At 38.0% G+C, this 72,089-nt stretch overlaps 3 protein-coding genes across 3 annotated transcripts; all 3 read right to left on the bottom strand.

Moving 5' to 3' along the window:
* Positions 1–40,002: 40,002 nt before the first annotated feature.
* LOC143850342 (flavonoid 3'-monooxygenase CYP75B4-like) lies at positions 40,003–41,217 on the bottom strand. The gene is made up of 2 exons (XM_077359600.1): positions 40,867–41,217; positions 40,003–40,305 (listed from the first exon to the last, which is right to left on the bottom strand). Exons 1-2 carry the CDS (start codon positions 41,215–41,217, stop codon positions 40,003–40,005), a joined length of 654 nt encoding a protein of 217 aa, XP_077215715.1.
* A 61-nt stretch (positions 41,218–41,278) lies between these two features.
* On the bottom strand, positions 41,279–41,842 carry LOC143850341 (costunolide synthase-like). The gene has a single exon (XM_077359599.1). It carries the CDS (start codon positions 41,840–41,842, stop codon positions 41,279–41,281), a length of 564 nt encoding a protein of 187 aa, XP_077215714.1.
* Positions 41,843–55,950: 14,108 nt separating this feature from the next.
* LOC143850340 (uncharacterized) lies at positions 55,951–56,634 on the bottom strand. Its single transcript, XM_077359598.1, has one exon. It carries the CDS (start codon positions 56,632–56,634, stop codon positions 55,951–55,953), a length of 684 nt encoding a protein of 227 aa, XP_077215713.1.
* Between the last annotated feature and the right edge of the window lie 15,455 nt (positions 56,635–72,089).

Raw genomic sequence — 72,089 nt, 5'->3', positions numbered from 1 at the left:
TAAGTTATGGACAATCAATTAGAGGTTGGTCAGTAAACTGCTAGACCAAAGTGCGAGTCTAACTATTTCCACCATAACTCTCAAAATACTTGGCTTCTTTCATCTCCGTTTCTTCCGTTTTCAACTACACTTCGATATCTTAAGAATGGTATGAATTTGAATAAATTCCGAGTCGAATTGAGTGACTTATGGTCAATGAATCGGAGGTAGGTATGTAAACTCCTAGACCAAAGCGCGAGTCTAACTATTTCCATCATAACTCGTAAGATACTTAGAGTTTTTCATATCTGTTTCTTTCGTTTTCAACTACACTTCGACTCCATCGAAATGGAACAAATTTCAATGAATTTCGAGTTGAATTGAGCGAGTTATGGTCATTCAATCGGAGGTATGTTTGCAAACTGCTAGACCAAAGCGCGAATCTAAATATTTCCATCTTAACTCTCAAAATACAAGTAGTTTTTCATCTCCTTTTCTTCCATTTTAAACTACACTTCGACTCCTTCGAAATTGAACAAATTTCATTGAATTACGTGTTGAATTGAGTGAGTTATGGTCATTACATCGGAGGTAAATCTGTAAATTGCTAGGCGAAAGCGCGAGTCTAACTATTTCTACCATAACTCTTAAAATACTTGGAGTTTTTCATCTCCGTTTCTTTCGTTTTCAACTAATCTTCGACATCTTCCAAATGGCATGAATTTGAATAAATTCCGAGTCGAATTGAGTGACTTATGGTCAATGAATCGGAGGTAGGTCTGTAAACTGCTACACCAAAGCGCGAATCTAACTATTTCCATCTTAACTCTCAAAATACAAGTAGTTTTTCATCTCCTTTGCTTCCGTTTTAAACTACACTTCGACTCCTTCGAAATGGAACAAATTTCATTGAATTACGTGTTGAATTGAGTGAGTTATGGTCATTAAATCGGAGGTAGGTCTGTAAACTGCTAGGCGAAAGCGCGAGTCTTACTATTTCTATCATAACTCTTAAAATACATGGAGTTTTTCATCTCCGTTTCTTTCGTTTTCAACTACTCATCGACATCTTCCAAATGGCATGAATTTGAATAAATTCCGAGTCGAATTGAGTGGGTCAATGAATCGGAGGTAGGTCCCTAAACTGCTAGACCAAAGCGCGAGCCTAAATATGTCCATCATAACTCTTAAGATACTTGGAGTTTTTCATCTCTGTTTCTTTCATTTTCAACTACACTTCGACATCTTCAAAATGGCATGAATTTGAATCAATTCCCAGTTAAATTGAGTAAGTTATGGACAATCAATTAGAGGTTGGTCAGTAAACTGCTAGACCAAAGTGCGAGTCTAACTATTTCCACCATAACTCTCAAAATACTTGGCTTCTTTCATCTCCGTTTCTTCCGTTTTCAACTACACTTCGATATCTTAAGAATGGTATGAATTTGAATAAATTCCGAGTCGAATTGAGTGACTTATGGTCAATGAATCGGAGGTAGGTATGTAAACTCCTAGACCAAAGCGCGAGTCTAACTATTTCCATCATAACTCTTAAGATACTTAGAGTTTTTCATATCTGTTTCTTTCGTTTTCAACTACACTTCGACTCCATCGAAATGGAACAAATTTCAATGAATTTCGAGTTGAATTGAGCGAGTTATGGTCATTCAATCGGAGGTATGTTTGCAAACTGCTAGACCAAAGCGCGAATCTAAATATTTCCATCTTAACTCTCAAAATACAAGTAGTTTTTCATCTCCTTTTCTTCCATTTTAAACTACACTTCGACTCCTTCGAAATTGAACAAATTTCATTGAATTACGTGTTGAATTGAGTGAGTTATGGTCATTACATCGGAGGTAAATCTGTAAATTGCTAGGCGAAAGCGCGAGTCTAACTATTTCTACCATAACTCTTAAAATACTTGGAGTTTTTCATCTCCGTTTCTTTCGTTTTCAACTAATCTTCGACATCTTCCAAATGGCATGAATTTGAATAAATTCCGAGTCGAATTGAGTGACTTATGGTCAATGAATTGGAGGTAGGTCTGTAAACTGCTACACCAAAGCGCGAATCTAACTATTTCCATCTTAACTCTCAAAATACAAGTAGTTTTTCATCTCCTTTGCTTCCGTTTTAAACTACACTTCGACTCCTTCGAAATGGAACAAATTTCATTGAATTACGTGTTGAATTGAGTGAGTTATGGTCATTAAATCGGAGGTAGGTCTGTAAACTGCTAGGCGAAAGCGCGAGTCTTACTATTTCTATCATAACTCTTAAAATACATGGAGTTTTTCATCTCCGTTTCTTTCGTTTTCAACTACTCATCGACATCTTCCAAATGGCATGAATTTGAATAAATTCCGAGTCGAATTGAGTGGGTCAATGAATCGGAGGTAGGTCCCTAAACTGCTAGACCAAAGCGCGAGCCTAAATATGTCCATCATAACTCTTAAGATACTTGGAGTTTTTCATCTCTGTGTCTTTCATTTTCAACTACACTTCGACATCTTCAAAATGGCATGAATTTGAATCAATTCCCAGTTAAATTGAGTAAGTTATGGACAATCAATTAGAGGTTGGTCAGTAAACTGCTAGACCAAAGTGCGAGTCTAACTATTTCCACCATAACTCTCAAAATACTTGGCTTCTTTCATCTCCGTTTCTTCCGTTTTCAACTACACTTCGATATCTTAAGAATGGTATGAATTTGAATAAATTCCGAGTCGAATTGAGTGACTTATGGTCAATGAATCGGAGGTAGGTATGTAAACTCCTAGACCAAAGCGCGAGTCTAACTATTTCCATCATAACTCGTAAGATACTTAGAGTTTTTCATATCTGTTTCTTTCGTTTTCAACTACACTTCGACTCCATCGAAATGGAACAAATTTCAATGAATTTCGAGTTGAATTGAGCGAGTTATGGTCATTCAATCGGAGGTATGTTTGCAAACTGCTAGACCAAAGCGCGAATCTAAATATTTCCATCTTAACTCTCAAAATACAAGTAGTTTTTCATCTCCTTTTCTTCCATTTTAAACTACACTTCGACTCCTTCGAAATTGAACAAATTTCATTGAATTACGTGTTGAATTGAGTGAGTTATGGTCATTACATCGGAGGTAAATCTGTAAATTGCTAGGCGAAAGCGCGAGTCTAACTATTTCTACCATAACTCTTAAAATACTTGGAGTTTTTCATCTCCGTTTCTTTCGTTTTCAACTAATCTTCGACATCTTCCAAATGGCATGAATTTGAATAAATTCCGAGTCGAATTGAGTGACTTATGGTCAATGAATTGGAGGTAGGTCTGTAAACTGCTACACCAAAGCGCGAATCTAACTATTTCCATCTTAACTCTCAAAATACAAGTAGTTTTTCATCTCCTTTGCTTCCGTTTTAAACTACACTTCGACTCCTTCGAAATGGAACAAATTTCATTGAATTACGTGTTGAATTGAGTGAGTTATGGTCATTAAATCGGAGGTAGGTCTGTAAACTGCTAGGCGAAAGCGCGAGTCTTACTATTTCTATCATAACTCTTAAAATACATGGAGTTTTTCATCTCCGTTTCTTTCGTTTTCAACTATTCATCGACATCTTCCAAATGGCATGAATTTGAATAAATTTCGAGTCGAATTGAGTGGGTCAATGAATCGGAGGTAGGTCCCTAAACTGCTAGACCAAAGCGCGAGCCTAAATATGTCCATCATAACTCTTAAGATACTTGGAGTTTTTCATCTCTGTGTCTTTCATTTTCAACTACACTTCGACATCTTCAAAATGGCATGAATTTGAATCAATTCCCAGTTAAATTGAGTAAGTTATGGACAATCAATTAGAGGTTGGTCAGTAAACTGCTAGACCAAAGTGCGAGTCTAACTATTTCCACCATAACTCTCAAAATACTTGGCTTCTTTCATCTCCGTTTCTTCCGTTTTCAACTACACTTCGATATCTTAAGAATGGTATGAATTTGAATAAATTCCGAGTCGAATTGAGTGACTTATGGTCAATGAATCGGAGGTAGGTATGTAAACTCCTAGACCAAAGCGCGAGTCTAACTATTTCCATCATAACTCGTAAGATACTTAGAGTTTTTCATATCTGTTTCTTTCGTTTTCAACTACACTTCGACTCCATCGAAATGGAACAAATTTCAATGAATTTCGAGTTGAATTGAGCGAGTTATGGTCATTCAATCGGAGGTATGTTTGCAAACTGCTAGACCAAAGCGCGAATCTAAATATTTCCATCTTAACTCTCAAAATACAAGTAGTTTTTCATCTCCTTTTCTTCCATTTTAAACTACACTTCGACTCCTTCGAAATTGAACAAATTTCATTGAATTACGTGTTGAATTGAGTGAGTTATGGTCATTACATCGGAGGTAAATCTGTAAATTGCTAGGCGAAAGCGCGAGTCTAACTATTTCTACCATAACTCTTAAAATACTTGGAGTTTTTCATCTCCGTTTCTTTCGTTTTCAACTAATCTTCGACATCTTCCAAATGGCATGAATTTGAATAAATTCCGAGTCGAATTGAGTGACTTATGGTCAATGAATCGGAGGTAGGTCTGTAAACTGCTACACCAAAGCGCGAATCTAACTATTTCCTTCTTAACTCTCAAAATACAAGTAGTTTTTCATCTCCTTTGCTTCCGTTTTAAACTACACTTCGACTCCTTCGAAATGGAACAAATTTCATTGAATTACGTGTTGAATTGAGTGAGTTATGGTCATTAAATCGGAGGTAGGTCTGTAAACTGCTAGGCGAAAGCGCGAGTCTTACTATTTCTATCATAACTCTTAAAATACATGGAGTTTTTCATCTCCGTTTCTTTCGTTTTCAACTACTCATCGACATCTTCCAAATGGCATGAATTTGAATAAATTCCGAGTCGAATTGAGTGGGTCAATGAATCGGAGGTAGGTCCTAAACTGCTAGACCAAAGCGCGAGCCTAAATATGTCCATCATAACTCTTAAGATACTTGGAGTTTTTCATCTCTGTTTCTTTCATTTTCAACTACACTTCGACATCTTCAAAATGGCATGAATTTGAATCAATTCCCAGTTAAATTGAGTAAGTTATGGACAATCAATTAGAGGTTGGTCAGTAAACTGCTACACCAAAGTGCGAGTCTAACTATTTCCACCATAACTCTCAAAATACTTGGCTTCTTTCATCTCCGTTTCTTCCGTTTTCAACTACACTTCGATATCTTAAGAATGGTATGAATTTGAATAAATTCCGAGTCGAATTGAGTGACTTATGGTCAATGAATCGGAGGTAGGTATGTAAACTCCTAGACCAAAGCGCGAGTCTAACTATTTCCATCATAACTCTTAAGATACTTAGAGTTTTTCATATCTGTTTCTTTCGTTTTCAACTACACTTCGACTCCATCGAAATGGAACAAATTTCAATGAATTTCGAGTTGAATTGAGCGAGTTATGGTCATTCAATCGGAGGTATGTTTGCAAACTGCTAGACCAAAGCGCGAATCTAAATATTTCCATCTTAACTCTCAAAATACAAGTAGTTTTTCATCTCCTTTTCTTCCATTTTAAACTACACTTCGACTCCTTCGAAATTGAACAAATTTCATTGAATTACGTGTTGAATTGAGTGAGTTATGGTCATTACATCGGAGGTAAATCTGTAAATTGCTAGGCGAAAGCGCGAGTCTAACTATTTCTACCATAACTCTTAAAATACTTGGAGTTTTTCATCTCCGTTTCTTTCGTTTTCAACTAATCTTCGACATCTTCCAAATGACATGAATTTGAATAAATTCCGAGTCGAATTGAGTGACTTATGGTCAATGAATTGGAGGTAGGTCTGTAAACTGCTACACCAAAGCGCGAATCTAACTATTTCCATCTTAACTCTCAAAATACAAGTAGTTTTTCATCTCCTTTGCTTCCGTTTTAAACTACACTTCGACTCCTTCGAAATGGAACAAATTTCATTGAATTACGTGTTGAATTGAGTGAGTTATGGTCATTAAATCGGAGGTAGGTCTGTAAACTGCTAGGCGAAAGCGCGAGTCTTACTATTTCTATCATAACTCTTAAAATACATGGAGTTTTTCATCTCCGTTTCTTTCGTTTTCAACTACTCATCGACATCTTCCAAATGGCATGAATTTGAATAAATTCCGAGTCGAATTGAGTGGGTCAATGAATCGGAGGTAGGTCCTAAACTGCTAGACCAAAGCGCGAGCCTAAATATGTCCATCATAACTCTTAAGATACTTGGAGTTTTTCATCTCTGTTTCTTTCATTTTCAACTACACTTCGACATCTTCAAAATGGCATGAATTTGAATCAATTCCCAGTTAAATTGAGTAAGTTATGGACAATCAATTAGAGGTTGGTCAGTAAACTGCTAGACCAAAGTGCGAGTCTAACTATTTCCACCATAACTCTCAAAATACTTGGCTTCTTTCATCTCCGTTTCTTCCGTTTTCAACTACACTTCGATATCTTAAGAATGGTATGAATTTGAATAAATTCCGAGTCGAATTGAGTGACTTATGGTCAATGAATCGGAGGTAGGTCTGTAAACTCCTAGACCAAAGCGCGAGTCTAACTATTTCCATCATAACTCTTAAGATACTTAGAGTTTTTCATATCTGTTTCTTTCGTTTTCAACTACACTTCGACTCCATCGAAATGGAACAAATTTCAATGAATTTCGAGTTGAATTGAGCGAGTTATGGTCATTCAATCGGAGGTATGTTTGCAAACTGCTAGACCAAAGCGCGAATCTAACTATTTCCATCTTAACTCTCAAAATACAAGTAGTTTTTCATCTCCTTTTCTTCCATTTTAAACTACACTTCGACTCTTTCGAAATTGAACAAATTTCATTGAATTACGTGTTGAATTGAGTGAGTTATGGTCATTACATCGGAGGTAAATCTGTAAATTGCTAGGCGAAAGCGCGAGTCTAACTATTTCTACCATAACTCTTAAAATACTTGGAGTTTTTCATCTCCGTTTCTTTCGTTTTCAACTAATCTTCGACATCTTCCAAATGGCATGAATTTGAATAAATTCCGAGTCGAATTGAGTGACTTATGGTCAATGAATTGGAGGTAGGTTTGTAAACTGCTACACCAAAGCGCGAATCTAACTATTTCCATCTTAACACTCAAAATACAAGTAGTTTTTCATCTCCTTTGCTTCCGTTTTAAACTACACTTCGACTCCTTCGAAATGGAACAAATTTCATTGAATTACGTGTTGAATTGAGTGAGTTATGGTCATTAAATCGGAGGTAGGTCTGTAAACTGCTAGGCGAAAGCGCGAGTCTTACTATTTCTATCATAACTCTTAAAATACATGGAGTTTTTCATCTCCGTTTCTTTCGTTTTCAACTACTCATCGACATCTTCCAAATGGCATGAATTTGAATAAATTCCGAGTCGAATTGAGTGGGTCAATGAATCGGAGGTAGGTCCCTAAACTGCTAGACCAAAGCGCGAGCCTAAATATGTCCATCATAACTCTTAAGATACTTGGAGTTTTTCATCTCTGTTTCTTTCATTTTCAACTACACTTCGACATCTTCAAAATGGCATGAATTTGAATCAATTCCAAGTTAAATTGAGTAAGTTATGGATAATCAATTAGAGGTTGGTCAGTAAACTGCTAGACCAAAGTGCGAGTCTAACTATTTCCACCATAACTCTCAAAATACTTGGCTTCTTTCATCTCCGTTTCTTCCGTTTTCAACTACACTTCGATATCTTAAGAATGGTATGAATTTGAATAAATTCCGAGTCGAATTGAGTGACTTATGGTCAATGAATCGGAGGTAGGTCTGTAAACTCCTAGACCAAAGCGCGAGTCTAACTATTTCCATCATAACTCTAAAGATACTTGGAGTTTTTCATATCTGTTTCTTTCGTTTTCAACTACACTTCGACTCCATCGAAATGGAACAAATTTCAATGAATTTCGAGTTGAATTGAGCGAGTTATGGTCATTCAATCGGAGGTATGTTTGCAAACTGCTAGACCAAAGCGCGAATCTAACTATTTCCATCTTAACTCTCAAAATACAAGTAGTTTTTCATCTCCTTTTCTTCCATTTTAAACTACACTTCGACTCCTTCGAAATGGAACAAATTTCATTGAATTACGTGTTGAATTGAGTGAGTTATGGTCATTAAATCGGAGGTAAATCTGTAAATTGCTAGGCGAAAGCGCGAGTCTAACTATTTCTATCATAACTCTTAAAATACTTGGAGTTTTTCATCTCCGTTTCTTTCGTTTTCAACTACTCTTCGACATCTTCCAAATGGCATGAATTTGAATAAATTCCGAGTCGAATTCAGTGACTTATGGTCAATGAATCGGAGGTAGGTCTGTAAACTGCTAGACCAAAGCGCGAATCTAACTATTTCCATCTTAACTCTCAAAATACAAGTAGTTTTTCATCTCCTTTGCTTCCGTTTTAAACTACACTTCGACTCCTTCGAAATGGAACAAATTTCATTGAATTACGTGTTGAATTGAGTGAGTTATGGTCATTAAATCGGAGGTAGGTCTGTAAACTGCTAGGCGAAAGCGCGAGTCTAACTATTTCTATCATAACTCTTAAAATACTTGGAGTTTTTCATCTCCGTTTCTTTCGTTTTCAACTACTCTTCGACATCTTCCAAATGGCATTAATTTGAATAAATTTCGAGTCGAATTGAGTGGGTCAATGAATCGGAGGTAGGTCCGTAAACTGCTAGACCAAAGCGCGAGTCTAAATATGTCCATCATAACTCTTAAGATACTTGGAGTTTTTCATCTCTGTTTCTTTCATTTTCAACTACACTTCGACATCTTCAGAATGGCATGAATTTGAATCAATTCCGAGTTAAATTGAGTGAGTTATGGTCAATCAATTGGAGGTTGGTCTGTAAACTGCTAGACGAAAGTGCGAGTCTAACTATTTCCACCATAACTCTCAAAATACTTGGCTTCTTTCATCTCCGTTTCTTCCGTTTTCAACTACACTTCGATATCTTCAGAATGGTATGAATTTGAATAAATTCCGAGTCGAATTGAGTGGGTCAATGAATCGGAGGTAGGTCCGTAAACTGCTAGACCAAAGCGCGAGCCTAAATATGTCCATCATAACTCTTAAGATACTTGGAGTTTTTCATCTCTGTTTCTTTCATTTTCAACTACACTTCGACATCTTCAAAATGGCATGAATTTGAATCAATTCCCAGTTAAATTGAGTAAGTTATGGACAATCAATTAGAGGTTGGTCAGTAAACTGCTAGACAAAAGTGCGAGTCTAACTATTTCCACCATAACTCTCAAAATACTTGGCTTCTTTCATCTCCGTTTCTTCCGTTTTCAACTACATTTCGATATCTTAAGAATGATGGTATGAATTTGAATAAATTCTGAGTCAAATTGAGTGACTTATGGTCAATGAATCGGAGGTAGGTCTGTAAACTGCTAGACCAAAGCGCGAGTCTAACTATTTCCATCATAACTCTTAAGATACTTGGAGTTTTTCATCTCTGTTTCTTTCGTTTTCAACTACACTTCGACATGTTCAAAATGGCATGAATTTGAATCAATTCCGAGTTAAATTGAGTAAGTTATGGTCAATCAATTGGAGGTTGGTCTGTAAACTGCTAGACCAAAGTGCGAGTCTAACTATTTCCACTATAACTCTCAAAATACTTGGCTTCTTTCAACTCTGTTTCTTTCGTTTTAAACTACACTTCGAGTCCTTCGAAATGGAACAAATTTCAATGAATTCCGAGTTGAATTGAGTGAGTTATGGTCATTCACTTGGAGGTAGATCTGTAAACTGCTAGGCGAATGCGCGAGTCTAACTATTTTATCGTAACTCTTAAAATAATTAGAGTTTTTCCTCTCCGTTTCTTCCGTTTTCAACTACACTTCGATATCTTCATAATGGTATGAATTTGAATAAATTCTGAGTCGAATTGAGTGACTTATGGTCAATGAATCGGAGGTAGGTGTGTAAACTGCTAGACCAAAGCACGAGTCTAACTATTTCCATCATAACTCTTAAGATACTTGGAGTTTTTCATCTCCGTTTCTTCCGTTTTCAACTACAGTTCGACATCTTCGAAATGGCATGAATTTGAATCCATTTCGAATTTAATTGAGTGACTTTTAGTCAATCAATCGGAGGTAGGTCTGTAACCTGCTAGACCAAAGCGAGAGTCTAACTATTTTCACAATAACTCTCAAAATACTTGGAGTTTTTCTGCTCTGTTTCTTCCGTTTTAAACTACACTTCGACTCCTTCGAAATGGAACAAATTTCAATGAATTTCGAGTTAAATTGAGTGAGTTATGGTCATTCAATCGGAGGTATGTCTGCAAACTGCTAGACCAAAGCGCGAATCTAACTATTTCCATCTTAACTCTCAAAATACAAGTAGTTTTTCATCTCCTTTTCTTCCATTTTAAACTACACTTCGACTCCTTCGAAATTGAACAAATTTCATTGAATTTCGAGTTAAATTGAGTGAGTTATGGTCATTCAATCGGAGGTATGTCTGCAAACTGCTAGACCAAAGCGCGAATCTAACTATTTCTACCATAACTCTTAAAATACTTGGAGTTTTTCATCTCCGTTTCTTTCGTTTTCAACTAATCTTCGACATCTTCCAAATGGCATGAATTTGAATAAATTCCGAGTCGAATTGAGTGACTTATGATCAATGAATCGGAGGTAGGTCTGTAAACTGCTACACCAAAGCGCGAATCTAACTATTTCCATCTTAACTCTCAAAATACAAGTAGTTTTTCATCTCCTTTGCTTCCGTTTTAAACTACACTTCGACTCCTTCGAAATGGAACAAATTTCATTGAATTACGTGTTGAATTGAGTGAGTTATGGTCATTAAATCGGAGGTAGGTCTGTAAACTGCTAGGCGAAAGCGCGAGTCTTACTATTTCTATCATAACTCTTAAAATACATGGAGTTTTTCATCTCCGTTTCTTTCGTTTGCAACTACTCATCGACATCTTCCAAATGGCATGAATTTGAATAAATTCCGAGTCGAATTGAGTGGGTCAATGAATCGGAGGTAGGTCCCTAAACTGCTAGACCAAAGCGCGAGCCTAATTATTTCCATCACAACTCTTAACATACTTGGAGCTTTTCATCTCTGTTTCTTCCATTTTTAACTACCCTTCGACATCTTCGAAATGGCATGAATTTGAATCCATTTCGAGTTGAATTGAGTGAGTTATGGTCAATCAACCGGAGGTAGATCTGTAAACTGCTAGACCAAAGCGCGAGTCTAACTATTTCCATCATAACTCTCAAAATACTTGGAGTTTTTCATCTCTCTTTCTTCCGTTTTAAACTACACTTCGACTCCTTCGAAATGGAACAAATTTCAATGAATTCCGAGTTGAATTGAGTGAGTTATGGTCATTCAATCGGAGGTATGTCTGCAAATTGCTAGACCAAAGCGCGAATCTAACTATTTCCATCATAACTCTCAAAATACAAGTAGTTTTTCATCTCCGTTTCTTCCGTATTAAACTACACTTCGACTCCTTTGAAATGGAACAAATTTCATTGAATTACGTGCTGAATTGAGTGAGTTATGGTCATTAAATCGGAGGTAGGTCTGTAAAGTGCTAGGCGAAAGCGCGAGTCTAATTATTTCCATCATTACTCTTAACATACTTGGAGTTTTTCATCTCCGTTTCTTCCATTTTCAACTACCCTTCGACATCTTCCAAACGGCATGAATTTGAATCCATTTCGAGTTGAATTGAGTGAGTTATAGTCAATCAATCGGAGGTAGGTCTGTAAACTGCTAGACGAAAGTGCGAGTCTTACTATTTCCACCATAACTCTTAAAATACTTGCGTTTTTTCATCTTTGCTTCTTTCGTTTTAAACTACACTTCGACTCCTTCGAAATGGAAGAAATTTCAATGAATTCTGAGTTGAATTGAGTGAGTTATGGTCATTCACTCGGAGGTAGGTCTGTAAACTGGTAGGCGAAAGCGCGAGTCTAACTATTTTCATCATAACTCTTAACCTACTTGGAGTTTTTCATCTCCGTTTCTTCCATTTTCAACTACACTTTGACATCTTCAAAATGGCATGAATTTGAATCAATTTCGAATTAAATTGAGTAAGTTATGGTCAATCAATTGGAGGTTGGTCTGTAAACTGCTAGACCAAAGTGCGAGTCTAACTATTTCCACCATAACTCTCAAAATACTTGGCTTTTTTCATCTCTGTTTCTTCCGTTTTAAACCACACTTCGACTCCTTTGAAATGGAAGAAATTTCAATGAATTCCACGTTGAATTGACTGAGTTATGGTCATTCACTCGGAGGTAGGTCTGTAAACTGCTAGGCGAAAGCACGAGTTTAATTATTTCCATCGTAACTCTTAACATACTTGGAGTTTTTCATCTCCGTTTCTTCCAAAGAGACTAACACACCCTTTAAGGACTTCAATGGATAAGTGAATGGCCATGGTGGTGTACCAACATGTTGGAACCCATATGACATTCAGCACAAGAATGAACAAAACAGAGTTCCGAAGCAACAACCTGGACCAGCAAATAAATACTATCAAAAATTATTTAAAACATTTTCAAATATTTTTGAAAATATTTTTAACATATAGCTCTCATTTTTCTCATATCCGTAGAGTATAATAACGTCAAAATCCGATGAGAAATGAGGGAGATATGAATTTTACAAGTTAGACACTAAATGTTGGAAAACCAGTCTCGGAATTCCGAGAATTATTCTTGGAACTCTGAGAATTTTCTCGAAGCTCCGAGAAATGGTCCAGGGAATAAAATCCCAAAGTCTGTTTGAATTCTCGGAACTCCGAGAATTTGCTCGGAACTCCGAGAATTTTGCTCGGAACTCCGAGAAAGGTTTTTGTTCAAAAAAATATAGTCGTTGTGGTCCAACGGCTAGTTGAATTTTTGACCCAGTTTTGACTGTTTTGCCCCCCAAACGGTCACATGGAGTTGGGACACCATATATACCCATCTAATGGGTGTAAAACACAAGAGGAACATTGGCTTTTTTCATCTCCGTTTCTTCCGTTTTAAACAACACTTCGACTCCTTTGAAATGGAAGAAATTTCAATGAATTCTACGTTGAATTGAGTGAGTTATGGTCATTCACTCGAAGGTAGGTCTGTAAACTGCTAGGCGAAAGCGCGAGTCTTACTATTTCTATCATAACTCTTAAAATACATGGAGTTTTTCATCTCCGTTTCTTTCATTTTCAACTACACTTCGACATCTTCAAAATGGCATGAATTTGAATCAATTCCCAGTTAAATTGAATAAGTTATGGACAATCAATTAGAGGTTGGTCAGTAAACTGCTAGACCAAAGTGCGAGTCTAACTATTTCCACCATAACTCTTAAGATACTTGGAGTTTTTCATCTCTGTTTCTTTCATTTTCAACTACACTTCGACATCTTCAAAATGGCATGAATTTGAATCAATTCCCAGTTAAATTGAGTAAGTTATGGACAATCAATTAGAGGTTGGTCAGTAAACTGCTAGACCAAAGTGCGAGTCTAACTATTTCCACCATAACTCTCAAAATACTTGGCTTCTTTCATCTCCGTTTCTTCCGTTTTCAACTACACTTCGATATCTTAAGAATGGTATGAATTTGAATAAATTCCGAGTCGAATTGAGTGACTTATGGTCAATGAATCGGAGGTAGGTCTGTAAACTCCTAGACCAAAGCGCGAGTCTAACTATTTCCATCATAACTCTTAAGATACTTGGAGTTTTTCATATCTGTTTCTTTCGTTTTCAACTACACTTCGACTCCATCGAAATGGAACAAATTTCAATGAATTTCGAGTTGAATTGAGCGAGTTATGGTCATTCAATCGGAGGTATGTTTGCAAACTGCTAGACCAAAGCGCGAATCTAACTATTTCCATCTTAACTCTCAAAATACAAGTAGTTTTTCATCTCCTTTTCTTCCATTTTAAACTACACTTCGACTCCTTCAAAATGGAACAAATTTCATTGAATTACGTGTTGAATTGAGTGAGTTATGGTCATTAAATCGGAGGTAAATCTGTAAATTGCTAGGCGAAAGCGCGAGTCTAACTATTTCTATCATAACTCTTAAAATACTTGGAGTTTTTCATCTCCGTTTCTTTCGTTTTCAACTACTCTTCGACATCTTCCAAATGGCATGAATTTGAATAAATTCCGAGTCGAATTCAGTGACTTATGGTCAATGAATCGGAGGTAGGTCTGTAAACTGCTAGACCAAAGCGCGAATCTAACTATTTCCATCTTAACTCTCAAAATACAAGTAGTTTTTCATCTCCTTTGCTTCCGTTTTAAACTACACTTCGACTCCTTCGAAATGGAACAAATTTCATTGAATTACGTGTTGAATTGAGTGAGTTATGGTCATTAAATCGGAGGTAGGTCTGTAAACTGCTAGGCGAAAGCGCGAGTCTAACTATTTCTATCATAACTCTTAAAATACTTGGAGTTTTTCATCTCCGTTTCTTTCGTTTTCAACTACTCTTCGACATCTTCCAAATGGCATTAATTTGAATAAATTTCGAGTCGAATTGAGTGGGTCAATGAATCGGAGGTAGGTCCGTAAACTGCTAGACCAAAGCGCGAGTCTAAATATGTCCATCATAACTCTTAAGATACTTGGAGTTTTTCATCTCTGTTTCTTTCATTTTCAACTACACTTCGACATCTTCAGAATGGCATGAATTTGAATCAATTCCGAGTTAAATTGAGTGAGTTATGGTCAATCAATTGGAGGTTGGTCTGTAAACTGCTAGACGAAAGTGCGAGTCTAACTATTTCCACCATAACTCTCAAAATACTTGGCTTCTTTCATCTCCGTTTCTTCCGTTTTCAACTACACTTCGATATCTTCAGAATGGTATGAATTTGAATAAATTCCGAGTCGAATTGAGTGGGTCAATGAATCGGAGGTAGGTCCGTAAACTGCTAGACCAAAGCGCGAGCCTAAATATGTCCATCATAACTCTTAAGATACTTGGAGTTTTTCATCTCTGTTTCTTTCATTTTCAACTACACTTCGACATCTTCAAAATGGCATGAATTTGAATCAATTCCCAGTTAAATTGAGTAAGTTATGGACAATCAATTAGAGGTTGGTCAGTAAACTGCTAGACAAAAGTGCGAGTCTAACTATTTCCACCATAACTCTCAAAATACTTGGCTTCTTTCATCTCCGTTTCTTCCGTTTTCAACTACATTTCGATATCTTAAGAATGATGGTATGAATTTGAATAAATTCTGAGTCAAATTGAGTGACTTATGGTCAATGAATCGGAGGTAGGTCTGTAAACTGCTAGACCAAAGCGCGAGTCTAACTATTTCCATCATAACTCTTAAGATACTTGGAGTTTTTCATCTCTGTTTCTTTCGTTTTCAACTACACTTCGACATGTTCAAAATGGCATGAATTTGAATCAATTCCGAGTTAAATTGAGTAAGTTATGGTCAATCAATTGGAGGTTGGTCTGTAAACTGCTAGACCAAAGTGCGAGTCTAACTATTTCCACCATAACTCTCAAAATACTTGGCTTCTTTCAACTCTGTTTCTTTCGTTTTAAACTACACTTCGAGTCCTTCGAAATGGAACAAATTTCAATGAATTCCGAGTTGAATTGAGTGAGTTATGGTCATTCACTTGGAGGTAGATCTGTAAACTGCTAGGCGAAAGCGCGAGTCTAACTATTTTATCGTAACTCTTAAAATAATTAGAGTTTTTCCTCTCCGTTTCTTCCGTTTTCAACTACACTTCGATATCTTCATAATGGTATGAATTTGAATAAATTCTGAGTCGAATTGAGTGACTTATGGTCAATGAATCGGAGGTAGGTGTGTAAACTGCTAGACCAAAGCACGAGTCTAACTATTTCCATCATAACTCTTAAGATACTTGGAGTTTTTCATCTCCGTTTCTTCCGTTTTCAACTACAGTTCGACATCTTCGAAATGGCATGAATTTGAATCCATTTCGAATTTAATTGAGTGACTTTTAGTCAATCAATCGGAGGTAGGTCTGTAACCTGCTAGACCAAAGCGAGAGTCTAACTATTTCCACAATAACTCTCAAAATACTTGGAGTTTTTCTGCTCTGTTTCTTCCGTTTTAAACTACACTTCGACTCCTTCGAAATGGAACAAATTTCAATGAATTTCGAGTTAAATTGAGTGAGTTATGGTCATTCAATCGGAGGTATGTCTGCAAACTGCTAGACCAAAGCGCGAATCTAACTATTTCCATCTTAACTCTCAAAATACAAGTAGTTTTTCATCTCCTTTTCTTCCATTTTAAACTACACTTCGACTCCTTCGAAATTGAACAAATTTCATTGAATTACGTGTTGAATTGAGTGAGTTATGGTCATTACATCGGAGGTAAATCTGTAAATCGCTAGGCGAAAGCGCGAGTCTAACTATTTCTACCATAACTCTTAAAATACTTGGAGTTTTTCATCTCCGTTTCTTTCGTTTTCAACTAATCTTCGACATCTTCCAAATGGCATGAATTTGAATAAATTCCGAGTCGAATTGAGTGACTTATGGTCAATGAATCGGAGGTAGGTCTGTAAACTGCTACACCAAAGCGCGAATCTAACTATTTCCATCTTAACTCTCAAAATACAAGTAGTTTTTCATCTCCTTTGCTTCCGTTTTAAACTACACTTCGACTCCTTCGAAATGGAACAAATTTCATTGAATTACGTGTTGAATTGAGTGAGTTATGGTCATTAAATCGGAGGTAGGTCTGTAAACTGCTAGGCGAAAGCGCGAGTCTTACTATTTCTATCATAACTCTTAAAATACATGGAGTTTTTCATCTCCGTTTCTTTCGTTTTCAACTACTCATCGACATCTTCCAAATGGCATGAATTTGAATAAATTCCGAGTCGAATTGAGTGGGTCAATGAATCGGAGGTAGGTCCCTAAACTGCTAGACCAAAGCGCGAGCCTAATTATTTCCATCACAACTCTTAACATACTTGGAGCTTTTCATCTCTGTTTCTTCCATTTTTAACTACCCTTCGACATCTTCGAAATGGCATGAATTTGAATCCATTTCGAGTTGAATTGAGTGAGTTATGGTCAATCAACCGGAGGTAGATCTGTAAACTGCTAGACCAAAGCGCGAGTCTAACTATTTCCATCATAACTCTCAAAATACTTGGAGTTTTTCATCTCTCTTTCTTCCGTTTTAAACTACACTTCGACTCCTTCGAAATGGAACAAATTTCAATGAATTCCGAGTTGAATTGAGTGAGTTATGGTCATTCAATCGGAGGTATGTCTGCAAATTGCTAGACCAAAGCGCGAATCTAACTATTTCCATCATAACTCTCAAAATACAAGTAGTTTTTCATCTCCGTTTCTTCCGTATTAAACTACACTTCGACTCCTTTGAAATGGAACAAATTTCATTGAATTACGTGCTGAATTGAGTGAGTTATGGTCATTAAATCGGAGGTAGGTCTGTAAAGTGCTAGGCGAAAGCGCGAGTCTAATTATTTCCATCATTACTCTTAACATACTTGGAGTTTTTCATCTCCGTTTCTTCCATTTTCAACTACCCTTCGACATCTTCCAAACGGCATGAATTTGAATACATTTCGAGTTGAATTGAGTGAGTTATAGTCAATCAATCGGAGGTAGGTCTGTAAACTGCTAGACGAAAGTGCGAGTCTTACTATTTCCACCATAACTCTTAAAATACTTGCGTTTTTTCATCTTTGCTTCTTTCGTTTTAAACTACACTTCGACTCCTTCGAAATGGAAGAAATTTCAATGAATTCTGAGTTGAATTGAGTGAGTTATGGTCATTCACTCGGAGGTAGGTCTGTAAACTGGTAGGCGAAAGCGCGAGTCTAACTATTTTCATCATAACTCTTAACCTACTTGGAGTTTTTCATCTCCGTTTCTTCCATTTTCAACTACACTTTGACATCTTCAAAATGGCATGAATTTGAATCAATTTCGAATTAAATTGAGTAAGTTATGGTTAATCAATTGGAGGTTGGTCTGTAAACTGCTAGACCAAAGTGCGAGTCTAACTATTTCCACCATAACTCTCAAAATATTTGGCTTTTTTCATCTCCGTTTCTTCCGTTTTAAACCACACTTCGACTCCTTTGAAATGGAAGAAATTTCAATAAATTCCACGTTGAATTGACTGAGTTATGGTCATTCACTCGGAGGTAGGTCTGTAAACTGCTAGGCGAAAGCACGAGTTTAATTATTTCCATCGTAACTCTTAACATACTTGGAGTTTTTCATCTCCGTTTCTTCCAAAGAGACTAACACACCCTTTAAGGACTTCAATGGATAAGTGAATGGCCATGGTGGTGTACCAACATGTTGGAACCCATATGACATTCAGCACAAGAATGAACAAAACAGAGTTCCGAAGCAACAACCTGGACCAGCAAATAAATACTATCAAAAATTATTTAAAACATTTTCAAATATTTTTGAAAATATTTTTAACATATAGCTCTCATTTTTCTCATATCCGTAGAGTATAATAATGTCAAAATCCGATGAGAAATGAGGGAGATATGAATTTTACAAGTTAGACACTAAATGTTGGAAAACCAGTCTCGGAATTCCGAGAATTATTCTTGGAACTCCGAGAATTTTCTCGAAGCTCCGAGAAATGGTCTAGGGAATAAAATCCCAAAGTCTGTTTGAATTCTCGGAACTCCGAGAATTTGCTCGGAACTCCGAGAATTTTGCTCGGAACTCCGAGAAAGGTTTTTGTTCAAAAAAATATAGTCGTTGTGGTCCAACGGCTAGTTGAATTTTTGACCCAGTTTTGACTGTTTTGCCCCCCAAACGGTCACATGGAGTTGGGACACCATATATACCCATCTAATGGGTGTAAAACACAAGAGGAACATTGGCTTTTTTCATCTCCGTTTCTTCCGTTTTAAACAACACTTCGACTCCTTTGAAATGGAAGAAATTTCAATGAATTCTACGTTGAATTGAGTGAGTTATGGTCATTCACTCGAAGGTAGGTCTGTAAACTGCTAGGCGAAAGCGCGAGTCTTACTATTTCTATCATAACTCTTAAAATACATGGAGTTTTTCATCTCCGTTTCTTTCATTTTCAACTACACTTCGACATCTTCAAAATGGCATGAATTTGAATCAATTCCCAGTTAAATTGAATAAGTTATGGACAATCAATTAGAGGTTGGTCAGTAAACTGCTAGACCAAAGTGCGAGTCTATCTATTTCCACCATAACTCTCAAAATACTTGGCTTCTTTCATCTCCGTTTCTTCCGTTTTCAACTACACTTCGATATCTTAAGAATGGTATGAATTTGAATAAATTCCGAGTCGAATTGAGTGACTTATGGTCAATGAATCGGAGGTAGGTCTGTAAACTCCTTGACCAAAGCGCGAGTCTAACTATTTCCATCATAACTCTTAAGATACTTGGAGTTTTTCATCTCTGTTTCTTTCGTTTTCAACTACACTTCGACTCCTTCGAAATGGAACAAATTTCAATGAATTTCGAGTTGAATTGAGCGAGTTATGGTCATTCAATTGGAGGTATGTTTGCAAACTGCTAGACCAAAGCGCGAATCTAACTATTTCCATCTTAACTCTCAAAATACAAGTAGTTTTTCATCTCCTTTTCTTCCATTTTAAACTACACTTCGACTCCTTCGAAATGGAACAAATTTCATTGAATTACGTGTTGAATTGAGTGAGTTATGGTCATTAAATCGGAGGTAAATCTGTAAATTGCTAGGCGAAAGCGCGAGTCTAACTATTTCTATCATAACTTTTAAAATACTTGGACTTTTTCATCTCTGTTTCTTTCGTTTTCAACTAATCTTCGACATCTTCCAAATGGCATGAATTTGAATAAATTCCGAGTCGAATTGAGTGACTTATGGTCAATGAATCGGAGGTAGGTCTGTAAACTGCTACACCAAAGCGCGAATCTAACTATTTCCATCTTAACTCTCAAAATACAAGTAGTTTTTCATCTCCTTTGCTTCCGTTTTAAACTACACTTCGACTCCTTCGAAATGGAACAAATTTCATTGAATTACGTGTTGAATTGAGTGAGTTATGGTCATTAAATCGGAGGTAGGTCTGTAAACTGCTAGGCGAAAGCGCGAGTCTAACTATTTCTATCATAACTCTTAAAATACTTGGAGTTTTTCATCTCCGTTTCTTTCGTTTTCAACTACTCTTCGACATCTTCCAAATGGCATGAATTTGAATAAATTCCGAGTCGAATTGAGTGGGTCAATGAATCGGAGGTAGGTCCCTAAACTGCTAGACCAAAGCGCGAGCCTAAATATGTCCATCATAACTCTTAAGATACTTGGAGTTTTTCATCTCTGTTTCTTTCATTTTCAACTACACTTCGACATCTTCAAAATGGCATGAATTTGAATCAATTCCCAGTTAAATTGAGTAAGTTATGGACAATCAATTAGAGGTTGGTCAGTAAACTGCTAGACAAAAGTGCGAGTCTAACTATTTCCACCATAACTCTCAAAATACTTGGCTTCTTTCATCTCCGTTTCTTCCGTTTTCAACTACATTTCGATATCTTAAGAATGATGGTATGAATTTGAATAAATTCTGAGTCAAATTGAGTGACTTATGGTCAATGAATCGGAGGTAGGTCTGTAAACTGCTAGACCAAAGCGCGAGTCTAACTATTTCCATCATAACTCTTAAGATACTTGGAGTTTTTCATCTCTGTTTCTTTCGTTTTCAACTACACTTCGACATGTTCAAAATGGCATGAATTTGAATCAATTCCGAGTTAAATTGAGTAAGTTATGGTCAATCAATTGGAGGTTGGTCTGTAAACTGCTAGACCAAAGTGCGAGTCTAACTATTTCCACCATAACTCTCAAAATACTTGGCTTCTTTCAACTCTGTTTCTTTCGTTTTAAACTACACTTCGAGTCCTTCGAAATGGAACAAATTTCAATGAATTCCGAGTTGAATTGAGTGAGTTATGGTCATTCACTTGGAGGTAGATCTGTAAACTGCTAGGCGAAAGCGCGAGTCTAACTATTTTATCGTAACTCTTAAAATAATTAGAGTTTTTCCTCTCCGTTTCTTCCGTTTTCAACTACACTTCGATATCTTCATAATGGTATGAATTTGAATAAATTCTGAGTCGAATTGAGTGACTTATGGTCAATGAATCGGAGGTAGGTGTGTAAACTGCTAGACCAAAGCACGAGTCTAACTATTTCCATCATAACTCTTAAGATACTTGGAGTTTTTCATCTCCGTTTCTTCCGTTTTCAACTACAGTTCGACATCTTCGAAATGGCATGAATTTGAATCCATTTCGAATTTAATTGAGTGACTTTTAGTCAATCAATCGGAGGTAGGTCTGTAACCTGCTAGACCAAAGCGAGAGTCTAACTATTTCCACAATAACTCTCAAAATACTTGGAGTTTTTCTGCTCTGTTTCTTCCGTTTTAAACTACACTTCGACTCCTTCGAAATGGAACAAATTTCAATGAATTTCGAGTTAAATTGAGTGAGTTATGGTCATTCAATCGGAGGTATGTCTGCAAACTGCTAGACCAAAGCGCGAATCTAACTATTTCCATCTTAACTCTCAAAATACAAGTAGTTTTTCATCTCCTTTTCTTCCATTTTAAACTACACTTCGACTCCTTCGAAATTGAACAAATTTCATTGAATTACGTGTTGAATTGAGTGAGTTATGGTCATTACATCGGAGGTAAATCTGTAAATCGCTAGGCGAAAGCGCGAGTCTAACTATTTCTACCATAACTCTTAAAATACTTGGAGTTTTTCATCTCCGTTTCTTTCGTTTTCAACTAATCTTCGACATCTTCCAAATGGCATGAATTTGAATAAATTCCGAGTCGAATTGAGTGACTTATGGTCAATGAATCGGAGGTAGGTCTGTAAACTGCTACACCAAAGCGCGAATCTAACTATTTCCATCTTAACTCTCAAAATACAAGTAGTTTTTCATCTCCTTTGCTTCCGTTTTAAACTACACTTCGACTCCTTCGAAATGGAACAAATTTCATTGAATTACGTGTTGAATTGAGTGAGTTATGGTCATTAAATCGGAGGTAGGTCTGTAAACTGCTAGGCGAAAGCGCGAGTCTTACTATTTCTATCATAACTCTTAAAATACATGGAGTTTTTCATCTCCGTTTCTTTCGTTTTCAACTACTCATCGACATCTTCCAAATGGCATGAATTTGAATAAATTCCGAGTCGAATTGAGTGGGTCAATGAATCGGAGGTAGGTCCCTAAACTGCTAGACCAAAGCGCGAGCCTAATTATTTCCATCACAACTCTTAACATACTTGGAGCTTTTCATCTCTGTTTCTTCCATTTTTAACTACCCTTCGACATCTTCGAAATGGCATGAATTTGAATCCATTTCGAGTTGAATTGAGTGAGTTATGGTCAATCAACCGGAGGTAGATCTGTAAACTGCTAGACCAAAGCGCGAGTCTAACTATTTCCATCATAACTCTCAAAATACTTGGAGTTTTTCATCTCTCTTTCTTCCGTTTTAAACTACACTTCGACTCCTTCGAAATGGAACAAATTTCAATGAATTCCGAGTTGAATTGAGTGAGTTATGGTCATTCAATCGGAGGTATGTCTGCAAATTGCTAGACCAAAGCGCGAATCTAACTATTTCCATCATAACTCTCAAAATACAAGTAGTTTTTCATCTCCGTTTCTTCCGTATTAAACTACACTTCGACTCCTTTGAAATGGAACAAATTTCATTGAATTACGTGCTGAATTGAGTGAGTTATGGTCATTAAATCGGAGGTAGGTCTGTAAAGTGCTAGGCGAAAGCGCGAGTCTAATTATTTCCATCATTACTCTTAACATACTTGGAGTTTTTCATCTCCGTTTCTTCCATTTTCAACTACCCTTCGACATCTTCCAAACGGCATGAATTTGAATACATTTCGAGTTGAATTGAGTGAGTTATAGTCAATCAATCGGAGGTAGGTCTGTAAACTGCTAGACGAAAGTGCGAGTCTTACTATTTCCACCATAACTCTTAAAATACTTGCGTTTTTTCATCTTTGCTTCTTTCGTTTTAAACTACACTTCGACTCCTTCGAAATGGAAGAAATTTCAATGAATTCTGAGTTGAATTGAGTGAGTTATGGTCATTCACTCGGAGGTAGGTCTGTAAACTGGTAGGCGAAAGCGCGAGTCTAACTATTTTCATCATAACTCTTAACCTACTTGGAGTTTTTCATCTCCGTTTCTTCCATTTTCAACTACACTTTGACATCTTCAAAATGGCATGAATTTGAATCAATTTCGAATTAAATTGAGTAAGTTATGGTTAATCAATTGGAGGTTGGTCTGTAAACTGCTAGACCAAAGTGCGAGTCTAACTATTTCCACCATAACTCTCAAAATATTTGGCTTTTTTCATCTCCGTTTCTTCCGTTTTAAACCACACTTCGACTCCTTTGAAATGGAAGAAATTTCAATAAATTCCACGTTGAATTGACTGAGTTATGGTCATTCACTCGGAGGTAGGTCTGTAAACTGCTAGGCGAAAGCACGAGTTTAATTATTTCCATCGTAACTCTTAACATACTTGGAGTTTTTCATCTCCGTTTCTTCCAAAGAGACTAACACACCCTTTAAGGACTTCAATGGATAAGTGAATGGCCATGGTGGTGTACCAACATGTTGGAACCCATATGACATTCAGCACAAGAATGAACAAAACAGAGTTCCGAAGCAACAACCTGGACCAGCAAATAAATACTATCAAAAATTATTTAAAACATTTTCAAATATTTTTGAAAATATTTTTAACATATAGCTCTCATTTTTCTCATATCCGTAGAGTATAATAATGTCAAAATCCGATGAGAAATGAGGGAGATATGAATTTTACAAGTTAGACACTAAATGTTGGAAAACCAGTCTCGGAATTCCGAGAATTATTCTTGGAACTCCGAGAATTTTCTCGAAGCTCCGAGAAATGGTCTAGGGAATAAAATCCCAAAGTCTGTTTGAATTCTCGGAACTCCGAGAATTTGCTCGGAACTCCGAGAATTTTGCTCGGAACTCCGAGAAAGGTTTTTGTTCAAAAAAATATAGTCGTTGTGGTCCAACGGCTAGTTGAATTTTTGACCCAGTTTTGACTGTTTTGCCCCCCAAACGGTCACATGGAGTTGGGACACCATATATACCCATCTAATGGGTGTAAAACACAAGAGGAACATTGGCTTTTTTCATCTCCGTTTCTTCCGTTTTAAACAACACTTCGACTCCTTTGAAATGGAAGAAATTTCAATGAATTCTACGTTGAATTGAGTGAGTTATGGTCATTCACTCGAAGGTAGGTCTGTAAACTGCTAGGCGAAAGCGCGAGTCTTACTATTTCTATCATAACTCTTAAAATACATGGAGTTTTTCATCTCCGTTTCTTTCATTTTCAACTACACTTCGACATCTTCAAAATGGCATGAATTTGAATCAATTCCCAGTTAAATTGAATAAGTTATGGACAATCAATTAGAGGTTGGTCAGTAAACTGCTAGACCAAAGTGCGAGTCTATCTATTTCCACCATAACTCTCAAAATACTTGGCTTCTTTCATCTCCGTTTCTTCCGTTTTCAACTACACTTCGATATCTTAAGAATGGTATGAATTTGAATAAATTCCGAGTCGAATTGAGTGACTTATGGTCAATGAATCGGAGGTAGGTCTGTAAACTCCTTGACCAAAGCGCGAGTCTAACTATTTCCATCATAACTCTTAAGATACTTGGAGTTTTTCATCTCTGTTTCTTTCGTTTTCAACTACACTTCGACTCCTTCGAAATGGAACAAATTTCAATGAATTTCGAGTTGAATTGAGCGAGTTATGGTCATTCAATTGGAGGTATGTTTGCAAACTGCTAGACCAAAGCGCGAATCTAACTATTTCCATCTTAACTCTCAAAATACAAGTAGTTTTTCATCTCCTTTTCTTCCATTTTAAACTACACTTCGACTCCTTCGAAATGGAACAAATTTCATTGAATTACGTGTTGAATTGAGTGAGTTATGGTCATTAAATCGGAGGTAAATCTGTAAATTGCTAGGCGAAAGCGCGAGTCTAACTATTTCTATCATAACTTTTAAAATACTTGGACTTTTTCATCTCTGTTTCTTTCGTTTTCAACTAATCTTCGACATCTTCCAAATGGCATGAATTTGAATAAATTCCGAGTCGAATTGAGTGACTTATGGTCAATGAATCGGAGGTAGGTCTGTAAACTGCTACACCAAAGCGCGAATCTAACTATTTCCATCTTAACTCTCAAAATACAAGTAGTTTTTCATCTCCTTTGCTTCCGTTTTAAACTACACTTCGACTCCTTCGAAATGGAACAAATTTCATTGAATTACGTGTTGAATTGAGTGAGTTATGGTCATTAAATCGGAGGTAGGTCTGTAAACTGCTAGGCGAAAGCGCGAGTCTAACTATTTCTATCATAACTCTTAAAATACTTGGAGTTTTTCATCTCCGTTTCTTTCGTTTTCAACTACTCTTCGACATCTTCCAAATGGCATGAATTTGAATAAATTCCGAGTCGAATTGAGTGGGTCAATGAATCGGAGGTAGGTCCCTAAACTGCTAGACCAAAGCGCGAGCCTAAATATGTCCATCATAACTCTTAAGATACTTGGAGTTTTTCATCTCTGTTTCTTTCATTTTCAACTACACTTCGACATCTTCAAAATGGCATGAATTTGAATCAATTCCCAGTTAAATTGAGTAAGTTATGGACAATCAATTAGAGGTTGGTCAGTAAACTGCTAGACCAAAGTGCGAGTCTAACTATTTCCACCATAACTCTCAAAATACTTGGCTTCTTTCATCTCCGTTTCTTCCGTTTTCAACTACACTTCGATATCTTAAGAATGGTATGAATTTGAATAAATTCCGAGTCGAATTGAGTGACTTATGGTCAATGAATCGGAGGTAGGTCTGTAAACTCCTAGACCAAAGCGCGAGTCTAACTATTTCCATCATAACTCTTAAGATACTTGGAGTTTTTCATCTCTGTTTCTTTCGTTTTCAACTACACTTCGACTCCTTCGAAATGGAACAAATTTCAATGAATTTCGAGTTGAATTGAGCGAGTTATGGTCATTCAATCGGAGGTATGTTTGCAAACTGCTAGACCAAAGCGCGAATCTAACTATTTCCATCTTAACTCTCAAAATACAAGTAGTTTTTCATCTCCTTTTCTTCCATTTTAAACTACACTTCGACTCCTTCGAAATGGAACAAATTTCATTGAATTACGTGTTGAATTGAGTGAGTTATGGTCATTAAATCGGAGGTAAATCTGTAAATTGCTAGGCGAAAGCGCGAGTCTAACTATTTCTATCATAACTCTTAAAATACTTGGAGTTTTTCATCTCCGTTTCTTTCGTTTTCAACTAATCTTCGACATCTTCCAAATGGCATGAATTTGAATAAATTCCGAGTCGAATTGAGTGACTTATGGTCAATGAATCGGAGGTAGGTCTGTAAACTGCTACACCAAAGCGCGAATCTAACTATTTCCATCTTAACTCTCAAAATACAAGTAGTTTTTTATCTATTTTTCTTCCATTTTAAACTACACTTCGACTCCTTCGAAATGGAACAAATTTCATTGAATTACGTATTGAATTGAGTGAGTTATGGTCATTAAATCGGAGGTAAATCTGTAAATTGCTTGGCGAAAGCGCGAGTCTAACTATTTCTATCATAACTCTTAAAATACTTGGAGTTTTTCATCTCCGTTTCTTTCGTTTTCAACTAATCTTCGACATCTTCCAAATGGCATGAATTTGAATAAATTCCGAGTCGAATTGAGTGACTTATGGTCATTGAATCGGAGGTAGGTCTGTAAACTGCTACACCAAAGCGCGAATCTAACTATTTCCATCTTAACTCTCAAAATACAAGTAGTTTTTCATCTCCTTTGCTTCCGTTTTAAACTACACTTCGACTCCTTCGAAATGGAACAAATTTCATTGAATTACGTGTTGAATTGAGTGAGTTATGGTCATTAAATCGGAGGTAGGTCTGTAAACTTCTAGGCGAAAGCGCGAGTTTAACTATTTCTATCATAACTCTTAAAATACTTGGAGTTTTTCATCTCCGTTTCTTTTGTTTTCAACTACCCTTCGACATCTTCCAAATGGCATGAATTTGAATAAATTCCGAGTCGAATTGAGTGACTTATGGTCAATGAATCGGAGGTAGGTCTGTAAACTGCTACACCAAAGCGCGAATCTAACTATTTCCATCTTAACTCTCAAAATACAAGTAGTTTTTCATCTCCTTTGCTTCCGTTTTAAACTACCCTTCGACTCCTTCGAAATGGAACAAATTTCACTGAATTACTTGTTGAATTGAGTGAGTTATGGTCATTAAATCGGAGGTAGGTCTGTAAACTGCTAGGCGAAAGCGCGAGTCTTACTATTTCTATCATAACTCTTAAAATACATGGAGTTTTTCATCTCCGTTTCTTTCGTTTTCAACTACTCTTCGACATCTTCCAAATGGCATGAATTTGAATAAATTCCGAGTCGAATTGAGTGGGTCAATGAATCGGAGGTAGGTCCCTAAACTGCTAGACCAAAGCGCGAGCCTAAATATGTCCATCATAACTCTTAAGATATTTGGAGTTTTTCATCTCTGTTTCTTTCATTTTCAACTACACTTCGACATCTTCAAAATGGCATGAATTTGAATCAATTTCCAGTTAAATTGAGTAAGTTATGGACAATCAATTAGAGGTTGGTCAGTAAACTGCTAGACCAAAGTGCGAGTCTAACTATTTCCACCATAACTCTCAAAATACTTGGCTTCTTTCATCTCCGTTTCTTCCGTTTTCAACTACACTTCGATATCTTAAGAACGGTATGAATTTGAATAAATTCCGAGTCGAATTGAGTGACTTATGGTCAATGAATCGGGGGTAGGTCTGTAAACTGCTAGACCAAAGCGCGAGTCTAACTTTTCCATCATAACTCTTAAGATACTTGGAGTTTTTCATCTCTGTTTCTTTCGTTTCCAACTACACTTCGACTCCTTCGAAATGGAACAAATTTCAATGAATTTCGAGTTGAATGAAGGATTCACATTAGAATACGCCCTCCGGCTAGATTTCAAAGCCTCCAACAACGAGGCTGAATACGAGGCCTTGTTAGCAGGGTTGAGCCTAGCCACAGAGCTCGGCGCAGGAAAGTTAAAAGTCTACAGCGATTCCCAGCTCGTCGTCAATCAAGTAAACGGGGCGTACGAGGCCAGAGGCCTCAGAATGAAAAGATACCTCCAGAAGGTAAAAGAAAAGCTGCAGAGAATGGGAAAAGTTGAGATCCTCCAGGTACCGCAAGACATGAACAATCGAGCGGATGCATTGTTGAAAATGGCCGCCGAAGAAACCCATGACTTCGGCACCGTGCTCACAGAGATACTGTCCCACCCCAGCATCGATGAGGTACAAGTCTTAGAAATTCGACCAGGACCAAACTGGATGGATCCAATCATGCAATACCTAAAAGACGAGATACTACCCGAAGACAAGATGGAAGCCCGACCCTAACCGCAAAAGCCGCCCATTACGTGGTCCACGGACTCAGGTTGTACAAACGGTCATACACATGGCCGTACCTCCAATGCCTGGTACCCTCCGAATCGGAATACGCACTACAGGAGGTACACGAAGGGATCTGCGGAGACCACGGAGGCGGCAGAACCCTGGCTCAGAAAATCGTAAGGCATGGCTACTTTTGGCCTACGATCCTCAAGGACGCAAATGAATTCGTCAAAAAATGCAGCCCGTGCCAGAGGTACGCAACCACCCCCCTGACAACCGGCCACCCCATACACCGCGATGGCAGGGCCCCTGCCTTTCGCCATGTGGGGCATGGACCTGCTCGGGCCATTTCCAAAAGCCCCCGGGGGACACACGATGTTGTACGTCGCCATCGACTACTTCACCAAGTGGGTCGAAGTTAAAGCCGTGGCGAAGCCCAATTCAAAAGCGACGGAGAAGTTTTTCTATCATGACGTGGTCTGCCGCTTCGGCATTCCAAGGATACTCGTAACAGACAACGGACCCAGTTCGCAAGCGCTGAATTCGGCAGATTCTGCGATAACCTAAGCATCGAACACCGTTTCGCCTCCATAGCACACCCGCAGGCCAACGGGCAGGTGGAGGTAACTAACAGGATCTTGCTCCAGAGCCTCAAGAAGCGACTGGGAGAGGCCGGAAAGAACTGGGTGGAAGCACTCCCTAGCGTCCTCTGGGCCTACCGAACAACGCCACGGACCGCAACCGGGGAGTCCCCTTTTAGTTTAACTTTCGGGGCCGAAGCAGTCATTCCGTTGGAAATCAGCCTCCCCAGCTTCCGCACAGAGAACTACGACGAACAAGGAAATTCTGAGCTCCTCCGGAATACTCTCAATCTCGTGCTCGAGAAAAGAGAGCAAGCCCTCCTCTGAACCGCCTCCTACCAGCAAAGGGTGGCACGATACTACAACGCCCGAGTAAAGAAGCGCACAGTAAAGCCCGAAGACCTAGTACTACGACGGGCGGAGGTATCCGACCCCCGCAACACCGGCAAACTCGCACCAAAGTGGGAAGGACCCTACAGGGTCGTTCGAGCACTCCGCCCTGGGGCCTACCAGCTAGAGCACCTCGACGGGACCCCAGTCCCTCGAAGTTGGAGCATGGATAACCTCCGAGAATTTTACCAGTGAGAAGGTAGGGTAAGGTCCGTGTTTTTCTTTTAAGATATCACGGATGTTTTGTTTGTTTTTGTGATTTCTAGAAGCAAAGCCATGTTTTCCCTTTACAAATCAATGGAATAACATTTCTACCTGGGCCATGTGCGTCTCTACTTTCCGGCCTATGATGAATAAAGGGCCAAAAAAAGACAGGGAGTGAGACAGAGGTAGCATCGGGGCCGATCCCCCTGAAAATACCCTAAAACGCTCCCCATGAAAGAAAAAAAGACCTCCCCTTTAAGGGCGAGCGGGACCCATTAACTCCGAGCTGATCACTCGAGGGGAAGATGGTCCTTCCACGAACAAGACAAGGGTGCACTAGAAGTACTCTCGCCAACCAAGATTACAACTTAATAGCTCACCACGAAGAAAAATACCGAAAAGCTCAAAGGGCCCACGGCGCATTGTATAAAAAAAAAATATATATAGTTCAAATGTTATTACAGACCAAGCATGTCAATAATACCATAAAAAAGAAGCAAATCCCCAAGGCGTCCGAGCCTCACTGAGCCCCCGCAGAGGTCTCAGTAATTATAGGAACTTCCAAGGCAACGGCCGGATCCTCGGCCGGTGTCGGTGTACCCGCTGGTGCCGGCAAAAGATCCTCCGGAACGCTTTCCTCGGCCTCGTGCACCAACTTCTCGAGAGGGAAGGAAGAATCAACCTCGCGAACGCGCCGCCGGCATTCAACGAAAGCATCTATCTCAATATCCACGCTGAACGAGACTGCGGCCTTGAGAAACTCCTCGGAATCCCGCCATTCCTCTCGTGCCTTCGCCAGCTCCTCAGCGTGCTTCTGTCGAGCCACCACCAATCTCTCTTCCGCACGGTTTCTCCCATCCACTGTTTGCCGGAGGTCCGCCCGAAGTTGAGAAACAGTATCATCAAGCGCCACCTTTTCCGCTTGGGCCTTCTCCAACTCCTCGCTCAGCTTTCGGACTCGCTCCTCGAAAGCACCTATCTCAGACTCATCCTCGACCATGTACTGCAGCATCTTCCTGGCATAACTTTGAGCCTGCAAAAAGCAAACCGTTAGGAAATTTCCACGTGCGCTCTCAAAGGCAACAGAAAGGGAAAGCACAAGCTGGGAAGCCAGCCACCCGGTACTTACGCAGGACATCGACTGAAGATACCGAGCCCTCAGGGCCCTGCGACTGAAGCCTTCTAACTCAGCCTCATCACCAGGAAGGGCGGTCATCAACCCTAGCTCCACCCCGACCCAGGGATTAACGAGGACGCTATCCTCAACACCAATCTTCCAGTCGGGCTTGAACAGTTCTCCTTGCGTCCGGAAGCACTGCAAAGAAAGCTCCATCCGCTCCAGAAGCAGCTTGGTCATAACCGACCCTTCCAGCCGACTCGGCACATCCTCCGTAAAGGCAGGAGGACGGGCCACACGGCCGGCTTTCCCCTGTTTAGTGCTAGAAGGGGCAACCCTCTTGGCGGGAGGCTCCAACTCCTGGGGAGAAGACCTAGCCGTACCCTTTTCTCCGACCGATCGACCAGAGGAGCTAGACGGCGTGGATAAGGGGAGCCTGGTTTGCGACCGGTCCAACCTGGCCGCGGCCATAAAACCGGAGGGAATCTTCCTACGGCTCACCAAACCCTTCGTCGCCGCCGCCGCGATCCTCTTTTCCCTGCCAGCGTCACCAGAGGAAGACATACCTGCTGCCAAAAACAGAAGAGCAACAACCACTCAGAACAAAGAAAAATGACAACAAAAAAAATGGGGGGACAAACCTAAGGAAAAAGGCTCACCACGATGGCTGGCGGAACTCTCCCCCGTTTCCTCGCCCGTACAGCGGACCCTCCACTCCAAAGCTCCCAGCAAACCGAGCCTCTTCAGACCCCTCTCCCATCTAAACTCGAAAACATCAATAGCCTCCCCAGAGGCGAGCTTCCCCAAGTCAAACTTACTACAGTCCGACCCATCGGGGAGGGATTTCCTTCACCACTCAACGGAGCACCTCCAAGAACGAGGGAAGCCCCAACCAGCATCTGACGGAGGAACAATAAACACATACTCCTCCTTCCACTTCTTAATGGAAGAAGGCAAGTTCGCCGCGATTTTCACCTGAGGACGCTGGGTCAGATACAACCAGTTGTCCTCCTCCTTCACCAACGGGCTAAGGGCAACACAACTCCGGAGCAAAGGGAGGGTAGGCTGAATCTTGTGAAGACCCGCCTTGGCCACAAAGGCCAAGAGAGTACGCCAGCTGTTAGGCGCCAGTTGGGAGGGGGCCACCCGGTAAAACTCGAGGGCCTCTACTATAATACCCAAGAGTGGAAACCTAATCCCCGCCCGGAAAGCCTCCACGTAGAAGGCCACCTCTTCCTCCGTAATGCCCTCACACACCCCCTCCCCAGAGGAAGGAACCCTAATCCCATAATCATCGGGAATGTGAAACTCCCTCCTAATCTTCTCCGCCGCCCCTTCTTCCAAAATACTCCTATAACACGCCACCCGACCAGGGCAGATAACGGAACCAGACCGAATATCCCTAATCTCCGCCTCGCGAGCAGAAGAGACTCGAGTGGGAGATTCAAAGAAAGCAGCCCCCGACGACGATCCAGAAGCCCCGGAGCTATCTTCCAACTCCCTGGGCAGCTGTACATCTCGAGAATCGCCGCCCCCGCCTTTTACCAACTGCCTCCTTTTCCTTGGCGGAGCCCTCTCCACTACTTCTACCGACTCGAAAGACGGACTCTGAGAACCGGTTGCAGCAGACATCGTAAAATAATCAAATGTCGGACGAAATAAAAAGAACAGAACTCACCGGGGCAGACAAACGAGGAAAAACCAGAGGAAAGCTGATGGAGAGCAACACCTAGAGAAGTCACCGCAGAAGGAAGCCCACTTCACCCGAGGAAGACGAAGAAACAAGATACGAATGAAATCCCCAAAAAGGCTTTAAAAAGAGCTAGGGTTTCAACACGCGTCGATTAATCTCCCCTTTCCGTCTAATCGATGGGACGCGCACACGTGGCGCGGATTGGGAAATTCGAGGGAACCGCCAAAAATCAAAGCTCCATGCCCCCGACTGAAAAGACGTTGCTACCCCTACCACTAGGTGACTTCCCCAGCAAGCCATCCCTAAATTTTCCCCACCTAAGGGGAAGGAAGGGTCCGGATGGAAAATACCACGTACGGTCGGGAAAGGCTCGGGACCCATCACAAGGGTCCGGCATACAATACCACCAGAAAAAAAATACCAAGCACAACGAAAAGGGCTCGGGTCGCATAGCAAAGGCCCGGTCTTACTTCTACCGCTCCGCTCGAAATATTTCAGCTACTATGCAAAGGGAAAGGAAGCAGAATGCACAAGTCGTAAGTACAAAAAAAGGAGAGCCATTCATAACTATTTCCTTCTGGCCCACGGGCCTACAAAAAAAGGGGGAGGAGAGTGAAGACAAAAAGATAAGAGCACGTAGGCCCGGGCCCCCAAGACCCCCAATAAAAAAAAAGAAGAGAGAGGAAAAAGGGAAAGAACCCCTCCAAAGCCCCCCTCAACTCACTCCCTCCAGCCTAAAGCGACTAGCCACTGAAAGAATTTTCCGCGTCAGAGAGCTCCTTGTCGCTATGCTCCTCCTCCGAAGAGCTCCCCCAACCTGGATCCTCAACAAATCGGGCCTGGTCATTCAACCACCTCACCCGGTTCCACAACAAATCGTTCTCCGCACGCAAGGTTGCTATCTCTCGATCCATGTCGATCATCCGGCTACAGACCTCCATTTCCCTACGATGAACATAAGAGAAGAACGACCGGTTGCGATGGGCAAAGGCTTCATGGGACTCCCTCTCATAAAGGGGAGGAGGATGAGAACGTGGGGGAAACCCTTGAGGCGGGCTCCTCTCAGAAATTGTTCGCTGAGGCCCCAACCCGTCAGGGTCTGTCTCAGGGCTACTAGGAGGACTCCCCTCGGAAGCAACTTTCTCCTCGTCACTTATGGAGAGACCCTGGAAAGGCAACGACATCTCTGGCAAACCCGAAGAAAGGCCGAAAGAAAGCGAAGAAGAAGAAGGAAGCGAAAAGGCGATCTGCATAAAAGACGGAAGAACCCACCCCTTATAAACCCTATGAGAAACCCTTGAGTAAGAAAACGAAGCAACTTGCCCTACGCGTGTCCGTTTCCTATTGGATAATCGGCCAGCACCGCGTGATGGCACCACAATTCCTCGGGAAGGAACCGCCGGACGAATCAGCACGTCCTCTCGTATCCTAAAGCTCCCATAAATGCCTTCGTCACGATATTCCTTAACCAGATAAACAAGCTTACTCCCTTGGTCCTTTCAATGGACCAAAGGTAGTGTTATGATGAGACATAAATACGGCGCTGCTCTCAAAATCTCGCCACGTGTCGCCCATGCACCAATAGCGCCTAACCATCATGAAGGAAGACGATGGGAAACGGCAAGACCGTACGATCGCGACACGTGTCACTTTCTCGCCGCCCAAACCCCATCATCACAAATCGCTTTCTACTCCTCCCCACCTTATGAAAGGGAAGGGTCCGGAGGTAGGAAATCAGGCAAAGTGATCCGACCTCAACTCCACTAGAGGAGAAAACGCACGCCCAGGCCCAGAGCCCCGGCGCGAGACCTCGACGCACAAATGTAACAAGCAGAGGGAATTAAACGCGCAAGGAAAAGGCTCGGAATCCCGCACAGGTTCGAACAAAACGCCACAGTTCCTCGCAACAAAGACAATTTATACCAACCGCAGTGGAAAAGCAACCAAACAGATGGAAAAAGCAACATAAGAGGCACGGCACAGATCCATAAAAACCATCCATTCACTTCCTCTTGGTCCACAGACCTACAAAAAGGGGGGGATAAGAAACCAAACATAGGGCGTGCAGGCTCCAAAAATCCCCGACAAGAAAGGGAAAAAAAAAAAAAACACAACAGGAAACTAAGAGAAACCAAAAACTAATCGGAAGAAGACTCCTCTCCCGAAGGGTTCCCCTCCTCTTCCCAAGAACTCTCCAGCAAGGGGTCCACCTCGTATTCAAGCAGCTGCTCGTTGAGGGAGTGAACCTTCCTCTGCAACACCTCGTTCTCCCGCTTCAAATCCTCAATCTCCTTAGCCATCTTTGAAACCCGGCCGCGCAGTTCCATCCCCTGGTGATAAGCCCGGGAGAAAAAAGACCAGTCCCTGGCAACACGGGAACGAGACGACTTGTCCTTCCTAGGCAAGGAGGAAAGGCGGAGGGGGGGAAGCCCGAGGAAGGGCCCAAATCCGTCCTAACCCTTTTTCGGCGGGCCGTAAGGTCCTCCCCCGAGCATGATCACCGATGAAAGAAGGGCTTTGCCCCTAACTCACGAAGGAGAACCAGACATGTTGTCTAAACACAAAAGAAAAGAAAAAGGGGAGAGGCAATAACAGAGTGTCGGGGTAGTCCTCCTTTTTAAGCTCAAGGAAGAAAACCTTGCATCTCGAAACAAGGCGACCCACATGATGACGCTACCACTTCCCGGGCATGATCACCGATGAAACAGCACCTCTCCTCATACTCCGGGGCCCCCATAAATGCCCTCACCTTGACGTCGCTTGACCAAAACATTACTCCCTTGGCCCATTCAATGGACCAAAGGAGTAAGGGGGTGTTATGATGGGACATAAATACGGCACCGCCCTCAAATCTCGCCACGTGTCGTCCATGCACCAATAAAGCCTAACCATCATGAAGAAAGGCGTGGGGAAACGACAAGACCACGCGATCACGACACGTGTCACTTCTTGCCGCCCAAACCTCATCATAACAAATAATGAAAGGGATTATCCAGCGGAACCACACGCGCCGTCCAGACAGGGGAACGGCCCAATCTCGTCAAGGAAGGTTTTCTCTCCATAATGATGAAGAGGTCCGCGCGCCACCCTTTAAAAGGGGGAAGGGAAGAAGAGAAGGATCCACTTTTTTGAAAGACATCCTCTTTTCTCAGCTCCCGCATAACAACCGGAAAGAGAGGCAAGGCAACGACAGAGGAGACTAGGAACTTAATCCCACTCTCCCTGTTAGTCCCCTCCGACCCATCCATCCGTACACCCAGAAAAGAACCCGCGCCTTGGTCCTGGTAAACCTGATCGAACCCCCTCCTCTTCTCGCTGTTCTTTATATTGATTGGTCGGAGGATCTGACTTGGGTGTCGAAGTGATCGTCAGGGACCCACCCCGGACCCCCCTGACCCCCTTTGTTTGTGATTGCAGACCCCGCGGAGGCCCTCTACCGACCGCGCGATCGCAGACCCGGATTCAGACGCCATCACATGTCAGCCCCAATTGATCTCTTTTGTCTTAATCTTTACTCAAATCAGTGAAATTGGCAGTAGTTATGGATCCGGTGATGGCCCTTTCTTTAGACAAAATATTAGCCGGATCAAGGGTTATCAATGGATAGAATTTGACCTATAGAGAAGATAGTGACGATAAAGAGGGTTTCAAGTGTTCAACTTAGAAATCAAGAGATCTAAACTTCAAAATAATGATCAAAGCTTGTATAAGTGGCCAGAAATGAGGAGTTGTTGTGATAAAAGGTTAATGGACAGAAATGAAGTAGAAACAGAGTCTATAAAAAGACTAGGGTTTGTAGGAGAAAATAAAGGTATAGCAAAATGGAGATTTAAATGGCAGCAATGAAAGCAAGAGGTGGAGGTAATGGTGATGTAATGGTTGGATCTCTGGCGGAACGGCCGGATTTCGGTAAGATCTCACCTGAGAAGATAAAATTAAGGTTTGGATTTAGGGTTTAGAGTATAGATCAAGGGTTTTATGGTGTATATGTAGGGTTTTGATGACTATAAGAGTGAATAGAATGTGATGGAGGAGATATAGAAGAACTCCGGCGCCTGGATCTCCGGTGAAACGGCCAAATTCCGGCGAGATTCGCCGGAGAAGATGAAGATTAGGGTTTGGAAAAATAAGATCTACTTTCTCTCTCTTGTTTTCCCTCTCTCTCTCTAAAAATATCTAGTAAACCCTAATTAGCAAAGATAAGGGCCCTTGCCTTCTATTTATAGAAAAATCCCATAATTTTTCACCCTTTAAGTTGTCTTGGACACCCCACCTGTGTATATTTGGCCTTGCTTTACAAGAAATGGGTGGTCTGCAAGAAAAGTTTTAGTGAAAACAAAAAATAAATTCGTACCCCTTTAAGTTACCTAGGGACAAACCTCTGCTGCAATATACACTAATTGAACTACCCCTAAACTGCATAAACTACCCCCCTTCTGCTACACTATATTAAACTACGCTTCAAACTACACTCGTTTATTGGGCAAACCTCAACGGATTTTGACGAAATTTTGCAAGGACCTAGCTGGGGCCCTAACCTAGCCTAAGGTGGAATTTGGAGCTCTAATTCATTCCTTTGCAAAAAATTTATTCACAAGTACTCATTTAGGGTTCAGTTAAAATGGGGTGTCTACAGGGCATTTTGGATACATGGATTTTAGTATCTTGGATTTCCTCAAAATCCTGGATGGAAGATGAGGGAAGAAAGATATCGTCCATCATTTTCTGATATCTCGCCCTTATTTTCATCGAGTTGGAGAATATGAGGTTGTCCATGATTCCAGGTTTTAGAAACCTCAAGGTGGGGGAGAGATTTCTAAAACCGAGATTTCTTACTTAAAATTTAGTATAATGGATTGTAAAGTCGAAAATTTCACACCACTTTCAAACTAAAACCTAGATTCTAAAATCAAAGTATCCAATTAGCCCCTTTCTTTTTTAATCAAGAGAAAGATGTCATTGGGTTGGTGAAAATTAATTAACCTGAATTCTGAAAAGTAAAAAGATAAATTTTCTTTAGTCTAGAACAACCTTCTCCTGAAAAATGAAAAGATAATTTTACTTTATAATCTACTATGGCCTTCTCCTCATACTTAAAAAAAGGATAATTCTTCTTTGTAATCTACAAATTCTTTACCCCTGTTTACTTGAGCTTGGCCTAGATATCTCCAAAAATATTTTGTTCAAGTATTTAAATGCTCTTGGGACTGTAAGAACTATTCTTAATTTCAGATCAATAAATTCAATTTTCATTAATATTTAGAGTTTTTCAATTAGTAGCGGCAGTCCTGTTGATTTGCTTGGAATTACCTCAGAGAATAGTGTTAGAAGAAGTAACTCAGACGTGAATGGGTAGGGCCCACCAAAGAACCCCACCTAAGTTTAGATTTTTAGAATCCATGTGATAATGGTATGTGTGTTGGACGGTCATGTACATGTGTGTTAGATTAATCTTCTAGAAGTCTATATTTATCTTTTGGTTGAGATAGAGTTAAGAAGCTATGTTATAGGGAGAAGATGTTTATAGTATAGTATAGTGGAGAACTGTGCCTAGGCGGGGGGGACCCCGTGCTACGAGTCACAGGTAATAAGGAATACTGGCCTATATACGGCGGCTATTTGAGTTGATGTATTCCATTATGGTATGTTAGGTCTCTTTGCTTAAGCTTCAAGGGAAGGCCGCTGTTTCAAAGTGTGCTGCTTGATAGACATCTGCTAAGAAAAGGTCCTTCTAAGAACATGCCTTTCCGAAGGGTGAAGGAGCTCTAGCCTCACGAATCGGACATGGAATAGAAAGACTAGTTTTGAGGAGACGGAATCACTCGACTGTTAGGGAGAGGGGCTCGTGAAGGGGAGAATGAAGAGTAATGATTTCAGTAAGAGCAGCCGGATGGACTACTATAGTGAGTCTAGTGACTACTAGCTAGGGTACAGTAGGTAGAGTATAGTAGAGTAGAGTTGAGTAAAAAGGTGTAGTATAGCAGCCTTTCCGAGCGAGGTGCATTGTGGAAAGGGTAGTACTCTTGCTAGTTTTTCTATAGAAAACTAGGGCTTTCTTCTTATTTTGTTGGATTAAGGATGGTACACTCACTACACTATTGAATCACAAAGCATACTATACTAATAGAAAATAGCACGGGGATTCGACCTTTCTCAAAGACCGGGCTAATTGCCCTAAGGCAAAGAACTGATGCCACCTTTCCTGAACAGCTAACTGTAATGTCTTTACCGATGCGCCCCTTTCTTGATTTAGGAGTTCGACACCCGGTTAAATGTCTATCGCAACAAACCATGTATGAGAAGCTCGGGGTGCATAGCGAGAGCCGCGTTTCCCTTTTCATGAAAATGATAGATAAGATAATTGATATGTAGGAGATTGGTTTTATTTGAGTATGTAGCTAGGTTACAAAAGAAGTTAGAAAACATGTGATGTTACACATGTTTGTAGTGTAGTATTTAAAGGGCTGTCAGCGGGATATTACGGTTCTCAAAAAGCTCTTAAAGCCCTTTGAACACTACACGAGAAACATGGGAGCGCGTGTTTATCAAAACATTGGAGCGCCGAAACCATTTCCCTTGAGAAATTCTCTCTCTTATATCTCTTTTTTAATTTTTAACAGATTCTCACTTATATCTGTCTTACTTTTGAGGAGAGATTCTTTCTCTTATACCTCTCACTCTCTTGCTTTTTAACAAGTGCTCCTCTCTCTGCTCTCTCTCTCTCATACTTTTTATCCATTGTTCCTACTTACTAGTTACTACACCTGTTCATGTCTGCCAAGCAGTCATTGGAATTGGAATCCTTTGCCGGGGTCTAAAGAGACACTAGAGGAACTTCGGTAATACTTCATTCAAAAGAAAAGAAGAAAGGAAGCAACATAGGGAACTGCATAAAAGTGGAGCGAGCAACAACAGATACAATACGATTACAAGATTTGTCGAATTGAGATTTGCTAAACAACACAAACACCTCTTGGGTGAATAGATCCCATTCTTAGTGAAATAGTAGGGGTTCCACCAATAATATTAACAATAGAGCTTTGGTTTGGATAACCTTGGAGTTGGAATGCCAACAGGAGGCACTTGCTTAGTAACAATCCCAAACTTATCTTCAAATTCGTAGTTCGTCCCATCCGGCCACCTCCAATCAAACGAATGAATGAGACAAGCTAATACATAAGGGTACATTCGCTCAGCTAAAGGGAGTCCTACGCACGTTCTTCGCCATATCCAAATGGTATAAAACGATAATCCGTGCCTCTAATATCACATTTTTTAAATTCTTCAGTTAAGAACCTCTCTGGTTTGAACTCTAAAGGATCATTCCATATCATCGGGTCTCTGTGTATTACCCATGCACTGACAAAGATTTTGGAGCCCTTGGGGACTCTATATCCACCACGACACACGTTTTGCTTGGGCTTCGGGGGACTAAGAAAGGGAGGGCAAGGTGCAAGCGGTGGGTTTCCTTCAAGACTGCATCCAAATAATGGAGTTCATGCAAATGAGACTCCTCTTCTCTGTTGTTCCTCCCAACAACTTGTTCTAATTCTTCCTGGACTTTTCTCATTATGTGAGGATGCTTCAGCAACTCGCCCATGGACCACGCTACCATTGTCGATGTCGTATCCGTTCCGCCCACCAATAAGTCCTATTAACAAGGTTGGTGTAAACAATAATCAGTGCATTGTAAATAGCAATGTTAACATCTCTAATTTGGCCAGCCATGATTTTAAACCAATTGTTGCTACATAAGAGAGAAAGAGACTAGATTTGAGTGCTATTTGTGTCAACTGGGACCTACACTTGAATTACAACCAGAAAGAAAGTGGATTATTACGCAGAGTAACTTTGATTTATAAAGAAATTATATGATGAAAGTGCATTATTCATCATCCCGCCGCCCTTGATATTTGATTCGACAGCAGCGCAGTTTTTAAAATGATTTTTTCGACCCTGGAGGATAATGCGCCCCCTTATAACGTGATTAGACGTCAAAAATCATCTCCTACATTTCAGCATATATTTTCTATGCATCTCATAGTATAATCCTCAAAAGAGGCTGTTCCAGGAAAAGTGAATGTGCTGATTTTTGTTGATCCACTTATTAGTCGAGACAAAGTTGAAATCCACCATACCCAAAAAGGAAAGTTCCTGAATTGACATTCTAAGAGGAGAGAGAGAGAGAGAGAGAGAGAGAGAGAGAGAGTACCACTATCATTGCCTTCATGTTGGTTACATTGAAAGGTGTTTTCCAGTCTTCATCCTCAGTCAACTGCAAAAGCAAGTGCATGAAATCCTTGCCTTCTTTCTTCTTTTCATCACCCCCTTCCGCGCTATCCATCTTCCTCCGTTGATCAATAATGGAATCAAAAACATTGTCAAGCCAAACCGACAACTTATTCATTTCTCGCACAATACCCTGAACGTCGAACCGGGCAATAAGAGGAAAAAGATAAGAAACATTGAACTTAGTTTGAAGCACCAAAGCATCCTGCGTCCATTGACGAAACTCCTTAGCGAGAGTACGTCTCCCCTCTCCATCCAATGTTGCACCCCACATTGTACTAATAAGCAAGTTCAACACAATTTGAAACGTAATCTCTGATAGGTCGATGGGGTTGTTACTCTTTGAATACAGTTCCCTCACTGCCTGACGAACCTCCCTTTCGACGAAGGGGGTAGAAATTGTCTAGCCCTTTGTTGCTCATCAACTCTCGGCTACAAACCCTGCGCACGAGGCGCAAGTGGGGCCTATTGGGGACCCACCCAATGTCGGCCCCATTATAGTTCATGGCCAATGCTACGGCCGTCACGTCGCGGTTGGCAAAAATGGGGTCCTGGTGTCCCATCACCTCTCTGGCTAGCTTTGGGGAGCTAACCACGATGACATTCTTGTTCAAAAGACGGACATTCATGATAGGGCCATATATCTTGGCTAGTTTTTCGAATTGATGGTGGAGTTCCTCATCGAGAAAGGGGAGGAATCCAAATATGGGCAACCCTCGTGGGCCTGGCGGTAAAGGAAAATGTCCCTTGCTCGATTTCTTGCCCGTCCATACGTACCAAGCAATCAAGAATAATGCAATGGAAACCAATTTTTTTGCTCCAGATTTCTGGTTTCCGACCTCCGTCGGGCAAAAAGAAACATTAGATATAAGCTCCCTAGCAAGATCCAATGCTGCCATATTTGCCTTGGCTCATGAGTTGGGTGGAGTTGAGTGCAACATGAGTTGATATGCATATATAATGGCAAATGTAGGACACAGAAAAAAAAATATAGGGCCAATAGAGTAGAAGGTGTCACTAAAGTGGGTCCCACTCCATATTTAATTTCTAAATAACTAACATAAAATCTTATTTAGTTGTTGTTTGGCTGGGTATTAGGGAAGGCCCGAGGCCGGAAAAAATATATATGCGGGTAGGACCCACTAAACAACAATGTGTCCAGACCTGGCAAAAAGTGACTCGAACCCGCGGGTCCACCCGGACCGACCGTAATTTACGGGTCTGGCTCACTAATTACTGACCAGTTGAAATTTGACTCAGATCGTACGGGTTCCATCAAAACTAGGCGGGGCCGGCTGGACCTGCAGGTGCCCGTAAAATCCCAAATGATGGAGATTTTATATGATGAAAGCCCTTATAGTCCCCTATTTTTAGAATGTATTGTACGGACCACATCATAAGATGATCTAAACTGTCCATGTGATAAAACAAAACGTAAATAGGTTGTGCCCCAAAATTCATTTCCATAGGATGATCATAGCCCTCCGATCTACAGAAGTTTCCATAAATATTAATATGAAATTCCTCCATAGATCAGAGGTCTAGGATCATGCTATGGAAATGATTTTCAGGGCACAACCTATTTACGTAATGGCCCATCACATGAACTGTTTGGATCATCTTATAGGTGGTAATAAATACAGCAAAAAAAAACAAAGTGAACTGCATGTCCATCCGGCCCATACAGGTGGGTTTGGGTTGGTTCATCAAATTGTGACCCGTAAGATTTCAGGTCATTTGTCACCCAACCCGGACCCGTACGGGTTGGGTGAAACCCGTCCCGGCCCACTCGTTTGCTAGGTATAAATGGATAAGATTGTTAACTTCTATGTTCTCCTTAATCATAGGTAGCTATATTCACCCCTAATAAAGGTTGCCTATTTATTTTGGGCTATGACATTTTCACCGCTCTGCAGTACACATTTGCCCCTGATAGTGTGAATAGTAGGGGTGGAGATGGTTCCGGTTCGAACCGAGGAACCGAACCGAACCGACACATATGGTTCGGTTCGGTTCGGTTCCATATTTATATGGTTCAGTTCCGGTTCTGATATCCTGGAACCAATGGAAATTCGGTTCGGTTCTGGGTTTGGGATCCCGGAACCGAAAACCGAACCGAGAACCGACCCTCACCTTAAAACCCAATGCCTCATCGCTTGATAAAATCACCCCACCCCCTTTTAATTCACCCCTCTTTAACGTGTTGCTTTGCCTTTAAATTTTTAATTCACCCCCAAATTTGTTCTTGATTATTCCAAATTTGTGCATGTTTGTAGGTCATATATAATTTTTGCATTGCCCAAATTTGTGCAAATTTGTGCCTGATTATTCCAAATTCGTGCATATTAGTCTTTGTAGTTCATATATAAACAGGACCGAACCGATTATAAATACGTTTAGGCAAAATATCTACATTTGGTGAAGGTCGGGTAAACCCAGAACCGAACCGAACCGAACCGATTATATATGGTTCTGGTTCGGTTCGGTTCCAAACATATATGGTTCGGTTCTGGTTCCAATTTCAGGAAACCGATTATATATGGTTCGGTTCTGGGTATACCCCAAAACCGAACCGAACCAAACCATGTCCACCCCTAGTGAATAGTGGGCACCTTTTACGCTTTTTATGTCGAATCACGTTAAAAGGGGGCGAATGCGTACTCCAAAGGGGTGAAAATATCATCTCCCTTTATTTTTACCGGCTGAGTAGTCTCTCTCTCTCTCTCTCTCTCTCTCTCTCTATATATATATATATATATATATATATATATATATGTGTGTGTGTGTGTGTGAGGAAAGTGAAGCTACACCGCCGGTGTAGCTAACTTAGCTACACCGCTGGCTTAAAATACAATGGGCCCACATTGTTTTGGTGATCCAAACCATTCATTTGATTGGCTCTCACATAGATAGGGTGTCCACAAAAAATCAGCTCCATAGAATCATCCCAACCCTTTAAACTGTGGAGGCAAAAATGGACAAATTTGTGAAGGTTTTTACACGTTCATTTTTGCCTCCACAAATCGTAGGGTTGGGATGATCCTATGGAGCTGATCTTTGGTGGACACCCTATCTATGTGAGGGCCGGTGTAGCTAACTTAGCTACACCGCCGGCTTAAAATACAATGGGCCCACATTGTTTTGGTGATCCAAACCATTCATTTGATTGGCCCTCACATAGATAGGGTGTCCACCAAAGATCAGCTCCATAGGATCATCCCAACCCTTCAAACTGTGGAGGCAAAAATGGACAAATTTGTGAAGGTTTTTACACGTTCATTTTTGCCTCCACAAATTGTAGGGTTGGGATGATCCTATGGAACTGATTTTTGGTGGACACCCTATCTATGTGAGGGCCAATCAAATGAATTCTTTGGATCACCAAAACAATGTGGGCCCATTGTATTTTAAGCCGGCGGTGTAGCTAAGTTAGCTACACCGGTGGTGTAGCTTCACTTTCCTCTATATATATATATATATATATATATATATATATATATATATATATATATATATATATATATATATATATATATCAAAAATACACTGGAGGGTGCTATCCCAGGGAAAAAAGGGGGCGAATATATCACTTCCCTATAATTATGTCTTGAATTCTATCCAATCATCTAACATTGGCATGGCCTCATTAAAATGCAGTGCCCAAGGGCTCATGTATTACTTGTGATTCTACAGGGATTTGTTATTCAAATTTGCAGAAAGCCGGATCACTTTTGCCGGAGAGAACAGGGCCAGATGAATAAAATGAATAAGACAAAATCTGCTAAAAAGTGAGCCTTTGTGACTGTTTTCTCCTGCAAAAATGAGCTGGGAAATGGCTTGCCCCAAAATTGCTTAGGAAATCCCGAGATTCAATATAAGGCACCGTTAATAGACCTTTAGGATTTCCTGTAATTTCCAATTTCTCATGTAGTAGAAGCTCTTAACAATCACTTTGTAGTGTTATTGTGTTATGAGTTCTTTGTCTTAGTTGGACAAGTGATACTAGCTTTTGAAAAGTGTTATTGTGTTATGAGTTCTTTGTCTTAGGTGGACAAGTGATACTCTCTCTCTCTCTCTCTCTCTCTCTCTCCAAGAGAGATATACTCATCAGTAGCTTTCCTTTTTGTTTCTTATGATGGAGGTGTGGATACGATAAAGGGAAGGAAAACTAAGAGATCCAATTAAGTCAACTTCCCTTTTTTGTTGGGACAATTGGAATCAGGTTTAGATATTTGAGTTTCTGTTCTCTAATTTTATATTAGAGATAAGACACCCAATTATGAGCTTTCAATTGTGTTATGATTTTGAATCTTGAATGGAGAGGTTAGGATTTCTTCTGTCCTCGGTTTAAGTTGTGAAAAGGGATATGAGGATAGCCGGGGCGTTTTAGGCAGAGGAAAGGGGCGAAAGGGATGAATGAAGAATTGCTCTAATCAAATCCCGTGGTTTCAAAAAATCGGGTGAAAACTCATTCTCCCACAACTTTTGAAGAACTTGGGTAAACAATCCGTGGCTTAGAAAAATTGGGTGAAAACTCTTTTTTTGCAGGCACATGGAGAAACATGCAGAAGGGACCTGCTTGCCTATAGGGGTGCAACTCAAGTTGATTTTTTGGAATTCGGGTTGAGCTTTTATCTTAAAATCAGGTCGGGTTCGGGTTGATTTCAATCCATTTTTTAGCAAAATCTCAACCTGACCAAACCCAAGTTGCACCCCTACTTGTATACTATATGACAGAAGAGAAAATGAGAGAATTATTTGAATTTCTCCCAAAATTCTATGAGAATTACACATCACTTTTTTTTTACTTTTTTTAACAAAGGCACCCATTCAACCCACATATTTTCAATCCTACCACCTCCTTTATGCTTTTTAACAAAGGTGCCCATTAAAGCCATATAATTTCAATCCTACCCCCCTTCTTTATGCTTTTTTTAATTATGGAAACCTCTATAGATTGGAGAGCTAGGATCAGCATATGGAAATGATTTTACGGGCACAACCTATTGATGTTGTGTTCCATCACATTGATGGTTTCAATCAACCTATGATGTGGTCCGTACAGTTCTTTGTCGGCCCATGCATCGCCCCCTCCTTTATGCTTTTTTAATTATAGAAACCTCTATAGATTGGAGGGCTAGGATCAGCCTATGGAAATGATTTTACAGGCACAACCTATTGATGTTGTGTTCCATCACATGGATGGTTTCGATCAACCTATGATGTGATCCGTACAGTTCTTTGTCGGCCCATGCATCGCACGGGGTTATATACACACACTAGGGAGACAACCCGTGCAATGCACGGGACAACAACGAAAAAAAGTAAACGACTTCATGTATAGGTGATATGATAAATAAGGTATAAATAAACGAGTTTTTATATGATGCCCGACCGTCAAGTACCGTCAAAAAGGCACCGCCCTTGATATTTGATCCAACAGCAGCCCACTTTTTAAGAGGCTGCTGTTGGATCAAATATCAAGGGTCACGCTACTTCACGGTCGGGCACCATATAATTTCTCTAAATAAACATGCCTAGAATTTTAATTGCATATAGAACATGCCATCTCTGTGAAAAATTATAAGTGAAACAAGAAATGAAGATGTGCAAAACCCATTAAAAGTTGAACTTGAATTTTACTCATTCCTACAGATATTACCTGCTATAGAAGCCCGACAAAGAAAGTTCATGGAATAGAGAGAGCTAAAAACAATACATGACAGCGAAGACTGACGACTGTTTCCTCTATCTTTTCAAAAGACCAACTTAACAACAAATTAGATTTTGAGATTTGAATTTATGGTTAAACTTAAAACTACAACTGCCTACAATCATTCTATTGATGAAGTCAGTTGTAGGGTAATCCGTAATCATATGCAGCCTAACATCATCACATCCAATGAGCCACTGCAATTCACATTAAATTATTGTGCTCTTATTTCTCATAAAATGTGATTATCATGCGATTTTTCCTGCAATAATTTCCTTTGTTCAGAGCATGTTACTTTGATAGCGTTTTAAGACTGACGTGGGAAATCATATTAGATTTTAATACTGTATCAACTAATTGTTCTTGCCATGTCCTGTCTAAACATTATAGATAGATGTATACCTATTAAATGTTTATTTATTTAGCAACTGGAATGCATGATATCTCTGTTGTAATGGGAAAGACAAATTCTAACAACATATTTAGGATATACATGATCCAACTAATATCTTAAAAAATGTAAGTGGGATCTAGGTAATTCTTAGTAAGAAATTTAGGAGAATGGGATTTCAAAATGCATGGTATCTCTGCCTTCGTTAGCATTTTCGGTTTCCCAATTTCCGCTCACTTGCATTTTTATTTTTATTTGTCTGAATAGGCAATTGTATATTAACATAAGGTTAAAAAACCAAAAGAAGAGAGAACAAAACCAGGGGTAGGAAAAAAGAGAGCTGACCCTGAGAAAATAAAAGAATTTTGCCTCAAACCAAGGCTAGATGGAGTGGAAGTGCAGAAATTTAGAAGAAACCAAGGCTAGATGAAATGAAAGTGCAGAAATTTAGAACTTCCTTCACGAACCAATCGGGGGACTTTCCAAAACCAAAGTATTTTGGAGTTTTGTTATCCCATTGGCAATGGGATATTATAAGAATTTTATGTTCCTCTTCATAATTCAGTGGCATTTGTTTGACATGGTTTTTTTTCATTTGTATATTTCATCTAACATGTTATCCTCATTAAGCAGTGATTTTACAGAAGTGATGATTCCTTACTTGGACATGATACGATTTGTAAGCTACATGAAAGATACACATTAAAAAAATCAAAAACACCAAATATACTGCCAAACACAAATCCTAAAACCCAAATGTAAAAGCCAAATCCCAAAATGAGAAACCAAATGTAATACAAAATGGAAAAATGGAATCACTGGGAGAATCAGTAATTTCAACCGGGGAAAAAAACTTCCTTGAAAGCACACCGAGAGGAAAAGGAAAAAGTAAATGAAATGGATATATAGATGAAAGAGATAGAGGGGAAAAGAACATCTTCATGAAAAATCTCGGTGAAAGATTAAAAGAACACATGCTACTAGTAAAAAATAAGTAGAGTAACTTTATATTTTAGTTCCGTGACATTCTTAAAGCAACCGTACATGAAGAAAGAAATGCATCAGATATACCTTATTAGTAAAATCCCATAAATCAGATAGAATATCTAGCAGATATGATGAAACATAAACTATTGGAAGAATGAGTGTTAATTGATATAGCATGCCGTGATGGTCGAAGAAGATATGAGAAATCAAATTACACGACATCACCATACAAAAATTTGCCCAAAAAAGAAGCTCTCCAATCTACAATAAATAGACAAAATATTATAACTCCATGAAAGTTGGAGAAGGTTTAAATAATGACAATAGCTATTTAAAATGCAATATACAGAAAATAGGATTGAAATAAATAATCTGTAGGGATTTGGAATTTGCAATAGGAAGACTGAAAGATGATGGCACAAAAATGAAAGGAAATATTACGCTTTTATTAACAAAATAAAAAATCAAACGGCAAAACAGAAAAACACAAAGTTTAAATCAAAATATAAAGGGAAAAAAAGGAATAGTATATGAAGGAAATCCAAATAAATCGTGCTATTCTTCTTGGCTGGAGAGCAGAAGGAAGTTAGAAGATGAATCTCTTAAAGGAAATTCATCGAGCACTTTGTATGGAAAACGAAAGGATTTTTTTACCATACCTTTCATTTATCCCGAGGTAAAAAATCCTGCGGAGGGTTGCTTACTGATGCGCTCGAAGCGGGTTCTGAAATACACAGGCGAGATTTTTAAAGGGAGAGAGAGAGAGAGAGAGAGAGAGAGAGGAAAATCTGGAAAGGATTTGTGCTGAGGTTTTTTTTGCATTTTGTTTGGAAGGAAGTTGATGGCTTTGCCATATATATAACAGGGCAGTTTCTATCAGTTATCGAAATTAATTGAAACGTTGTGTGTATGTAAAAAAGCAGTTTATCTCTCAGAGAAATATGGAAAGCCATAAACAGAAAATCGTTCTTTTCGTATTCTAGAGAGAGAGGTGGATAAAACACCCACTTTATGAAAATTGAAACCGTCTCTTCACGATTTTGTGCTATGTTTATGGAGATTAAATAGGGAAGAGAAGATACACATGAAAGTATAAAAAAAAATCTTTTGAAATTCCATCAATACAGAGGGGCATGTATAGGAGGGGTTGACACGTGGCACCACCACAGCCTAGAGGATTCCGCTTTACTTATATATATAGGATAGACTAGTTGTAGACCCGTGCGTGCACGGGGCAAGGAAAAAATATGCCCTAAACCTGTTTTAAAATTAAAAATAAATTCTTAATTATAGTTAGAGAGAGAGAGAGAGCTTGCTAATTTTTAGTACAATAAATGGCCATTCCCATATCCCCTTGAAAGCTTTTTCTAGGTGACGTTCAGGAAAGGTAAAAGGTTAAGAGATTATTTTGGGGAAACAATAGATCTGGAGTGTATTTTATTGAAATCAGGAATGAATTTCCTTTTTGTAGTTTTGCATGTTTTGAAGGATGTTATTTTTTTTTAACGGGATACAGGATTGCCATGTGGGGCACTCACAGAGTGCAGGATTTTGTTTTACTTATACTAAAAAGGGTATGCTTTAATTTAAAATTAGGGCACAAAAAAATTGAGAATCTTTTGTCCAAATAATTGAATTATTTGGACAGTTTTGTCGCATGGGAGAAAATACGTAGTTTTTATAAATTAAAACTTAAAAAACATAAATGAAAAATGAAAATGATATTTCCACCTAGCTAATTTGTATTTTACTAAAAACGCCAAAGAAAAGTATTTTATTTAACACGGCGGACATTAACATAGCAATTTGCGGTATTTAAAGATGGGCTAATTGATACTATGTTTTTTCTTTTTTGGAATGGCACAAATTGATACTAAGTTCTTAAACTAAAGAATATATCTAGGCACCATATTTAGAAGCAATACTTTAATAAACGACAAAAAACAAAGAAACAGATTTCCAATCTATCAAAAGAGGGTAAAAATCCACACAAATACTCCATAAAACAATTATTAAAAATATAAATATCACATTAAAATTAAGAATACGGACATAAGCCAAGCAAAGAAAAAGAGGCAAAAAAATTATAAGCGCATCTCCAATGAAGTCAAAAGCCCAAGCACATAATCCACATAAATACTCCACAAAACACTAATAAAAATAGAAATACCACAAAAATTAACAACACACAAAAATTAACAACATAAACACAAATGAATCGGATAAAAAGAACCATCTCAAATTAACATACCTTTTGAAACTATCAATCATTGGCTTACTTATGCTTCTCAGCAAAAAGAATTGTGAATTGGAAGTCATATCTGCTAAATATTAAATTGAAATAAAACAGTTGAATTTAGGACGGGAGAAGCTTCAATAAAGTTTCCATCTTGAAGATTTGTAAAAGCATGGGAGAAAATCAATAGGCAGGTGTAAATTTTTACCCAAGTTTTTTTGTAAAAATATACAAACAAATCATTTTTTCAGCCTAGGTCCTGTTTGTTATGGATTTTAAGAACCAAATGTCAGTCCAAAACTGATTCTTGAACTCAAATTTAATTTTGAGTATAATAATCTGCTTTGGACTCACAATCGGTTCTCAAAGTCTGAAACAAACAGGACCTTAGTAATTCAGTGGCATTTGTCTGACATGATATTATTATAAGAATTTTGTGTTCCTTTTCATAATTCAGTGGCATTTGTTTGACATGGTTTTTTTTTTCATTTGTATATTGGCATCTGTCTGACATGTTATCCTCATTAAGTGGTGATTTTACAGAAGTGATGATTCCTTACTTGGACATGATACGATTTGTAAGCTACATGAAAGATACACGTTAAAAAAAATTCAAAACCACCAAATATACTGCCAAACACAAATCCTAAAACCCAAATGTAAAACCCAAATCCCAAAATGAGAGACCAAATGTAATACAAAATGGAAAAAAGGAATCACTGGGAGAATCACTAATTTCAACCGGAGAGAAAAACTTCCTTGAAAGCACGCCAAGAGGAAAAGAAAAAAGTAAATGAAATGGATATATAGATGAAAGAGATAGAGGGGAAAAGAACATCCCCATGAAAAATCTCGGTGAAGGATTAAAGGAACACATGCTACTAGTAAAAAATAAGTAGAGTTACTTTATATTTTAGTTACGTGACATTCTTAATGCAATATAAGCTAATGGAATATGGAAACATAAACTAATGGAAGAATGAGTGTTAGTTGATATAGCACGCCTTGATGGTCGAAGAAGATCTGAGAAATAAAATTACACGACATAACCATACAAAAATTTGCCCAAAAAAGAAGCTCTCCAATCTGCAATAAATAGATAAAATATTATAACTCTATGAAAGATGGAGAAGGTTTAAATAATGACAATAGCTATTTAAAATGCAATATGCAGAAAACAGGATTGAAATAAATAATTGGTAGGGATTGGGAATTTGCAATAGGAAGACTAAAAGATGATGCCACAAAAATGAAAGGAAATATTACGCTTTTATTAACAAGAAAAAAAAGTCAAATGGCAAAACAGAAAAATACAAAGTTAAAATCAAAATATAAAGGGAAAAAAGGAATAGTGTAAATATGTGTACGAATTCCAAATAAATCGTCCTCTTCTTCTTGGCCGGTGAGTAGAAGGAAGTTAAAAGATGAATCTCTTAAAGGAAATTCATCGAGCACTTTGTATGGAAAACCAAAGGGTCTTTTTACCTTTCATTTATCGCGAGGTAAAAAATCCTGCGGAGGGTTGCTTACTGATGCGCTCGAAGCGGGTTATGAAATACACAGGCGAGATTTTGATTGAGAGAGAGAGAGAGAGAGAGAGGAAATCTGGAAAGGATTTGTACTGAGATTTTTTTTGCATATTTTTGGGGAGGAAGTTGTGGGCTTTGCCATATATATAACAAGGCAGTTTCTATCAGTTATCGAAATTAATTGAAATATTGTGTGTATGCAAAAAGGTAGTTTATCTCTCTCTGAGAGGAATATGGAAAGCCATAAACAGAAAATCGTTCTTTTCGTATTCTAGAGAGGTGGATAAACACCCACTTTATGTAAATTGAAACCGTCTCTTAACGATTTTGTGCTATATTTATGGAGATTAAATAGGGAAGAGAAGACACACATGAAAGTAAAAACAAAATTCTTTTGAAATTCCGTCGTTACAGAGGGGTGTGAATAGAAGGGGTTGACACGTGGCACCACCACAGCTTAGAGGATTCCACTTTATATATATCGTGCGATGCATGGGGAGGCATGAAATTTTTTATCTTTTTCGAGTGCATTAAAACTTCACTAAAGAAAATGAGAACCACCATAAGGGAGAGATTTTCATTAAGTAAACAATTAAAAAAGATTTTCATAAAACTTCATTAAGTAAACAATTACCAAACAAAAAATTGTAATTAAATAAATTATTTTTAATATTAGAGTTCCTTAAAGCAAAGAGAAGAAGTAATCATTCTCTTGAAATAACATATTATGTTCCCAAATAAGAAGTATTCATTCTTATGACATGAATTCAATTTTTACATTGTTTCAACTTCGCTTTGAACCTAATCTTCTGAATCCCTGCAAGATTGATTATTTTTTATTTAGTAAATATTTTTTTTAATGTAATTAAATATTTTTATATAGATATAGTTGTCGCCTTGTGAATAATTTTTTGTAGGAGTTTTATCTGGAGGAGTTTGAATGAAAATTTGCGCATATGCTTCTGTATTTGCGCCTTTTTTTTCGGTTCTTCATCTTCCGAAGTTCTTTTTTTGGCAATAAATTTGTCTCCTGTAGAAGAAATAATTTCGAATGAGCACGTCATGTTTTAATTATATATATATATATATATATATATATATATATATAAAATAACATGTACATATTTTTTTGTAGAATTTAAATGTAAAACCTGTACTGTCTCCAATCCTGCGTATTTTTCAACGTCAATTATTTTTGAAACCGTGAAATTCTGCTTGGAGGTTTTGAAATTGAATGCGGTCACCTTTAATTGAAATAGATATGTTCTGCCTATTAACTTTTCAATTGCAGGCGGTAGAATTTCTTTCTCTTCATCCTGTAATGTAATTAAAGTTGGTTGTTTTATCCATTATAGAAAATCAGACATAATAACAAATTGATTGTCAAAAAAAATTTCAATCTCCTTTAATGAGTTTTAATGAGTTTGGTACCTTTTTCTCAGGAATGCTAATCTGTGCAATAGGTTGCTGAACAATATTTTTAGCTTCCCTATCAAAAATCACAAAAGTTGTTGATGCTGTGTGGTCTTCAACCTCTACTTGTTGTCTATAACTGCAAAGTTTTAAATTGAACAAATTAAACCTAAAATATTTTTTTTACTTTAATAATAATATATATTTGGCCAGATTTACCTTTTTAATTGGAAGTTAACTTTCTTATCACAAGTAGGAGACCAATAATATGAACTTAAAGGATCACACTTCTTTCGACAGTCGTTGCATGAGAGATAGTACCATCGATACTGCGAGTCAACTTTTATGATTGTTGCTTCGCAGAAAAAAATAAAATCTTGTAATTTTCTATGTTAGTTTTCTTTTGATGGTCAATATATATATTTTTTCTAAGAAATGAAATTTTTAACAATAATTTTTCTAACCTTTTGCTCGCTTTTATTGATGAAATCTAAGACCTGTCTCACCGTTCTTTTGTTGTTTTCAACCAATTCTCTATCAGCAGCTAATGATTTCCTTGGTAGATCTATTGATTGAAGAATCTCTTTTGCATCCATAACACTATGCAACATGTAATTGTTAATTTTATTTCTAATTAATTTTTTTGCTATAATATTCAATATATACCTATTTTTGAACTCTAGAACTTCTGGAATTGCCAAGTTTACGTAAAACTTTGTAGCATTTGTTGAAGAGAGTGATAGATTTCCTGCGTAATTGATGTAAGAATCACATTTATAATATTTTTAAAAAGAACAATTTCATAATATTATTGCGATATAGGAATTAGAATGTAGTTATGTACGGAGATATTTCTTCACAGTAGTTGAAGTGATGATAAGAATTACAGGCTCAGAAATATGTAAGCAAGCATCTTTGTTTATCTCCTCTGCTAATTGTCCCCACAATGCAAAAAAATATTTGTAAAATTATTCAAATACAAAATCTTATAATGTTAGTATTAATTTTCTAAATGTATTATATTGTCTTGATTTTTTACCTCTTGTCTTGAATCTCAATTACTTTTTTATTCACCTTCTTTCCTTTAGCCCGTATTTCCTCAATTGCAAAAATTGCAGTGATTTGTCCAATTACATCTGCCGGTAGTATATTTAATTTTTTTGAGCAAATGTTATAACAAAAAATAAGGTAGCATATAGTGAAGGGAATATTCTTTACCTGTGAGGTAGACGTTATTATTCACTCGTCTATCTAGAATAGTAAAAGGTATTATTTCGAATCTGGGTTGTCCAATCTCATCACTTTCATTCATTTTCTCTTTAAAAAAAATTTTGTTTCATGGAAGTTTATCATATATTTGTTTGAAACAAGTCTGTATTCATTTTTGCTGTAAACTACAGTGAAATTCTTTATCACATACACATGTCCTTGAAACAATGCTCTAAATTGATGGGTGAACTTATTTTTAATTGATGCTTGAATATGATCCCCCTATATAGACATAAATGTAGATTTTTTTGAAATGTGCATTGTAGTAATTTTTTTCAAGAATAAACAATTATAATATTAAATTTCAAATAAAGAATGAGTGGCGAATACTTACTTCTGCATCAAGTAGAATTGGATCGAGGCTAATGAGTTCATTGTTTGACTAAATGTTAACAGCATCCCACATTCTTGTCAATCTAACATGTATTTGCCAATCTTGTTTGTCCTTATGGAGTTCTCTTAGCAACTAGCGCCCCCTGCCATCTTTAGAGATCGGAATCTGAAAGGGAAAAAATTTAGTAGAAGATTTTGTGTAATTGTTAGCTTTTCTTTTTAATAAATTCATTTTTTTATTGACTTACTTGTATGTAAGTTATTAAAAACTTCTTTATATACAATTTTTTTTTGTACCTATTTTTGTCGCCATCATTTTTTTTCTATTAATATCTTCAAACCATCAGGAGATGTCACTCGGGAGACAGCAACATATAGTTGCCCATGAGTGAAAACAGGCTTTGGCAGATACATGCCAACTTGTTTAATAGTTAGGCCTGACTTTTGTTAATTGTCATTGCATAACAAACTCTGCTGGAAACTGTCTTCGCCTCAAAATGAAGGGCCACTTTAATTCAATAGCTGTTAATATGATCCTGGGAATGAGAACTTTTGTTCCAATATTTGTTCCTGTGATTATTATTCCTTCGTTAATCCAAGTGGCTAACTGAGTTACTATTAGCCGTGTGCCATTGTACAATCCTGCATTTTGATTGATATTTCTCAAAAGCATTATAGGATTTCCATCTTTCAGATGAAGAAAGTGATTTGGTAATCCCGGAAACTTTAATGTATTAAAAAACTCTACCGGATAAATCATGTCTTGATCAGCGACATTTGACGAAGCTTTACATCTTGAATCTGAGCTCAGATATGAATGTTCTTCCCCATCAATGAATTGCATCATGTATGAGTTTATTTCATCGACTCTATGATTTTTTGGAGTCAGTATTGCTCTTTCTTAAAGATAAGTGCATCTTTGTAACTACTGTGAAATGACGGATATGTGATAGATACTATTTCACTTGTGGGGTTCTCTCCACCATGTATAAGTAGATGACTTGAAATTTTAATCCACGAAGGTTCAAAATCTTCTTCTCTTGATATTGATTCAATCATGCCATCTCCTATATCTAAAACCCATTTGTTGAATTCTGTTATTGAATTAGATGTACTGCTGTCAGTTGAACTTGGATTCATAAGTAGGAATTGTTTATCGAAGCAAGAACAACTTCATGTCTTCCTCCTTTCGGAACAACGGGAAGAATCTGTCTGAAATCTCCACCAAGAAGTACAATTTTTGCTCCAAATGGCTTCTCGCATGAATTACAATCATCAAACCTTAATATGTCTTTTAAAGTTTTGTCTACGGCCTCAAAAGCATGTCGGTGGTGCATTGGTGCTTCATCCCATATAATAAGTGATGTCTGTTTTATCAATTCCGCAAGTTGGGTACCTTGATGAATGCCGCATATGGAGTTTTCTTCGAGATTGATAGGAATTTCGAATCTTGAATGAGCAGTCTGTCCTCCTTGTAAAATGAGAGCCGTTATTCCAGAGGATGCTACAGCCAAAACAATTTTGCCTTCCGAGCGCAATCTTACAATTAAGGTTCTGTACACATATGTTTTACCTGTCCCTCCATGGCCATAAACAAAAAACAATCCTCCTTTCTTTTCAGTTACTACTGTTATTACAGAAACAAATCTATTTCTTTGGTCTGAGTTAAGTCCATTGTATAACTCGTTGTGCTCTATCCTTAATTGTTCCCTGTCATACGATGTTTCTTCTCTTATGAGTCGATTATTCAGTTGACTGAGTAGTGCTACAGCAGGCATTGGGAGTGGTTTATAATCTGCCAAAGACTTGCCATTTCTCATGAGGATGATTTCAATCTCAAACAAAGTGTAGCTTTGTATTTGATTTTCATCTAACTCTAGTTGTTCATGCCCAAATGCATGTCGTTGGCGGTACTAAATATCATCAGAAAACAGCTGCCAATTTCTTTCCCATAGCTCAAATGGATTAGCGATTTCACAAAAGAGTAGAAGAGTCACAAATAGTTCTCTTAGTTGTGCTGCAGTTGCCCATTGTGATGCCTCATTAATTGCATCATGCCACTCCTTGTCACCATCCAACAGTCCAAGGGAATAGCATGCTGATTTAAATGTTGGATGTGTTACACCGTTTACTGTTCTAATCTCTTCATAGCTTCGTGGGCCTCTAACAATATTTAATAACATCCTCAAATAGAACCTTTCTCCAGAACTCGGATGTGCATATATGCATTTCCCTTTTTTCCTTTGTTGCCACATCTTATCTTTTTTATTCCATACAAATCTTGTGGGAAATTCAGCAAAGGTCAGATTTCGAGCATCTTCCTCAATGCTATTTGTATGCATCCGTTGAGTGAACATTGTTGTTTCACCATCTTCCTTGTTTAGAACTTGGTTGATGGGTTCAGAATCTCTAAAAGTAATGCATTGCTCATCAAGAAGGTGGAACACCATCCTTTCAACCACAGGCGTTCGATGTTGAATATCAAATTGCAATATTCTCCAGCATGCTTCACATGCCGAGACATAACGACAGTCTAGATAACTTTTTATTTCATCAATTTTTTTAATTTTTGTATTATCATTTCCACGATTGCTTGAAATGTCCTCTTCAACTATAATTGATGTCCTGTCGGGTCCTTTATTGATGTACTTGAAAAGATATGTTATCGCTCTTGACCTGTTGCACCACTCAACATTTATGTGAGCTTGATATTTTATAATCAAATCAACATTGTGTGGTACTACATATCTGTTGTTTAGTTTGATATCTCCCTTTTGAACAAATCAATCATTATCTCTTCTTCTATAAACTGGAAACCCATCTTCAGATAGTGTTGTGTCATTGTAAAAAAAAATTGAAATTTTTTTCTGCAATAATTTCCCCCGATCATACAAGGTGCTTTGCTATTTGCTGCTCCACATGGTCCATGCATCATAAATTATGCAAATGCTGCATATGCGGTATAATCACTTGTCTCATCTGGTATTTCTGCTGATATGATCTTGTTAATTTCAGATGGTGTTGGATACTTATCTGATTGATAAAGCCAAAGTAATATATGAGCGTATGGCAGACCTCTTTTCTAGAACTCAATGGTGTAGACAGCTGGAAGTTGAAAAATTATCTAATATATTTTGTTATTATCTGTAAAATTTTGTTTAAAAAAATTGCCATAAACTTATAAATAAATACCTGCTATGACTCTTCCAAAATGTTGTAATTTTATAAGATCTCTCATTAATTGATCGAGCTTAATCTTGAAAACTCTGGATTCAATGTCGGGTCTATCATTTGGTTTTTGTCCAGGAATTTGATCAACAAACTTCTGAATTTCAGGCCACTTTGGATTTGCTATGAATGTTATAAATAGATCAGGATTTCCCTTCCATCTAGAAATAGCCATTGCATCTTCATAATTCTGTACCATATATCTTGGGCCTCCTGTAAATGATGATGGCAAAATAATTCTTCTTCCTACTGAAGTTGGAGTCGTGTCACCTCTCCCGACTGCATCACGTAAACCTTTATACAATTATGCTCTTAATTGTGGTTGGTTATTGCAGATCCAGCGCAATCGTTCCTCTTCAATAGCTATATAAGCGTCGACTAAAAATTGTTGGAATAGACGACCACCACGAATAATTGTTTGGCTCTCATTTTCTCTTTGTTGAATTCTGTATACATAATATTCTCTCATAGTCACACAATGTCTCTTCGGTTGCCTTCTTCCCTCTTTACATTTATATGGTATTCCTAGATGGTAGCCATCTTCTCCATAAGAAAATAGAACTGGGTACTGCATTGCCATTAAACTTGGATTCAAATCACTGATACGCTGCAGGCCATCACCTATGTGCTCTACTATGACATCTCTTTCAACATTTGTCTTACTCAAGTCGCAACCTGTAAGCCCAAGGGTCTACTCTCCTATCTTGTTTTGATGATTCTAAACATAATTGATTGTGTTATTGAATACTAATCAATTTGCCTTGAAGTGTTGTGTTTAAGATAGGATTGATCATTGAAGAAACCAACACACTATATGGTCATGCTTGAAGAAATACCCAACAAGAGTCAAAGGAGCTAAGCGGAGCTCACATCATCTCTCAAGCAAGCATACAAAAGATGGAAGATCAATTGAAGACCAAGACTAAAGAGAAGTTGAAGGTTACATAGGTATCATTGTACATCATTTTCTCTTTAGATTTCCAAGTCAAGGCAAAGTGTTTTAAAAGAGTTTTTCAAACACGCTTAAGAACTTAAAATGGATTAGTGAATGGTTATGTGGTGGACCAACATGTTGGGACCCTCATAAACATTCCAAAATTATCATAAGAGTTGAGTTCCAAAAGCCCAAAATCAGATAAGCAATAAAATCTCAAAATCTGCTGATTTTTAGGCTTCTCGGAACTCCGAGATTTTTCTCGAAGCTCCGAGCTCGGAACTCCGAGAAATGGTCCAGTAGCTTCTGGCCATTTTCTCGGAACTCCGAGAAATGGTCCAGTGGAATATTTTCTTCTTCTGGCCGTTCTCTCGGAACTCCGAGAATATTTCTCGGAGCTCCGAGAATGGTTCTCGGAACTCCGAGAATGGTTCTCGGAACTCCGAGAATGGTTCTCGGAACTCCGAGAACCTCGCGACAGACCAAAATATAGCCGTTGGGATTTAAATTAAAACTTGGTTTTTGATATCAACACCCCCAAATGGTCATATTTTGTCAAATGCTATATATAGAACATCCAGAGGATTATTTTCCTCTATCTTGAACATTTGAAAAACCTCCTTAAGCATTCAAGAATACTTGCAACCCATTTGAGCTTAAGTTTTTGTTTTTCCAAACTTGCCTTGCACTTGCAAATCTATTTGAGTTGGGATTTAGAGCTTTCACTTGCAACCATCATTGAAGAGCAATCAAGGGACTTCAAAGAGCATCAAGCTTTCAAGAAAAAGCTAAGCTATTCAACTTCCATTTCTTGTAAAGGTGTAAGGGCATCCTATCTTAATTCCCTAGAGAGCAATCGCTTAGAACTCGGCGAAGAAGGAGAGTCGTTGTAAAGGTGTAAGGGCATCCTTATTTAATATCCCTTGGAAGTGTAACCGCCTCGGAGCCGGGCATCGTGGAGGTCTCGCATAGTGGAAAACCTTAAGGACGATCAGAAAAAGAGTGGAGTAGGGCTTTGCCCGAACCACTATATATCGGTGTGTTCTTTCCTTTTCTAGCACTTTCATTATTGTTCTTGGTTTGGAATTTCATTTGTTTCTAATCTCATTTGAACTAACCAAAAATTTAATCTAGAGAAGAAAATTCAAATTAGGGTTCATAATTAATTTTCAAAAGGGCTAATTTAGTGTTAAAATCAATTCACCCCCCTCTTGTTTATTTCAATTGGTATAAGAGCCTCGTCTCTAATTTTTATAACCCTAACCGGTCTAGAGTAAAGATTCTAAAAATGGCAAACCATCCTCAACACCATGAAGGTTACTCAAACACTAGGCCACCCTACTTTGATGGAACAAACTATGGATTTTAGAAAACCAAAATAAAAATCTTTTTAACCCAAGATTACCAAATGTGGAGAGCAATTAATAATGAATATATATTGCCCACTAGAAATCTAAATGATTGGACCGAAGCCGAACAACAAGCCTCAAACTACAACACCAAAGCCATGAATTCCCTAATTTGTGCTTTGTCTCCCGGAGAATTCAATAGAGTGTCAAATTTGAATTCAGCTAAGAAAATTTGGGATACCTTAGAAGTCACCCATGAGGGAACCAACCAAGTCAAAGAATCTAAAATGAATAACTTATTTAGGCAATATGAACTCTTTCAAATGACACCCGATGAAACTATTGCCGACATGTACACTAGATTCACGAATCTTGTAAATTGATTAAGGGGACTTGGAAAGCAATTTTCAAATAGAGATTTAGTGACCAAAATCCTTAGATCCCTACCTTTGTCATGGGAATCCAAAACCTCCGCAATCACCGAAGCCAAGGACATGAATACATTGAACCTAGATGAACTAATAGGCTCCTTGATAACCCATGAAATGATTTTCAAAACAAAAGCACCCGAAATTGAAACTAAAATTGAAAAAGAAAAAGGAGTTGCTTTTGCTTGTAATGTAGGTGACAATGAAGATGCAAATGAAGACATGGAAGATGAAGTTGCCCTCCTAACAAGAAGGATCAAATTCTTGCAAAGGAACATGGGAGGCATGAAAAATAGAAGGACCAATCTTCCATTCAAGAAGAAAGAAGAGCTCGGTGATGGATCGTCTCAACCCCAATGCTATGGATGCAAGAAGCTTGGACACATTCGCCCGGATTGTCCACTCAACAATGAGCCTTCTTCAAACAACCGTTTCAAGAGAAGAGAAGGCAAGAAAGGAATGACCGCCACATGGGATGAGGAAATTGAAAGTGAAGGCGAACAAAATGATGGCGAAGATTGCTTGATTGCAAGAAACGTTTGCTTCATGGCCTCAACAAACGACAATCAAGAGGTAAATACTTTAAATAATGTCATTGTTTTAAAAGAAGTTCTAGATTCCTTGCAAAATGCACATGATGAACTTGAGATTGAATTTGATAAAAATGCATCACTTGAAAATTCTCTCTCTAACATGATAAAAGAATTTGGTTGGTTAAAGAAATATCATGAATTTTTAGAGGATGAAAATGAAAAATACAAAATTGAAATTCATGATTTAAATGCTTCTATTAAAATCTTAAATGAAAATCGTCAAGAACTTTCTATTGAAAACAACAAGCTAAAGCATGAAAATAGTAAACTATCTTTTGAATATGATGAACTAAAGAAACTATTTGAAAATTTTGAACATAGATCATTGAAATTGGATAGGCTTGTTAACATTCAAAGAATGCCACATGATAAAAGTGGACTTGGACACAAATGGAATACTACAATATCCAACTATAAAAACAAACTTGTAAAGGCTTCTTCTAGTAATACCAAAACTTGCTTTTATTGTGGTTTAGAATGTCATTATAAAGTTGCTTGCATGCATGCTAAACAAGATAAAATCAAATTGAACTCTAAAGCGAAAATAAATGAACATAGCAAGATTAAGAAGATTTGGGTACCTAAAGAATCTCACTTGCCTATTCATATGTAGGTATGCCTTAAAAGCCATAACAAGAAGAACACATGGTACCTTGATAGAACACATGGTACCTTGATAGTGGATGCTCTAGACACATGACCGGAGACCTCACTCAATTTGCATCCCTATCATTCAAGGATGGTGGAGATGTTACCTTTGGAGATGACAAGAAAGGAAAAGTCAAAGGAGAAGGCACCATAGGTAACTCTACCTCTCCCATACATGATGTGCTTTATGTTGATGGCTTATCCCATAATCTTATTAGCATTAGTCAACTATGTGATAATGGTTTTGAAGTAGTCTTCAACCCCGACAAATGCATTGTTAAAAATAAGATAGATGAAAAAGTGAAATTCATAGGTTCTAGGGACAATAACATTTACACTATTGGACTAGATGATCTTAGACTCCAAAATGTGACTTGTCTAAATGCCATTAGTGAAGATTCTTGGTTGTGGCATAGGAGGTTGGGTCATGCCGGAATGGATCTCATTTCGACCCTCTCTTCAAAAGAAATTCTTAGAGGATTGCCTAAGTTCAAATATACCAAAGATCACATTTGTAGAACTTGTCAATTAGGAAAACAATTGAAGAGCTCATTTGCTCCTAAAAATATGATTTCAACCACCTACCCCTTGCAACTACTTCATATGGACCTTTTTGGACCAATGAAGACAAGTAGCTTAGGTGGAAAGAGGTGCGTGTTTGTCATCGTGGATGACTACTCACGATTTACATGAGTCATATTTTTAGCACATAAAGATGAAACCTATGAAAATTTCCTTAAATTGTGTAATCAAATACAAAATGAAAAAGGTATTGCCATATCTTACATTAGAAGTGACCATGGAACGGAATTTGAAAATATACATTTTGACAGTTACTGTAATGAACATGGCATCAAACACAATTTTTCGGCACCTAGGACACCTCAACAAAATGGGGTTGTAGAAAGAAAGAACCGAACCCTCCAAGAAATGGCTAGAACTATGTTGCATGAAAATGATCTCCCTAGATACTTTTGGGCAGAGGCGGTTAGCACCGCTTGCTATATCATAAATAGGGTATATATAAGGCCAATTTCTAAGAAAACACCTTATGAGCTTTGGAAAAACTTGAAACCAAATATAAGCTATTTTAGAGTGTTTGGTTGTAAATGCTTCATCTTAAACATTAAAGATAATTTACACAAATTTGATAAGAAGTCTAATGATGGCATATTCTTAGGGTATTCTTCACATAGCAAGGCATATAGAGTATTTAATAGAAGAACCCTAGTTGTAGAAGAATCCATGCATGTGACATTTGATGAGAGAGAGCCAACACCTCAAGAAATGCCACATGATGAGGATGAACCTATTGAACATCTCTTACCTAAGAGGAAGTAGAAAATGAAGAAGATAACTCATTGCCTAGGGATAGGAGAATATTGGTAGATCATCCTGAATCCCAAATCTTAGGTGATGCCACATCGCCGGTAAGAACTAGATCATACTATCGTAGTGTTAGCAATAACTTGGCATTCCTATCCGAATTAGAGCCTAAGTCCATCAAGGAAGCCGAAAAGGATGAATATTGGTTGATGGCTATGCAAGAAGACTTGAGTCAATTCGAAAGGAACAAGGTGTAGAGGCTAGTGCCTAGACCTAGTGATCATCCAGTCATTGGAACGAGATGGGTGTATAGAAACAAATTGGATGAAAATGGAATTATCACTAGAAATAAAGCTAGGCTTGTAGCCCAAGGGTACAATCAGGAGGAGGGAATAGACTATGATGAGACATTTGCTCCTGTTGCCCGTATGAAAGCCATTAGGATACTCTTGGCATATGCATCTCACAAAGGATTTAAACTCTATCAAATGGATGTTAAAAGTGCCTTCCTAAATGGCTATATCCAAGAGGAAGTGTATGTTGAGCAACCTCCAGGTTTTGAGGACTACAAACATCCAAATCATGTCTTCAGGCTTGATAAAGCTTTATATGGATTAAAGCATGCTCCTAGAGCTTGGTATGACAGGCTTTGCACTTTCCTAGTGGAAAAATGATTTGAGATGGGAAAGGTGGATAAAACATTATTTATCAAAAGAGAAAATCAAGATATCCTCCTTGTCCAGATTTATGTGGATGACACCATCTGTGGCTCAACTAATCAAAAAATGTGTGATGAATTTGCAACTCTAATGAAAAATGAAATTGAAATGAGCATGATGGGTGAGTTAACCTACTTCTTAGGACTCCAAATTAAACAATACCAAAATGGGATATTTTTAAATCAAGAAAAATATACGAAGGAGTTATTAAAGAAGTATGGCATGGATAGCAGTAAGACATCAAGAATTCCCATGAGTACAACTGCTAAGCTAGAAAAGGATGAATTTGGCAAATATATAGATCGAAAGATGTATAGGGGTATGATAGGTAGCTTACTCTATTTGACAGCCAGCAGACCAGACATTATGTTTACTGTCTGTCTCTGTGCTCGATTTCAATCGGATCCAAAAGAGTCTCACCTATCGGCAGTCAAGAAGATCTTCAAGTACTTAAGAGGAACCCAAAGTCTAGGACTATGGTATGAAAGATCATCTGCCTTCACTCTCATTGGATATTCATATGCAAACTTTGCTGGATGTAGAGTGGATAGGAAAAGCACTAGTGGGACTTGTCAATTCTTGGGAAAATCACTTGTTTCATGGTTTAGCAAGAAATAAAATTCAGTAGCTTTGTCCACAACAGAAGCAGAATATGTGGCAGCTGGAGCTTGCTGTGCACAAGTCCTATGGATGAAAAGCACATTGATGGACTATGCAATTAAGATGGAAAATATTCCCATCCAATGTGACAATACTAGTGCTATAAGTTTGACAAAGAACCCCATACAACACTCTAGAACAAAACATATTGAGATTAGGCATCACTTCATTAGAGATCAGTCACAAAAAGGGATATTTGCTTAAAATATATCAATACTGAGGATCAATTGGCAGATATCTTTACAAAACCTCTTAGTGATGATAGAATTTGTTATATCCGAAGTGCCTTAAACATTTGGAGTGCGGATCAAGTCAAAGAAATTGCCAAATAAATACTTTGTGCCTTTCACCAGCTTATCTATATAGTATTTATATATATCATCCTTGTTTGGTAGTATCTGCATGAATGAGATGTCAAATATTAATCTTAAAAATCACTCAATTGGTACTCTTAGCCTTCTTAGTTTTCTAAGTTGGAGAGGTACCTTCACTTTAATTAAAAATACTTAACAATTTGACTTATGTCAACATCTCGATCATGAACAGGTATATGTGCATTACTTGGCTAAATATTTTTATACCATAAGCATTGATTTAGGGGGAGTACCTAACTCAATTCTCATTTACTCCAAAATTGTTATACATTTTAGTTCACCCTTTCTGTCGATGACAAAAGGGGGAGAAGTTTGAAATTGAATATCTATTCAATTGCCTATATGCACTATATGCTTTTAATTGTTATAATTTATCTATGTGCATATATTGAGAGGGAGTTCCAGCATTCACTTGCCTACTATGTCACTCCACATACACCTCATAATCAATTTTGTTTGTCATCATCAAAAAGGGGGAGATTGTAAGCCCAAGGGTCTACTCTCCTATCTTGTTTTGATGATTCTAAACATAATTGATTGTGTTATTGAATACTAATCAATTTGCCTTGAAGTGTTGTGTTTAAGATAGGATTGATCATTGAAGAAACCAACACACTATATGGTCATGCTTGAAGAAGTACCCAACAAGAGTCAAAGGAGCTAAGCGGAGCTCACATCATCTCTCAAGCAAGCATACAAAAGATGGAAGATCAATTGAAGACCAAGACTAATGAGAAGTTGAAGGTTACATAGGTATCATTGTACATCCTTTTCTCTTTAGATTTCCAAGTCAAGGCAAAGTGTTTTAAAAGAGTTTTTCAAACACGCTTAAAAACTTAAAATGGATTAGTGAATGGTTATGTGGTGGACCAACATGTTGGGACCCTCATAAACATTCCAAAATTATCATAGGAGTTGAGTTCCAAAAGCCCAAAATCAGATAAGCAATAAAATCTCAAAATCTGCTGATTTTTAGGCTTCTCAGAACTCCGAGATTTTTCTTGGAGCTCCGAGCTCGGAACTCCAAGAAATGGTCCAGTAGCTTCTGGCCATTTTCTCGGAACTCCGAGAAATGGTCTAGTAGAATATTTTCTTCTTCTGGCCGTTCTCTCAGAACTCCGAGAACCTCGCGACAGATCAAAATATAGCCGTTGGGATTTAAATTAAAACTTGGTTGTTAATATCAACACCCCCAAACGGTCATATTTTGTCAAATGCTATATATAGAACATCAAGAGGATTATTTTCCTCTCTCTTGAATATTTGAAAAACCTCCTTAAGCATTCAAGAATACTTGCAACCCATTTGAGCTTAAGTTTTTGTTTTTCCAAACTTGCCTTGCACTTGCAAATCTATTTCAGTTGGGATTTAGAGCTTTCACTTGCAACCATCATTGAAGAGCAATCAAGGGACTTCAAAGAGCATCAAGCTTTCAAGAAGAAGCTAAGCTATTCAACTTACATTTCTTGTAAAGGTGTAAGGGCATCCTATCTTAATTCCCTAGAGAGCAATCGCTTAGAACTCGACGAAGAAGGAGAGTCGTTGTAAAGGTGTAAGGGCATCCTTATTTAATATCCCTTGGAAGTGTAACCGCCTCGGAGCCGGGCATCGTGGAGGTCTCGCATAGTGGAAAACCTTAAGGACGATCTTAAGAAGAGTGGAGTAGGGCTTTGCCCGAACCACTATATATCGGTGTGTTCTTTCCTTTTCTAGCACTTTCATTATTGTTCTTGGTTTGGAATTTCATTTGTTTCTAATCTCATTTGAACTAACCAAAAATTTAATCTAGAGAAGAAAATTCAAATTAGGGTTCATAATTAATTTTCAAAAGGGCTAATTTAGTATTAAAACCAATTCACTCCCCCCCCTCTTGTTTATTTCACAACCAATTAGTGCAGTTACTTCAGAAGTAGTTGGCATATTATACTATCTTGCATCTCTGCCACGATTCCCAATAAGCCTTATATGAACATCATGTAAGTCGGATTCCTTGAAACGGTCTCTTGCCATATGGAAAACCTTTGTAAGTTGATTGTGTAGACACCCTCATTTTGCTACACTTTAACCAACAATAACCTAATATATTGATCCGTGGAATTTCATTGGTAAAGTATGCATCCTCATATTTTTTGAAAACCGAAATGATAAAGAGATGTACCTGGTGAGATGATTAGATCCGAAAAATTAAAAAATACCCTGATTGGTGAATTTAGTGTGTTAAATCCATGTGAGAGCCCCTGTATCATGGATTTATATGTTTTAGGTCATTAATATCTCGATCTGACTTTACGGATCATCAATCGGGACAAAATAAGCTATGGTCACTTCACAGCCCGGGACCTGATTCCATTCCGAGACCCGATTTCCGTAAATCGTTAGATCAAGGGCAGATCTTAACCTGGGTGTCTTTCCTTACTAAGAATTTGTGATCATTTAGTCAAAATAGGATCGATCAAGGTTAATCTCAAATTCAGATTAAACATTGTGTCACTTAATTGAGCAAAAACCCAGTGAAAAATCACGGATCAATGTAGGTGAACGAGAGCCGTCGAAATAATTTAACCAAATTATCAACAACAGTGCTTTCAGTACTTTAATTGTTGTCAAAATTCATATTTCAAAGGTTAGGATCATTCATCAAAAATTGATTAAGTTGGTTGGATCAATCGAATCGTCAATTTGATCAACGGTTGGAAAAACGATTCGCTGTTAAAAACCAACGGCTCGCATTGGTCAAAAATTCTAAAAATAATATTTCTATGGCAACATTGGGCTTAAATGAAAGAGGAAAAATCAACGATTTTAATGGCGAAAGAATTATCGAAATCGGACTTCAAAATCTCCTGAAAACCGCGTTTTTTTATTTTTACATTCAAAATATTTGAAAAATCTTTTACAAGATTCTAGGAGATTTGGAGGCATCATCTCGTCCATTCTTTCGATCGAAATTGATCTCAACCACCCAATCTTATTCCATATCATTGCAAAGATTTCAGGATATTTGGAGACCCGATCTCACCCGTTCTTTCGATCACATGGAGATTGCAGTTAATCGCAACCATCCAAATCGTTGCCATTCTCTACAAAGGCAACCAAATTGGACATTTCCCTTACCTTGAAATTTGCTTCCAAAATCTACAAAGATTCCAAGGACAAATGGCATCATCTTGGACCTTGAATTATTCCTAAATCTTTAGTACTTGATCCTGGCCGCATAAGTGCCTGCCATTTTTAACATAGCCATGGCTTAAATGGAAGATGCCAAAGAAGAGGGAGAATATTCTAGAAAAATCCGATCTTGGCCATTCTTTCCCCTTCCTTTTTCCATCACTCAATCTCCACCTTACACCTCTAGGCCCTAAAGATGGCAACCTGGCTCATCCCTCACGTATAAATACCCATGCTCTCTTCTTTCAAAATAGGGGAAAGAAAAGAGGAAGAAGACTCAAAGAAAACTACTAGAGAAATCCTCCATATCCTCGCTTTCAAATCTTGTCCTATTCAAAGGATACCCAAAATCTCCATCACAGGTAGGTACACTGTTCTCGAATTTTTTCTGAATTATTTGGTATTTTTTTAGATTTTTGCATGATTTTTAAGCATTTAAATGAATTTAATTCAATATTAAATGTGTGGGCTCAAAATCATGATCTGCATGAGTGTTTCAATTCCGATTCGTCCCGAAATTTAATGCACTGATCTATTTAAATAGATTAAAATAACCATCGGATCGGATCGGACATTGGATCAAGGGATTTCAAAATTTTGAGTGAATAGCAGAATTTTATTTAAAATAATGGCTGAGAAATTACGAAATTCGAAAAAATAGACATCTCAGGATGATCTATTTTTTGGAATTTTAAATTTTTCTTGTGTTCATCACATCAGAATAAGGTTGGAGGACGGTTTTTGGAGTCATAATTTTCTCGAAAATCGTGTTTTAAAAATAGAAAACTCTTTAAAAATATCTTTTCGACGAAGAAAAATAAAAGATATACTAAACAGATTCCAAAAATAATGAAATTTCGTGAGAAAATAATATGATACTGATATATTCTACCATGAATTTTGGAGAATTTTTGGATTTTTGTTGGTATATTATTTTATGCTTTCTTTGAAAATTATCAGATTTTGGGAGAATTTTTACTGACATCAGACTCTGATCCCAGTGAGGCTTGGGTACGTAGGCAGCTTGGATGTCTGATGGCATACCAACCGCGAGTCGGCACCACAACAAATTGTGGTGTTTTGTATATTAATTTTCTAGTAAATGCTTAATTAAATCACTTAGGACTTTCCATGAAATTAGAATTTTATGAGAACTTTCACTTAGATTGAATCCAGACAAATTAAGAAATCAAGATACACATTTAGGATTCACATTGAAATTAGATCATAGGATGCATGTCACATAGTTCGCACATTAACATAGAGTTGAATGAGCCATTTAAAATAAATTTAAAAGAGTTAGCTTTTGGAATCGAAGACCGATTATCGGGCAGGAATGGTGCATGTGGTGGATAACTCTCCATACCTTCCATTCTTGTAACCAGGTAGCGAGTCTAGATTTCTGGTTAATTATGGGTCCTAGATCCCACATCTAGGTGGCGACTCTGTCAGTCTCTTTTGTGTGGAATTCGGATTGCCTTAGTGATCCCAAGTTCACATGAAAGATGAATTAAAATCAATAATAAAAATACACACGCCAATCGCGTGGGTACGAGAGACATAGAGAGAGCGTGGCGGCTCGTGCCCCACCCCTCTCGCGGGATCGGGTCCCACAGATTGTAAGTATCGAACATATTCAACAATCCTTTAACAATTGTAGCATCTAAGATGTCACACCTATTGTCCTTACAAATTGCTCTTATTCTATTGGAAACCTCGTTCTCTATATCATATATATAGAGCTAAGCAAATTTAGGTTTTTTCCCGTCTCCGGTAACAACGATCCAATTAGATGATGGTTTTGTCCATTTATTCGAAGCACATATGGACCCCTTCCATCGTTGATACGTTTATCAATGTTACCGCCCATCGATGTAAATGGAAATATAGAATTGTAACTTCTTATGTTGTCTCGAAATTTTGCAGCACGATTTTCTTAGTTATTACTTGAAAGCTCTTCCAAAAATTTAGGAGGCTGCTGCATAACAGGTAAGTCAACCTTTCCTTGGTTGCAACAAATTGAGAATTTTGGATTTGTTGTCCTGTTACATTTATGAACTCGTTCCTCGTGCCATAGTATTGCCATACAGTGTGGACACACATAACCCAGACTTCCAAAGTTCCATGCCTCGTAGAATTTTCCTACGTCAATAAACAGTCAAACTCTCTAAGTTATGGGGTTTTTTTATTAATTTTTAAAATAAATTTCTACCTAAGCATACACAGAACTCTTACTTTGACCGACTTCTTCAACAAAGTTTGTATTTTCATCCTCCATCAATATATCTCCATCTTCATAAGTGCTTTGGTTTTCTGGTTAAAATATATGAAATGAAACTTTGTAACTATTTCTTATGTACCCTAACAATCACTCTTGCCTAGTATTGTCATTATATATTGGCATAAGATGTAGAGAAATTTAGGTACTATAACTATTACCTTCATTTATTATCCTTCTTTCCCACATCCGTCCAACTTGAAGCCCTCTAGAGCATGAACCTAAACTTAATTTGGGACATCTTTTGTGTCTGTTGTTTCTGCTCGCTCTAACCGTTACATTATCTACTTATTAGCATAAAAATTAATCCAAAATTTTTTTATCGACAACTGTTTTCCAAATTGAAACTTAATAATTTAGTATCTTACCTCTAGTATTAACACATGGTGGTTGAAGAATATATCCATCGTTGGTAATTGTATTCATTCTAGGAACAGTTGTTGATGTTTGGATACTACCATCCGCATTGACAACAGAGTGTGACACAATATTTATTAAATTGTTCGTTCTAGTATTTGCGTTTGCAATATTTTGTGTAGAATGAATTTCAATATTCCTAGTGCCGCCTCTTATTCTCCGTGCATTAATAATTAATCTTCGATGCATTCGTGCAGCTCTACATCTTTCCATCCTATCCATCGTCATTCTCAATCTATTAAGAATAATAAAAACTAAAGAAGTCAATTAATGAAATCTAACAAATGAACAAAATTAAATCATCTAATTTTAAAATACTTGATTATTCTATATTAAGTAGGAATTATAAATTTCAAACAAATTTCTAATCATATGTAATTTAAGTCTACAGTATAAAAATGAATCTTATATTGCATAAACAATAATGTTTCATCAAAACGGATGATTTTTTACATTAAAATAATAGACACGAAATATGATTTAAATTTTTTTTAGAACTAAAAAATTCTTAGTAATTTTTTATTAAATCTTGATTGTTGTAGTTATATTGAAAGAAAATATTTAATTTAATTATCTTACGTAATAAGGAAAAATTGATTCGAATTTTTAAAGTATAGAAGACAATATGGCAGATAAAAAATATAGATGAAATATGCAACAAAATTATTTTTTAGAGAACCAAAATAATCTTAGTTAATTTTTTCAACTTCGATATGATATGTAAATACAATTAAAGAATTAATTCATTATAAATATAATGCTTAATGAGAAAAAAGTAATTAAATTTTAATCTTTTATGCAATTTCTTTATGCCGGTATGATAAAACAAAGCATCTATAAAAAAGTGATAGATGAAATAAAATATTTACTTGTATTTGAAGCTGATGATATTGATCAACAATCTCTGAAAAGGGAATGTGATTCTTGTAGAAAAGTTACATATTAGGAAAGAAATATTAAAACAACCGCTACATTTGATATAATATGTAAAAACATTTTGCCGAAATTGCTTTTGTGATGTTCAATAGTTAATCCTACTTATCTATACCATATCCAAAGAACAGCATCAATTCATACTAAAGTGGTAAAAAATTCTATGTATTAAAGCCTAGGTTTTAAGTTTAAAAAAATTAAAATTTCAGCCTAATTACCT

Source organism: Tasmannia lanceolata, unplaced genomic scaffold, assembly GCF_043159265.1.
Source record: "Tasmannia lanceolata isolate RefF3 unplaced genomic scaffold, GAP_Taslan_0.1 ptg000018l, whole genome shotgun sequence".
In the NCBI taxonomy this organism is placed as follows: Eukaryota; Viridiplantae; Streptophyta; class Magnoliopsida; order Canellales; family Winteraceae; genus Tasmannia; species Tasmannia lanceolata.
Note: the sequence above shows the minus strand (reverse complement) of the source record. Positions and strands in the feature narration are given on the sequence as shown.

Coding starts and splice junctions, on each gene's coding strand:
- LOC143850342 (XM_077359600.1), bottom strand. CDS start 41,217: ATGTGGGGTGCAACATTGGATGGAGAGGGGAGACGTACTCTCGCTAAG. Junction 40,306..40,866: donor ACATGAAGGCAATGATAGTG/GTACTCTCTCTC, acceptor CCTTGTTAATAG/GACTTATTGGTGGGCGGAAC.
- LOC143850341 (XM_077359599.1), bottom strand. CDS start 41,842: ATGGCAGCATTGGATCTTGCTAGGGAGCTTATATCTAATGTTTCTTTT.
- LOC143850340 (XM_077359598.1), bottom strand. CDS start 56,634: ATGAGAAATGGCAAGTCTTTGGCAGATTATAAACCACTCCCAATGCCT.